Source organism: Prosopis cineraria, unplaced genomic scaffold, assembly GCF_029017545.1.
Source record: "Prosopis cineraria cultivar Desert tree isolate PC_DT_omini unplaced genomic scaffold, ASM2901754v1 PC2, whole genome shotgun sequence".
In the NCBI taxonomy this organism is placed as follows: Eukaryota; Viridiplantae; Streptophyta; class Magnoliopsida; order Fabales; family Fabaceae; genus Prosopis; species Prosopis cineraria.
In genome coordinates this window covers 43452084-43509022 of record NW_026555333.1, presented here as the reverse complement: position 1 = coordinate 43509022, position 56939 = coordinate 43452084, and the positions used below count along the sequence as shown (strand labels likewise).

At 32.3% G+C, this 56939-nt stretch overlaps 6 protein-coding genes across 7 annotated transcripts; 2 read left to right on the top strand and 4 right to left on the bottom strand.

The window, feature by feature from the left end:
* Nucleotides 1-1644: 1644 nt before the first annotated feature.
* Nucleotides 1645-6720, top strand: LOC129303388 (probable magnesium transporter NIPA6). The gene is made up of 9 exons (XM_054942676.1): nt 1645-1970; nt 2072-2128; nt 2538-2628; nt 2785-2945; nt 3025-3152; nt 3939-4076; nt 5568-5660; nt 5764-5884; nt 6006-6720. The coding sequence occupies exons 1-9, from the start codon at nt 1841-1843 to the stop codon at nt 6137-6139; spliced, it is 1053 nt and encodes a 350-aa protein (XP_054798651.1). The 5' UTR covers nt 1645-1840; the 3' UTR covers nt 6140-6720.
* A 5902-nt stretch (nt 6721-12622) lies between these two features.
* Nucleotides 12623-16980, top strand: LOC129302070 (mitochondrial fission 1 protein A-like). Its single transcript, XM_054940744.1, has 5 exons — nt 12623-12803; nt 14952-15081; nt 15313-15434; nt 16220-16283; nt 16706-16980. The coding sequence occupies exons 1-5, from the start codon at nt 12702-12704 to the stop codon at nt 16789-16791; spliced, it is 504 nt and encodes a 167-aa protein (XP_054796719.1). The 5' UTR covers nt 12623-12701; the 3' UTR covers nt 16792-16980.
* A 2713-nt stretch (nt 16981-19693) lies between these two features.
* Nucleotides 19694-23187, bottom strand: LOC129303992 (subtilisin-like protease SBT4.3). Its single transcript, XM_054943604.1, has 2 exons — nt 22485-23187; nt 19694-21482 (listed from the first exon to the last, which is right to left on the bottom strand). Exons 1-2 carry the CDS (start codon nt 23185-23187, stop codon nt 19924-19926), a joined length of 2262 nt encoding a protein of 753 aa, XP_054799579.1. The 3' UTR covers nt 19694-19923.
* A 638-nt stretch (nt 23188-23825) lies between these two features.
* LOC129300246 (uncharacterized) lies at nt 23826-28326 on the bottom strand. Of its 2 annotated transcripts, none has more exons than XM_054938803.1 (3): nt 27960-28326; nt 26482-26685; nt 23826-24545 (listed from the first exon to the last, which is right to left on the bottom strand). In XM_054938803.1, exons 2-3 carry the CDS (start codon nt 26499-26501, stop codon nt 24209-24211), a joined length of 357 nt encoding a protein of 118 aa, XP_054794778.1. In that variant the 5' UTR covers nt 26502-26685; nt 27960-28326; the 3' UTR covers nt 23826-24208. The 2 variants fall into 2 exon arrangements, with proteins under 2 accessions (XP_054794778.1, XP_054794770.1); XM_054938795.1 differs by having other exon boundaries at nt 27965-28326.
* A 7910-nt stretch (nt 28327-36236) lies between these two features.
* LOC129302790 (subtilisin-like protease SBT4.3) lies at nt 36237-38914 on the bottom strand. The gene is made up of 2 exons (XM_054941671.1): nt 38218-38914; nt 36237-37774 (listed from the first exon to the last, which is right to left on the bottom strand). The coding sequence occupies exons 1-2, from the start codon at nt 38912-38914 to the stop codon at nt 36237-36239; spliced, it is 2235 nt and encodes a 744-aa protein (XP_054797646.1).
* Nucleotides 38915-47898: 8984 nt separating this feature from the next.
* LOC129302789 (subtilisin-like protease SBT4.8) lies at nt 47899-51715 on the bottom strand. Its single transcript, XM_054941670.1, has 2 exons — nt 50946-51715; nt 47899-49448 (listed from the first exon to the last, which is right to left on the bottom strand). The coding sequence occupies exons 1-2, from the start codon at nt 51628-51630 to the stop codon at nt 47899-47901; spliced, it is 2235 nt and encodes a 744-aa protein (XP_054797645.1). The 5' UTR covers nt 51631-51715.
* Nucleotides 51716-56939: the final 5224 nt, after the last annotated feature.

Sequence of the window (56939 nt, the reverse complement as noted above, 5' to 3'; positions counted from 1 at the left end):
AAATATCATACAAAGATCAGTTATTTAAGAGTAGAGAATAATCCGTGACATGTTTCACTTGTGAGTTTATTTCTTTAACCTCATTTTTTTCAAGTAGTTAGTCATAAAAAAGTCAAGACGGCTGATTGATAAGCTCAGGATTTTGTTTGCCAGATGTAAGTTGAGGACTTAGGAATGTACTGTGTATATTTATTTATTATAATTGAAATCACGCTTAAGATCAAATCTCTTAAACGATGAACCCTCAATGCCACAATTAACTGATAAGTCACATGATATTCAGTTCAAAACACCGAAAAGCAAGCACAGTTCACTAAAAAAGTTGAATATTTATTCCAATTTTTCCGGGCAGTGTCTCATCTCATGTCCATTGTAGGAACGAACACTGGTACTGGTGTGCCATGAAAAACAAAACAGTTCAAAATTATTCTTCTAAAAATAACCCTTTTTGGCTTTTTCCCTATTCATAACTTTCATTTTTGGTCATATACACATAGAAAGTAGCTGATAATTTGAACTAAACTCAACATATTACCTCAAAAAAAAGGACCAAATTTGATTATATAAGCCTTTTAAAAAAATAAGATAATTTAAGTTGAGTTTGAATAAGTCCTAACTCAAATTGAGCCTGGTCACTAAAATTATTGACTTTATATGTATGTAGAGTCGGTAATTTAAGCTAAGTCTGATAGGCCAACTTGAATTCACTTAAAAAAAATTGGATTTATGCTTAATGATATGAATTTTTTAAAAAAGAAAAGATATTTTAAATTTAATTTAAATAAATTTAATTTAAATAAATCCGCTTTAATTGAAAATAAACAGATCACGTTGCGTTGTTTGCGGGCTGCGCGGCCTTTCCGATGTTTGATCAACAGTTGGTTATTATTATTATTATTATTATTATTATTATTTTTTGTGTTACTTTACGCACAAGCGTCTAGCACAGGCACATGGATTTATTTCTTCTAAGTAATTATCTTCATTTTCGAGGGTAGTATAAATAAGGAAAAATGACATTTAAGGCGGTGATAAAATTTATTACAATAAAAATCTAAAAATTTTATATAAAATATTATTTTATAAAAATACATATATATTATGGTTAAAATTTCAATAAAAATATAAGTTAAAATTCAGTTTTCAATGATACCATAATATCTCTGTCTCATCATATAAAACTTTTTTAAAATATTTTTTTTAAATATAAGAGGAAATCAACATATTTTTTTTAATAAACAGATCATTACATTTTTATTATATTACAAAAAACTCATCAATTTATTTTAAAAAATTATTTTTTATTTATAATAATTAAAAATAAAAATGAAATATTGTTATACTTTTAAGTAGATAATATAAACAGATCATTATATTTTTATTATATTAAAAAACTCATCATTTTATTTTAAAAAATTATTTTTTATTTATAATAATTAAAAATAAAAATGAAATATTATTATACTTTTAAGGAGATAATTAATTTTAGTTAACTTATATAATTTAATTAAAAATATTTTATATATAGAAATTGAGAATATACCTGCACTCAGCACTCATATGTCCTTTTTATGATAAATTCTTTTCAGAGCCTTAAATGTCATTTTATTTAGAATTATAGAAGTGGAGCCCATGCAGGTCTGTTTACACAAGCATTTGGTGTGTCACAGTATCAGCATATTCAACAATCTTATTCCCAACTTTTCCATACTAAGAAGGCTGACTGGAATCACCAATCGAAGCAAGATGATCTGAAAACCCAAGTCATTTTTGGAGCTAATCGATGAGGAGGAGGGGGAGGAGAAAATACCAAATCCAGAAAAATTGACGAGCTCTCAACATGGGGATGTCAAAAGAGAATCTGAAAGGTGTCGTTTTGGCGTTGGCTTCAAGTGGATTCATTGGGGCAAGCTTCATCATTAAGAAGAAAGGTCTTAGAAGAGCAGCTGCAGCTACTGGTGTCAGAGCTGGTGAATATTCTTCTTGTTTTTTTTTTTTTTTGCCTGATATTGTTTTTCTAACTGGGCGATTAAGTGTTTAATTTGGTTAGCCGTGGTTTCTTATTTTGTAGGTGTTGGAGGGTATTATTATCTATTGGAGCCGCTCTGGTGGTTAGGAATGGTCACAAGTAAGCACCTAATGCTGTTTCTGAACTTCTATTTTCTTTTCTAACCGTAGTTATTTGGGCTGAACTTTCTTGTTTCTTCTTTTTGGTTTTAATTTGACCACATCATTGTACAAAGTTAGTTAGATTATCTAGATTTGGATGCTTGTCAAAGTTGAAGCAATTTCATTTTACGTTGTTTAATAGAGCCTGGATTTAGTGCCCCATATCATTCTCTACTGTTTGTCTAGGTCATTGCATTGCTTATTCTTTTTGGTTGTGCCTGGAGATGCTTAAACAAGTTACTTTGCTATATTTTTCAGTTGTGCTTCTGTTAATGACTAACTATAATATGTAATTATCATGGTCATGGGCTTTTGATCCTTTGCTGACTTCTTGCAGAATCTTTTTTATTTTACAATTTCTGATTTAGTGATTGTTGGAGAGGTTGCAAACTTTGTTGCATATGCATTTGCCCCAGCAGTTCTAGTCACTCCACTTGGTGCACTGAGTATCATTGTGAGGTAGCTAACTTAACTCTTCTTCTTCTTCTTCTTCTTCTTCTTCTTCTTCTTCTTCTGGCCTTAATTAATTTTGCAAGTGTTTTCTTTTACATTGTAAACTAACATGGTTGATTCTCCATTGACCCATGACTGTGAAATGTGAATGCTATCCTGTAGTGCGGTTTTGGCTCACTTTATTTTGAAAGAGAGGCTGCACCCTCTTGGAATGTTGGGCTGTGTAATGTGCATTGCTGGTTCTGTCATTATTGTCATTCATGCGCCTGGAGAGCGTACTATCACATCTGTTCAGGAAATATGGAATTTGGCTACCCAACCAGGTTAGAATGCTCTGCTGTTTACATTCAAAGACGATTGTTTTACAGTTCTTGGTTAATATTGGCATTTCTTTCATTGCAGCATTTCTGGCATATGTGTGCTCGGTAGCGGTATTGGTTTTCATTTTGGTCTTCCATTTTTCACCGCGGTGTGGCCATACCAATGTGCTGGTTTTTACTGGAATTTGTTCGTTGATGGGATCCCTCTCTGTAAGCAACTGAACAACTCTCTCCTCAAGTTTATGGCTAATCTGAGCTTGATGCACTTGTTTCCTCAAAATATCTTGTTTAACAGATATATAAACTGTGGTACTTGATCTCCTTTTTAAAGTCATTTGATTTTGATACCTATCTTTCTTTCTTTCCTTTCCTTTTCATTTTTTTCTTTTTAAATTTTGGTACCTATGTTGTGGTACAATGTTATTCTCTCTAGATCATGATATAGGACATTGGTAACTATTTCACAGTTTTAAAGGGAAAAAAAAAAGTTGGGTGAAACTTTAATTTCTGAAATTTTTTTACATCTTTTCAATTGTACCCTCATTAAATATTCTGTATAAGTGCCTTAATAATGACAATTGAAATTCCAATACATCATTTTAAAAAAAAAGAAAAAGTAATAAATGAATTAGGGGTATAGTTGGAAAAACAATTATAAAAATTACCTAATGCCCTATATTTTGGATAAAGTAAAGATTTTAAAAGATGTCATATATTGTGGTCCAAAGAGATTATATTAAAAAAATATTTTTAAGTACTTCATTGGCTCAAATTTGTCACACTTCTATACCCTCTCATCTCCCCATTTTTGAGGGAGAAGGGAGGGATGTATACATTGAGAATCTTTATCTGGTCCAATGATTGATGAATATCTGTTAAAGTTTTTTCACCCCTCAATCTGCATTCAATTTAGAATAATGAATTGCATACTATAATCTGTCTTTGCCACCCCTAGTTTCTGTTACTGCTCTATATGAAATTGTTATGAATTTTCAGGTGATGAGTGTTAAAGCCCTTGGAACTTCATTGAAGTTGACATTTGAAGGGGTGAATCAATTAGTCTACCCTGAAACATGGTTCTTTATGTTGGTTGTGGCTATATGCGTCATCACTCAAATGAATTACCTCAATAAGGTTGGTTACTCTATGTGCCTTGAAAAAGGTCCCGTTGCCTCAGCCTGTCTTTTGAAATTCTCTGAACCAATAAAACTGCTCTTTCACCTTATATGTAGTATATAAATTATTTTCTTAACTGTTAATGACCTTTTGATGGTAGTCCCAATATTTGAGGAATTGTTAAGATGGAATTTTTTCTGACATAGTTATTACGATTTTCAAGGTCCATTTCATCCCAATAACTTAGGCTGCCAGGAGAAGGTCCAGAAATGCTTTTAATATCTGTGACAGTTATTTAACTACATTCTACTCCTTTAGCATCTTCTTCTACCTTTATCTCTGAGAATGGGCACTATAATGTGCACATGTTTCTTCATTGTGGTAACGTTCAAGTTTGAGAAAGAGATCATTAAAAGTAACTGGTTTTCCTTTCCTTTTTTGTATCTAGGCATAGTGCAGAGGTTAATTAGGAAACTAACAAAATGAGGATTCTGAGATTCAAAGATGCCAAACTGGTGTGTGAGAACCATTGGAAGAGTTTTCCAGTTAATAGGTGCTGAAGGGAGGTCCTTGCAGAACTTAAGTCACAACTTAAGGCAGAAGAAAACCGAATAAAGAAGAAAAGACACAACATTAACAAGAAGGGATTAAAAAGCTTTAAAGCCTGCGTGGTCTGTTACAAGGGAGATTAGGAGGTTAGTAATCTGTTAGTTAGTTACTCTAGATAGGGTAGATGTATTGTTGTGATGGGTGTGATATGGATTTGGTATACTTCTAAGTACATAAATACAGCTTGTCACGTATCAAATGGTGTTAGAGTTGGTTTTCTGGACAAACGGGGTTGCCTGAAATTCGATCCAGAGGGCAGTGATGGAAACATGATTGCATGAATGCCTTGGAGGTCTTGAGCAGACGATGGAGCTTTGTGAGACAATGATGAAAAGGGCGATCTCACACAATTGGAGCTGAATACTCATGACATCAGTGAGCTGAAGAATCTATGAGTAGAATTGAAGCGCATATGGCTGAAAAGAATTATAAAGACTATTCCTCTGTGCTTTCGAGCACCACGGGTCTTTCCTATTAACACACGTAGCTAGAAAATACATGAAAATAAAACTCTTGACAGTTGTTCAAAAAGACCCGTTAAGAGTTTAAAACTCTTGATCATTTGCTCATAGGGTTTGTGATGACACCATGTCATAAACCTCTTCAACTTGAAAGCTTAGTCTGTTCAAATCTGAGTCCATGAATAATTTTATTATAAGTTCTAGCATATACATATATAGACAATAAATAACTTTCCGTTGATATTTGATAAATATTCTTCGCTGCAATAATGACCATCCCAGATGCTAATTCTGTGGTTTTTGTTTTTTCTTGCTGCAAATGATGTTTTGCATTTATTTGTTAAATTTGATTTATTTGTACTGGTATAGTTCACTATCTTTGAAGTCTTGCATTTGACGTAATACATTCTCATTTGACAAGGCGTGTTCGATATTTCAGGCTCTTGACACCTTCAACACTGCAATTGTGTCTCCCATATATTATGTAATGTTCACAACACTCACAATCTTAGCCAGCGTAATAATGTTTAAGGTATTTCCAATTTGTTATGCTGTCAAGTGTTAAGGATGTAGAAGAATATCTTGTCTATAAATTTGAATTATTAGCTCAATATCAACTCACCTTGTATCTACAGGATTGGGAAGGCCAAAGTTTTGGGACTATCGCATCAGAAGTATGTGGATTTATTGTTGTGCTCGCTGGCACCATTTTGTTGCAGGTGTCCAAGGACTATGAGAGAAGTCCTTCTTTTGGAGGTGTGTGGAAATCTACTCCTACCATTCAACTCTATCGCTAATATCAAGATTCTACTCTTTTATTGGACCTTGATTGATATATCGTCTTTCACTCTACATGTGTTGAAAATGTGCATTGCAGGTAGCAATTCTGCAGTTTTATCGCCTTCATTTTCTACCCTACTTTGTGCTGGCAATGGAGAATTCTTTAAGCTAGCTGATGAAAATGCGGCCCCTTCTGAGGTTATGAGCTTAAGAAGACAAGAATCACATTAGATGGTTTCTTTTCTTTTTTTCTTTTTTTCCATTCTGTCACAGTGGAAGAAGGCAAAGCGTGAACTCTGGAGAATCCAAAGGAAAGGTCTGTCGGATGGTAATGATGCCACGTGGCAATTCAAGTAGTTCTGAAATCATAATATGATGGGGAAATTCCTGAACACATTCTGTTCATAATAATGTATGAGCATCTCAGGAATTTAGTGTCATGGATTTTCCAGTTTCGAAGACGATTCAAGAACTGATATGTTGCAGTCGGTTGCACATTTGTACAGTGTGTCCATAGTTGCTGGGTTCTGATGAAAAGGTTTGCCTTCCTTGTGAAATTTAGAAATAGGAAAAGATTTATTGGATTTGTTTAAAGACTAGCTTGATTATGAGAGGGATTGTTATGAAGAAGTGAAAAAAAGTGATTAGGGCTAGAGATTACCTCGGCTTTTGTTTGTAAAGTATTGAGGTGTACAGGGAATCAAGCAGTAATTCTGTTCATTATATTTGTTTCCCCCTTGTGAAAAAGAAATATTCTTTCTCATGCATCAATTTTTATTGTTGAAAATGATTCTCATAGTCGATTTTATATACTCCCACAGATCCTTATTATACAGACCATTCCCTATCACAATACCAACATTAAGACTTATCCCAAGGATAAAAAATTTCATCATTAAGACTTATACAACAACAACAACAACAACAAGCCTTTATCCCACTAGGTGGGGTCGGCTACATGGATTGCAAGACGCCATTGTGCTCTATCATTTATTAAGCTTTTAGAAATATTATTAATTAAGAGATCACGTTCAACAACTTCCAAGAGTGTTCTCTTAGGCCTTCCTCTACCTCTCTTAATCGGACTCAAAGTTATATGTTCCACTCTTCTCACTGGTGCCTCCCTTGGTCTTCTTTGTACATGCCCAAACCATCTCAACCGATTTTCTACCATTTTTTCCTCAATAGGTGCCACCCTCACTTTTTCACGTATGTGCTCATTTCGAATTTTATCTTTACGTGTATGTCCGCACATCCATCGTAACATTCTCATCTCTGCTACTCCAACTTTATGCTCTTGCTGTCCCGTTAGAGCCCAGCATTCACTACTATATAACATTGCCGGTCTGATAGCAGTACGATAAAACTTTCCTTTAAGTTTATTAGGCACCCTACGGTCACAAATAACTCCTTTAGCTTTTCTCCAATTAAACCACCCAGCTTGAATTCTATGTGAAATATCTCCACTGATTTCGCCATCATTTTGAATAATGGCTCCCAAATATCTAAACTTTTCCACTTGAGGTATAATTTGATCTCCCAATTTCACTTCGAAATTATTTTCGAATAGTCCTTTACCAAATTTACAATATAAATATTCCGTCTTACTTCTACTCAGACGAAAACCTTTCGACTCCAATGTCCTCCTCCATAACTCAAGTTTGCAATTAACCTCTTCTCTTGTCTCTGCTATAAGAACTATATCATCCGCAAAGAGCATACATTTCGGGATTTCCTCTTGAATATGTTCCGTCAAAACATTTAAAATCAAGTTGAACAAATAAGGACTCAGAGATGATCCCTGATGTAGTCCAATCTTTATAGGAAAATCCTTTGTTTGACCACTAGGCGTTCTTATACTAGTTTTTACCCCCTCATACATATCTTGTATGGCTTTAATATAAGCAATCCGTACTCCCTTTTTTTCCAACGCTTTCCAAAGCACTTCTCTTGGTATACGGTCATAAGCTTTTTCCAAATCAATAAAAACCATGTGTAGATCTTTATCTTTACAACGATACTTTTCCATTAATCCCCTTAGTAGATAAATCGCCTCTGTAGTTGATCTACCTGGCATAAAACCAAATTGATTCTCAGAAATACTTGTCTCCAATCTCAACCTGTGCTCAATTACTTTCTCCCACAATTTCATTGTGTGGCTCATGAGTTTAATCCCTCTATAGTTAGTACAATTCTGAATATCTCCTTTATTTTTATAAATAGGAATTAATGTACTTCTCCTCCACTCATCAGGCATTTTCTTGGACCGTAAAATCACATTAAATAACTTAGTTAACCATCTCACCCCTTCTTCACCTAAACATTTCCACGCTTCGATAGATATACAATCAGGTCCGTTAGCTCTACCATTTGCCATTTTCTTAAGAGCTTCCTTTACCTCCTTATCACGTATTTTTCGATAGAATGACAAATTTTGTTCTCCTTCACCAGTTACTAAATCCTCCAAGTTACTAGATGAATCCTCTCCATCATTGAAAAGTTTAGAAAAATAAGTCTCCCATCTATTTTTAATTTCATCATCTGTAACTAAAATTCTTCCCTCTTCATCCTTAATACACCTTACCTGTTCTAGATCTCTTGATTTTCTTTCCCTACTCTTGGCAATCTTATAAATATTTTGCTCTCCTTCCTTCGTCTCAAGGTTCTTATAAAATTCTTCAAAAGCTTTGGAACGAGCTTCACCCACAGCTCTCTTAGTTTCCTTCTTAGCCATACGGTACCTCTCCCAATTTTCCTCATTGTTACACAAATGTATGGCTTTAAAACAGTTCTTCTTATACTTGATTTTGTCCTGTACACTATTATTCCACCACCAAGACTCCTTATCTCTCGGACCAGAACCTTTCGATTCTCCCAAAACTACTTTTGCAACCTCCCGTATCTTTTTAGCCATATCCTCCCATATGATGTTAGCACTTCCCTGAGAATCCCAAATTCCTTTATCCAAAAGATTTTGCTTGAAAATATCTTGCTTCTCACCTTTTAATTGCCACCACCTAATCCTTGGTGTTACTACTTGTCGACGTTTTTGGATTTTACTCATAATACACACATCAAGGACTAGGACCCTGTGTTGTGTCGTTACAGCATCTCCAGGGATCACCTTACAATTTTTACAAAGTTTTCTATCTGTGTTCCTAACCAAAAGAAAATCAATCTGCGACCTTGAGGCTCCACTTTTGTAAGTGATGAGATGCTCATCTCTCTTCTTGAAACAAGTGTTGGCAATTTAAAATCATACGCCAATGAGAAATCAAGAAGAGTTTGCCCTTCATTGTTTAGCTCTCCAAAACCAAAACCACCATGCACCCTCGCATACTGACCAGCTTCCCTCCCGACATGCGCATTAAAGTCTCCTCCAATAAAAATCTTTTCACTCTGTGGTATGTGTCGAATCAACCCCTCCAGATCCTCCCAAAATAATTCCTTAAGACTGGCTTCTGTCCCGACTTGCGGCGCATAAGCGCTAACAATATTAACAGTCTCACGTCCAATTATCATTTTTAAAGAAATAATTCTGTCTCCAATTCTGCTAACTTCTACAACGTTCTTCTTCCACTCCTTATCTATAATGATGCCTACTCCATTGCGTGCACTTACTTTTCCTGTATACCAAAGTTTGAAACCTTGAATATCCTTAGCTCTTTCTCCACGCCATTTTGTTTCTTGCAAGCAAAGGATATTGATTTTCCTTTGAATCATAACCCCTACAACCTCTACAGATTTACAATTTAATGTCCCAACATTCCAAGTACCAAATCTAATTTTGCTCTTATGGACTAACTTCTTTAGCCGCGTGCGTCCAGAATGACGCGGTAGCCCTTGCTCATTTAACACTACATCCGGGCGCCGATGCAGCGGCTCTAACTCACTTATCACTGTACTCGAGCCATGCAGCGCGTTACTTACGGGCAACGACCTAGCATTAACATTATAACGTCTATTGTCCATGTTCATGATAGATTCAACAAATTTTTACATTGGCTGTTGATGGCCTAACACAACCCTCCTCCTTTACCCGGGCTTGGGACCGGCTATAAACATAGGCGGAGTTATCATTAAGACTTATCCAAAAGATAAAAAATTTCATCATAAGATTGGATTGTTTGCATTGATCATTCCTTCAAGAAGGCAAACGGATGTTTGGACTAGCATGCCCATGAAGCATCTCGATTTAGCTTCCATTCTATTAGCTTATTTATGACTTTATGTTCTGAGCTATTTTCTTAACTTTTAGGTATGATTTGTGGCTTTAACTATTTTGTGTATTACAAAGATATGCAAACATTATATTTTATAATTAATATTATTATTTTCACTATATCAAAAGATATTTGAACTCACTACGTTGTACTTACATACCATATCTTGCTTTTAGTTTTATCAACATGTTTTACAATAGAGGCTTTTATATATTTGTGTGTGTATTATTTAATATTTACGAGCAATATGTACCCCTATTTAACAAATATGATTATAAAACTGCTGGTAAAAATATTGTCATAAAACTACATATCGAGTAATACCTCTATATAAGCTATATTTTTAGCCAATGCTTAAAAATACTTTTTTAGTTACATAAGAAATGGACAGTGTCTTTTTTTAAAGTGATCAACAACACAACTCACACATCTAGGTATTAATGTAGGGTTTGAATTTTGGATCTCACGTCTGTAAAAAGATGGTGTTACTGTCTTACTGATAGGACAACTTGTTATTAGCACAGATGGATTGTCTTAACAGAGTATATAGAAGTAGTCATTTCAATGTATTTATGGGATACTTTAAATAAAAAATAATTCTGTTTAAAATGAAGATAATGTTAAAAAAAAACAGAAATTTTGTCCATATGATAATAATTAGGCCAATGAGGTTTCCTTAAAATGTCAAGAAGGGGAATTTCGAAGGAAACCGTTGTTGTACAGAAGCAAACAGATTGGAAGGCACCTTGCAGTTTCCTTGTACCTTCCTCTCACCCTTTGCCTTTGTGTCTTGTAATTATAATTCTGAGAATCATCATCTTCACAATAAAAACGGAATAAACGGTATTTTTCCGGAAAATAAACAGAAGCTATACTGTTCACAAGATATTTTAATAGGGAAAAGGACAGTTGCAGACCCTGTTAAAGAATTAATGACATTTACAAAACTCTAATTTTTGAAATTTCATGGAAGAACCTAGGTCCTTTGTTGCAATTAAAAATTATTTTATTGGACTAGAATGCCCATTTGATTAGTCACTTGTAAATATTGAAGAAGTCAGCTATGGATTCATAGATAATCACTTTTAATCAAGATAGTCACTGCTAAATTTTTGAATAATCAGTTGTAAATGTATATTAATTTTTGAAAAGAATAATCATTTGTGAATACTTGGAAAATCAGCTTTTAATTAATAGATAGTCACTTATAAAATTTTTAATTGTCAATTGTGATTTCATTGTAGGTAATCACTTGTCAATCTGTGTATAATCACTTGTGAATCTTTGAAAAGTTAGTAGCACATCAATCTTATTATGCAAAAGTCGTAAAAAGCAATTGAATGGTGTCATCTTTCTTATTGGTCAGATTGCTTTACCCTAATATAAATTCTGTTTTTTCATTGGTTAGTTTATTTTAATATAAGATCATCTTTAAATAATGTTTCTGTTTTGTTGAACCAGCTTCAGAGCTCATCATACAGAAAGCTCATCATCTCTATACCTTTTAGATTAAATTTAGATGATTTAGATTTATAGTTTTTTATTTTTATTTTTTTAAAATATTTTAATAGATATAAAATCTAAAATAAGACAATTTTTTAACTACTCTCTTGGTTTAAAAATATAAAATATTTTTTTATCAAATCTTACTTTTAATAAAGTAGTTATTTACTTTTAAATTAACCATATCTTTTTATATTTACCTTTATTAAACACCCTATAATAAAAATAAAGTTAACATCAATAGATAAATTTTTTTAAAAAAGATAATAATTACACCTCAAAAGACTAAAAATGCCATACATTTTTAAATATACAACTCCTCAAAAAATATCTTATATTTTTAAATGGAAGGAGTATTAATTTTTCAAAAAAATAATTTTTATTTAAAAAAATACCTATTAAAAATTATAAATTTAAATCATAAAAAATTAAATTTGAATGATATAAGTTCTTACTCATCATTTATATGATAGGCACTTAAATTCATTCCGCTCTCATTGTAGAAGCATTACCATTGGTTAGTTTTTCATTTTTATTTTGAAAGTTTTTCTTCCCATCCTCGTGTAGATTTTCCTTGTGTTGTGGCACGCATAATTTATTCTTTCTCATAGAAGCTTCCCCGTTTAGACAACTTCTCATTGGCCACTATTTAATTCCATTTATTTTATTAAAAATGTTGATTTTTCAATTTCTCTGCCGGTCAAACCAAGTGTTCGTTGGTACAGGATGTCGTGATATTTTGTTGGTACAGGATGTCGTGAAATTTGATTGTGCCGTTTCTTGTTAGGCACTTAGGCGTAATTTTCTCTTATTTTTAATTGAAACAGAAGATCTGGGTCTTTTTATGAGATTTTAAAAATTAGTAGCTTGTGATTATCAATAATCCTCTGATAGGTCTGCAGCTGTCATGTTCCCTATTTCTTAAATTTAATATTAAAAATTTAAGGACTTGAGGACGAAGAAATTTTAAACTTAGCTTGGATATTTAACTTGGATACCAAGTCTCGTCTCTTCTCGGCTGTCAGTTTCATCCTTCTTCTTCGCGAGTTCAGCTCCTTCTTGATTTTATGGCTAAGCTGGAAGCCAAGCTAGGGATGATGATCGACTCCATCGGTAACTTCTTTTCCGGTAGAGATCAGCTGCCTTGGTGTGATCCTGACATAGTCGCTGTAAGCTCATGCTTCTCTTCAATGCCTCCATCCACCAATTGATTGAATTAGTTTTTGTTTAATTTGAATGGGAATTCGAACATGCGTTAGGTTTCCTATGGTATTTCGTCTTTGTTAGTATCTAGATTCTCTGTTTCTGCTTTGCTTGTTCTGATTTTGAAGCCTTGTTATTGAACTTCTCAAGCTATCGATCGTTCCCTGGAGCTGCAGGGTTGGGTATTTTCTTAATTTCTTTTTCTTTCTTATAATTTTTCTTTTAAACCTGATGTAATTTGTAATTTTCTTTCTTTCTTTTTCTTTTTGTGGGTGCTGGTGTTAAATTCAAAAAGAGTTGTCCTTGTTATATTGAAATGTGTTGGTTTGACGAATGAAGAATTGATTAATTTTTGGCTATTTTTAACTCAAAATATAATTTGAATGTGAAGCTGAGTCTTTACGAGGATCAAGTAATATGGGAAATTTTTGTTTTGCATATACCACCTAATAAGGTGAGATAAATCGTAGATGTGATCCTTTATTCTTATGACGTAACCTAGAATGAATAACGAACTTCAAATATGGTGCTCAAAATAATTTCATCTTAAGATAACGTTCTCTGTTGCTAATTCCTAATTTATCAAACTCGCATCTTTGGATGTTTTTATTTTCTAGCCCGTCTTTGTGGTTGAATTTTCATATTTGCAGAGGATACATTTTGTTTCTTTCTACTTTCTGCTGTATCTTGCTGTGGTAAAACTGCAGCTAGCTGCTTGTCCAAAAAAAAAAAAAAAATCCTGTAGCTAGCTGATGTTGCCACGTCAACCAAAAATATCATTGTGGGAGTATGCAGGAGAATTATGTTTGTTTTTGCTACTTCAATTAACTAATTGGTTGTTTCTATCTGCCTGACTTTGTTGAACGCTATTATAATTGAGTGCATAAATTTAGCTTAAACTTACATAGGTTAGATATCTAGCATTTCAAGAAGAGTATCAACAGTTGCAGTCATGGGTGCATCTTAGCATGTGTGCGTAGGCACGTGTGTGCCCATTTTTTAATGGCAGATTTTAAAATTATAAATGCCTCTTTTATGTCTTCCGCAAAAGAGTGAATTATGCTTTATATGAACATGATTGCCATTCTCAGCCGAGTAAGCTAGGTCCTTTTTGTGGGGAGAGAATAAAAAATTGAGGACTTGATATTTTTCTTAAGGAAAGGCAGGAGACCAAGTAAATTATTTTCTCATCATTAGGACGACATATTCTGAACATAAGCCATATTTGTGGGTGCGATGCCAAATTGGTCCTTTCCCTCTTGCTTAATGTGAGAAATCTGGTTTGAGTCTTTACTGCCCCTTTATACATCATATTTTTATTCTTTCTCGTAGTGCTTATTGCTATTTGTGTTGGCCATATCTACATCTAGTACAATTCTCTTGATTTCAAGATCATAATAAAGAAAGCACAATACTAGATGAGTTACTTGTGACAGTCAAATTTAGTTGAATATGCTGTGTCAGCATGTGAATAGTAGTGAATGCTGGGCTCTAACGGGACAGCAAGAGCATAAAGTTGGAGTACCAGAGATGAGAATGTTACGATGGATGTGCGGACATACACGTAAAGATAAAATTCGAAATGAGCACATACGCGAAAAAGTGAGGGTGGCACCTATTGAGAAAAAAATGGTAGAAAATCGGTTGAGATGGTTTGGGCATGTACAAAGAAGACCAAGGGAGGCACCAGTGAGAAGAGTGGAACATATAACTTTGAATCCGATTAAGAGAGGTAGAGGAAGGCCTAAGAGAACACTCTTGGAAGTTGTTGAACGTGATCTCTTAATTAATAATATTTCTAAAAGCTTAATAAATGATAGAGCACAATGGCGTCTTGCAATCCATGTAGCCGACCCCACCTAGTGGGATAAAGGCTTGTTGTTGTTGTTGTTGTTGTATGCTGTGTCAGCGTGTGTGCCTGCTGGATTTATCATTTAATGTTATCATCATACTTTTCTTTTCTTACATTGAATTTCATCTCAAGCATGTTTTTCTCAAATTTCCTTTTTGACAACACTTTTTACAGCATGTCTTTGTTGATAGGCACAGCATATTTTTCTGCTGGATTTTTTTTCTTATCGGTTACCTCATCTGCTTTCTAAATGCACCTGCAGGCGTGTGAAAGAGAGGTTGCTGAGGCTGGCTCAGATGACTCTATGAAGGAATGTCTCTTGCGTTTATCATGGGCCCTTGTTCACTCAAGACGACCAGAAGATGCACAACGTGGGATAGCAATGCTTGAAGGTAGCCGTATATGTATGCTGGGCATTCACCCAGAGAATTGATTCACTTGCTGACATGCATGCACATACATTCACTCACAGTCTTTATCCTTTAGGTTTTTAACAAGGAGGTCTGTATCATTTCGTTTCAAATGGATGAATATTCAAATTGAGCTACTCTGCTGTCATAGATGTATATCTTGTTTTTATTCTTGCAACTTTTGTTAACCATATGATAACATGTATGTGACAGCATCTTTACCTGGTACAACTGACCCACTGCTACAGAGGGAGAGGCTATATCTTCTGGCTGTTGGGTATTACAGAAGTGGTGATTATTCAAGGAGTAGGGATCTTGTGGATAGATGTCTATTGGTATGGCGTTCTGTCTCCAGAGTTGTTGGTTAATCTAGGAAATTGAAGTTCTTTCAGCCCCTCTAATATTTTTGTCTTATTGGTCAACGTGAACTCCTTTATCTAATTTTGTTAATCCTTTAGAGATTGTTTATGCATAAATGTATGACCAGTGACGAATCTGGGCCCCCCCAGGGCTTTTTACTTGTTAAAAAAATATTCAAAATTTTTTAGCCCTCCCAACCCCTCTCTTATTTTCCAATTCTTGCCCCGACGTATCTAATTCTAGATTCATCCTTGTATGATTGCCATCTCTATCTTGAATTATCTTGTTTAAGATACAGAACTTCATTGATTGCGAGAGAATCTGAATTCTATTAATGCAAAATGTTCATTTACCTAGGAATTCTTGAGCAACTGTTTCTGTAATTGGTGCTTTCCTTGTTTGATATGTCTGCTGAATTTGAAGTTAAATTATCCACCTAAGAAGATTTGTTTTGAACACTTGTTTGGTTGATACTAGTTCGTTACTTTTATATGGCATCCATGACCAGAAGAAATATATGGATTTATGAATTTGTTCTCTTCTCAAATACTGAAGTCTGATATATTAATCTTGATAGTTATGAAGGAAAATCTGGCAGAATTTATGTGTAATTTTGAGTGGTTTTGAGGTATTATGTTACAAACTTGGCAGCAAACTCTAGTAAATATCTCCTTCAACTTGAAGATTTTGTCTAGTGCTTTTCACCATTCCTTTTACTGAATTTTAACCGTTGCATCAACAACATATTTTTGTTTTGTAGATTGCTCCTGACTGGAGGCAGGCAGTGACGCTTAAGAAGATAATTGAAGACAAGATCACAAAAGGTTTCCCCACAACTCCAGATTTCCTTAGATATTTCCTGCGTTTCTTATTATTTTGGTGATGGTATCATGATATAGGGTGTCCTTGAGTTTTGTGGGAGGCAATCTCCTTCCTTGGCAATATTAGTTGCACACTACCTCATTCTCTTACTCTTATGGTTTAGTGGTTCTAGATCCATAAGGAGAAATTCTTGCGTAGATATATTGCACAACCCTGGCTGTGCAAGGAGCCAATGAGAATTCACCAATTTTCCACATGCAGGGATTTGGTTACAAACTTATTATTCTGATATTCTTTTAGCTCCTTGCATCAACTTTTGCCATGCAAGAAGTACATAAAAATTTCTGGGTTAGAAGTGAGGGGTTATTGTTATTGATTTGATTTCCGCGCTGATTTTGTCTGTTATTTCCCTCATCCCTTGTAGATGGTGTCATTGGCCTTGGCATTGCTGCAACTGCTGTAGGACTGGTAGCAGGTGGGATAGCAGCAGCAGTATCAAGAAAGAAGTGACAGAGTCCTTTTCAGTCAATCAATGTTCAAGAAATGTAATATCTGCCGCCTCTTTTTGCTTAATAATCAATAAGAAGTGGAAGAAATGATATGTATGATCTCACTGTTAGACTGATCCTGCTGCTGAGATATGTGTTGTGCGTGTATGTGTATAGATGTTTCTTTTATATTTGACGAAGTTTACTTTTAGCCCCTTTCGTTTGCTCTCAGTTGTCATTTTAGCCCCTTTTCTTTCAATTCTGTCAATCTGGTAGGTAGTATTTGTAAAATTCATTCATCATGCTTTCTTGCTTTTTTTTTTTTGGGCGGGGGTGACACTCAAGCAGGTTTTGGTGGGTGTTATAACGAGAGAATTTCTTCCTTTCGTGTCACAGCCGTATTCGATGAAATACTTTTGAAGGCAATGAACTAGAAGATTTTTTGTTAATAGATTTATTTTTCTGGTCCAGATAGGGGGGGCCTACATTTATAGATGGTGGGGTTCAATACACCTAGAATTTAGGATGTTAATATTTTTGGCAATAACAAATACTATAACAATAGCAATAAGCCTCAGAGGCTTATTATATGGATTATATTATGTCATTGTACTATATCATTTATTACACTTTTAAGAATGTTGTTAATTAGGAGCTCTCGATCAATAACTTTTTTAAGTATTTTCTTTGGTTTTTTTCTATCATTTTTTTAATATGGTTCAAAATTATTCCTTTCACTTTTTTATTGGTGTTTCCTACAATCTTCTTTATATATATTCGAGTAAAGTAGCAAATTTGGTCACAAATTATTTTTCAAGGGATATCTGGTAGCCTAAACTATTAGATAGTGCAAAATAAATTACAAATTTTTAAAAATAGAGCATCCAGTAGTTTACCGTTAACTTAAGCTAATGAACGTTATGTGGGGCTCATAATGACATATTGCATAACACAAGCGTGACATGTCAGCATGGTAAAGGTGTTAATTTAGACACAAATTATTTTTTGAGGAGTACTTGGTGGCCTATATTATAAAAAAACAGATCACCCAATACCTTTCCTTCAATTTTGATCAAACATTATTTATTTTTATACTTATGAGGTTCAGAAAGCATTAATCTCTACATCTTTTTGTCTTTGTTCTCAATCTCAACTTGAGAAGAAAAGGTTTAAAGAGTTTTTATTTAAAGATATTCATGAAAACGATCTAACAGATTAGAAAAAATAGTTCATGACTAAATTAAGTTAGAATCAAGCTTTTTTCATGCGTAGTAAAATCAAGCTTCTACTTCATTAGCATCATCCTTGCGAATGTCTTCAGATAAAAACTTATTGAACCTCTTCTTCTGGAGCTTATGTTGAGAACGAAGGCAAAAAGATTGGAGAGATTAATGCTTTCTGGGTCTTATAAGTATGAAAATAAATGATGTTTAGTCAAAATTGAGGAGAAGGTGTTGGATGATCCATTTTTTTTATAATAGAGGTTGCCCAATGCTCCTCGAAAAATAATTCGTAGCTAAATTTATACCTTTATTATGTTGACATGTTACGCCTGTGTCATGCTACATATCATTGTGGGCCCCACATAACGTCCGTTAGTTTAAATTAATGGCGGGCTATTGGATGCTCTGTTTTTAAAAGTTCGTGATTTATTTTGCATCATCTGATAGTTTAAGCTATCAGATGTTCCTTAAAAAATAGTTTGTGACTAAATCTGTACCTTTAACCTATATATTCAAATCATTTCAAATGATTTTCTATCATTTTTCTCTTAATAAGAGATATGTTCATTTTTTTTTATACATGTTCATTTCAGATTTTATTTTTATGTGTATGCCTTCACATTCATATCAACTTTCTCATATGTTACTCCAACTTTATGTTCTTGTTACCCTTCAAAGCTCAAATTTTACTATCAATTTGTTAGGTACTATTTGGTTATAAATAACACCTTTAGCCTTTTTTCAATTAAATCATCGAACTTGTATCTTATATATAATATTTTCATCAATTTTCTCATCATGTTAAATAATAGTTTTTAAATATTTAAACTTAGTCACTTGAAATATAATCTAATCTTTTAATTTTACTTTTAAATTACTACTAACTTATTTCTTATTAAAATTATAATGTAAATATTTTGTTTTACTTTCATTTAGACAGAAACCTTTCAACTTTATAAATTAAGTTTATAGTTAATTTCTTCTTTTATCTTTGTAATAAAAATTATATCATCTATAAAAAGTATGCATTTGGCAATGACATCAAAGCATGCATATGTTGTTCTGTGTGCTTTGATGGAAACAACAACTTGAATAGTTAAACTAGATAAGGTTATGTAAACCCTTGACGAGAATTGGACTTCTACATTGTGGGTGCCATCTGGCCATATCAATGAGACAATAATGGTGAGGCAAATTCACTAGTGATGCCCCCTCCAATTTGATTAATGACAAAAGATTTATTCTCATTAAATAAGTGGAATGTTACTTAGAACTTGAGGCTCTACAGTGATATTTATTTCAGAATTTGTCACTGCCCCATTAAGCTGAACTTTAAATGGCATAGAAGGCTTAACTTGAACTCTAGTAAAGGATAATTCAGATTTTCACCGAGTTCCCTTTTCTTTTTTTTCTCCTTAAAAAAAAAAAAAAACACAGGACAACTAGTATTTTTTGTGTCGTAATACTCAAATAACTTATCTTCCTTCGTTCTTGAATGAGGTACTTGGAGATGATGAAACCAAACAGCATTAAAAACTCAAAATAGAGCCTATTAGATCATTGCAAAAATAGTGTATGATCTGCATGCGTTCATCAATTTGCTAGACTACACTAACTAATTTGTCAGACCTCTTTAATGTTACAAAGAGAGAAATTTCTTGTTTGTTCCATCTCTATATCCATTTGACTATGCGTAAGACAATTGGAAAAGTTCCCCAAGGGAGGAGACCTTACATTTATTTGATAATCATATTCAAGTTCAGTACATATGATGGATGTTAGGAAGCTAAAACTTCTTGTAATATTAGACAGACAGACAGACAGACAGACAGACACACACACACACACACGCAAACAGGACGTCTAACAGGTTTGCATCTTTGCTAGCTTTTTATTGAAACAAAGATTCAAGTCCTACAGACTTGAACAGTTCAAAGTGAAGAAAGCTCTTCGTAGGCCATCACAACAATTGGACTTCTCACCTTGTGGGTGCCGTCTGACCATGTCAATGAGAAGGAGCGTGCGGTTTCATTTATGAAGCCTTTCCCAGTGATACTAACAACAAAAGACTTCTTCTCATTCAATGATTTGAAGGAAAGAACTTTAGGGTTTACTGTAATATTTAACCTGTAACTTGCTGGTGAAATACTTGCTTTGTAGGTTGAATTGGCAAATCCAACATTTGTCACTATCCTCATGAATTCAACCTTGAATGGTGTGAAAGGCTTAAGATTAACTCCAAGTAGAGGATAATTCATATTTTTGACCAAGTCTCTATGAGAAGATCTGGGACAAGTGCTGCTATTATCTCCAGAAATCTGCCCAATCATAGAGGTGTTATAGCCAAAATTGCACAACATTTCCACGTAGTTTTCCTTGGATATGTCATAAACCAACCCAGGATCACAAGCTCGTACTGGATCCACATGCCCGGATCCATATTCAAACTCACCAACAGCATCTTTAGAATAAGCTTTCTTCATAGGTTTTGCTGTGGTTAAAATGGCAGATTTGATAGCTGCAGGCGACCAATCTGGATGAAGGCTCTTCAAATATGCAGATATTCCAGAAACATGAGGGCAAGCCATGGAGGTTCCCGATAAAATGTTGTATTTCACAGATCTCTTGTCATCTGAAAATTCTGAAACAGATGCAACAGGTGAATATGCAGCCAAAATATCAACTCCAGGAGCACTTATATCTGGCTTTAAGATCTCTGCTATGAAGGAATTTGGCCCACGTGAAGAGAAATCAATTGTTCTTGGAGCCTCTTTATCAACACAAATCTCACTCTTCTTTATCTCGGCTTTTGGATCTCGGGTTGAATTTATGTAGGACTCAACCATGCTGAAAGAATCGTTGGAAATGTCCAATGAAGGTATTGACACTATTTCTGACAAATCTTCAATCCAAGAATATGAAGATGTGATGACACCAACTATGCCTTGAGACTTGGCAGAGTTGAGTGCAGACAGTTCACGACACAGCACAATCTTCCCTTTCACCAGGTTTGTGTCAAAACAAGGACAAAATCTTTCAAAGATCTTTGGACAATCTTTTGAATCTCCATTAACCTTGGCTATAGGAAACTTGGACCCATTCGAGTCAAAAGCATTTACAGAATTCCCAACCAGTGTGTGGCCATTCCCAAGAACAAGTTTGTCGATGATTTTACGATCTGTACTACTTGCTGCTACAGTTAGGATCCATGGCGCTACACTTGAAACGGTGGCAATGAAAGGACCGTAGTTTCCGGCAGCTTGGACGGTGAGGATCCCTTTCTCCATAGCGTGAAAAGATCCGATGGCTACCGAATCATGGAGGAAGTCCGCCGGAGCTCCATTTCCCAGTGACAGTGAAAGGATGTGAACACCATCGGAAATGGCGTCATCAAAAGCAGACAAGATATCTTCGTCACGGCAATATCCTCTGTTATTACAAGCTGCATATGTAGCAATTCTCGCACACGGAGCTCCTCCTCTTGCTGTACCTGTTGGAGTTTTACAAAATCATAAACACACACACACACACACACACACACAATATTACTGTGTGTGTAAGGTAGCATTAGCTTTTTTTTTTTTTTTTGGCCAAGCGGTAGCATTAGCTGAATCATCACTTTCTCAGAAATAATCATGCTCATATAGGTTAATTAACAGGGTCTCCTGAAGAAGATGGATCTACTAATTTATATGCATCTATGAATTGACAAGAAGCACCATGAGGTAAATATATTTGGAAAATAAAAAGGATCAAGATCCTTCAAATGAATTAAGTTTAGTTAAAGGACTTTGGTACTTCTTTAAAATAGTGGTTCTTCTCACCACCGATTTTCCCATAACACACACACACACACACACAAGACAGAGGCCGAGAATTAGTATGACTCAGTCTTTAAAGGGGTAACATCTTTAAAATGAAATATATTTATAAAATATTCGAACAATTTCCCTTAACTTATTTATACTCCCTCCAGTTCAAAGCATAGGACATATTCACAAAGTAGTTAAAAGTGATTTCACGGGTTTGCATTATTGAAAATGGAAAAAACATTATTGCATATTTTTTAAAATTACCCTCTAATTAAAAACAATATATCTTAATTATATTTTATCTCTTTTTTTTATATAATCTTTCTCTACAATACAATTAATATTCATAGAAAAGAATTTAATACTACTAATTTTTTACAAAGTGTCTTTTATTTTTATTATCACTAGTTAAAAAATGTCAGGTATTTTAGATAGGAGGGAATACTAATTAGCCTAATCCAATACGACGTGCATGGAGTATGCCTATGTAACTGTGTGTATATTTCAATACCCTCAACCCTCAAAGCAAGTTCAATGAGAAAGGGTAGAGGTATGTCCTTAAGGTTAAAAAATAAAGATTAATTATCCTGATTTCAGATAAAAGATAAATAAATATTATGATATGAAAATTTGAGACTAAAAAATCATGAATAATTATTTATAATATCCTATACACATACCATTTGCTATTCCATAAAAGCTGACACCATGAACTATGTTTCCAGCTGCTATAGACGCAGTGTGAGTTCCATGGCCTTCTTCGTCTCTCGCAGAATCACGATCTTCAGAATAGAACCGAGCTCCGATGATCTTCTTGTTGCAGGTGAAGTTCTTCCCACCAGCACATGTCCCTCTCCATTTCCCAGGAACATCACTAAGACCTTCGTCACTGAAACTCTCGGACTCCGGCCACACTCCGGTGTCAATAACTCCGACCACAACATCACTCTCAGATGATGAACAGTTTCGTTTTATCGTCGCTGTGTTAACGAATCCCATAAAGTCCCAGGATCTTGTCGTCTGAACTCGAAGTGTTTTGCTTTCAAACACAGAGACCACCTCGTCCATCTCAGCCATCTTGTCCCTCTGATCACCGGTGAGTTTTGCAGCAAACCCATTGAAGCTCTTGGTGTAGCTTCGAATCAAGGCACTTGGATTGACGATTCCATTAATAACTTGTTGAAGGATTGTGAGGTGGTGTGAGGTAAGAGAGTAAGAAGATGGTTCCTTAGGAAGCGATCCCAAGTAGATGATGTAAGTTTTCGTATCATCATCATCTTCATTAGCAGCGTCACATGAAAGTAAGGCAATGAGAGTGAATATTGCAAAGAGAGGAATTAAGGACACAGAAATAGAAGATTTGCACCTCATTTGCTTGGCCATGGTGAATGCGCATGTGTGCTTTGAGCAACAGCCACTGGTCCCATATATAGTGGGTGGGGGGGGGGGGGGTGGGGTTGTGTGTGTGTGTGTGTGTGTGTGTGTGTGTGTGTGTGTGTGTGTGTGGTTACACTGGTTCAGGTCTTTAGTGAAATTTTATTTCGTGCTTCGAAATAAAATAGAAATCTTAAATTTAAGTCAAGTCAAGAAACAGAGGTCGAACAGTTCTAGTTACGAACACTTAAATATGTCTCACAGTTCAATATATGTTAAACTTCGTAAATCTTTAAATTAAATGATGACTTTGTTCAAATACATACATACATATATATAAAGAAATCTTGAGCATGATTTGCTTGATTGTTGTCTGTATGCATGTATTAATGAAAGGCTCCTTTATTTTTTATTTTCTTTAATTTACCTTTAGCCTAGCTCTTCCCCATAAACATGTCAACACTCCTGTTTAAACCTAAGACCTCTTGCAAGTGAAGGAGTAGCACTGTCATTGGGACAATTTATCATTGACTTCTTTTATTTTTTGATATGACTATCTAATTTGATCAAATTTGAATATTGTAGATCCTATTAAAGATAGTTTTCTCAAAGATATTTTCTATATTCACGCATGTTAAAACAGAAACTAAACAACACTCTAAGCCCAATATTTATTGGGCTCACTCTAATATTAATAAGCCCAATACCGTGCTGCCCATTACAGCTGGTCCAGACTAATTGTATTTAGGTTACAGTGTGTAAATAGGTTTGAAACTTTTTTTGATCACTTTATTTCTAGGGTTCTGTACATACCCTATATATATATCAATAAAGTAATACAAAAGGGACTAAGCCACCATTACAAATACTCTACTTCTTGTCTTGGTATCAGAGCATGAAGGTTGACAACCATGGCTGAAGCTTCACCACACACTCCACACACCTCATCTGCATCTACAGGCACTGGGTCTCTGTCTCTTGCTTCAGCGAACAATTTACCCAAGGGATTAGGAGGTTCTAATGGCATGAATCAGCCTTGTGCTATCAAGCTGGATGGCACAAACTTCCTCACCTGGCAGATGCACGTGCTGCCCATTATCAAAGGGCATAAACTTGAAGGGTTCCTCAATGGAACAACCAAGTGTCCGCAGCAATTTATTATGGATAAAGATGCTGCAACAATCAACCCAGATTTTGAGGACTGGGTAGCTGCTGACCAACTTCTGTTTGGTTGGCTGTTAAATACCATGACCTTGGAGATTTCTTCACAAATGACCAGCGTATCAACCTCTGCTGGACTGTGGGAAGCTGCACGATAACAAGCTGGAGCACAAACCAAAGCCAGAGTGCTTATGTTGAAAGCTGAACTGCAATGCACAAGAAAAGGAACAATGAAGATGGCTAAATATTTAGCCAAAATGAAAAATCTATCTGAGCAATTGTCTATAGCTAGTACTCCTGTATCTCTTCCAGATCTCATTATTCAGATTTTAGCTGGTCTTGATGCTGATTATAACCCTATAGTGGTTCAATTAAGTCGTGAAGCTGAAGAAATTAACTGGATAGAGTTTCAAGCTGAATTACTTACTTATGAAAGTAGACAAGAATAGTTACAACAATTCTCTCAACTATCTGTTTCTACTAATCTGGTCAACTATGCTAGTTCAGAAGCCTTTCCTCCGCAAAATTGGTGAGGCGGGCGTGTCTCTCGTGGTTCTAGAGGCCGTGGCAGATATGGAAGAGGTTTCAACAACAGGAACTCTAAGAATACTGATCGACCACAGTGTCAGCTTTGTGAAAAATTTGGGCATCAAGTGGATACTTGTTTCTATCGTTATGATAGGACTTTTACTAAACCAAGTCAAAGGAAACAGCAAGGTTCAAATTCTTTAGGGTCAAAATCTAGGTCGAACAGTAACTTCAATTCAGCCTTTTGGGCCTCTCCTGAAACCGTAAATGATGATGCTTGGTATTTAGACAGTGGAGCAACCAGCCACGTCACCAATGACATCAACCATCTTGACAATCTTATAGACCCGAATGGTAAGATGAATATTATTGTGGGCAATGGTGAAAGGGTAGGTGTTGTAAAGATTGGTTCAGCTAGTATTCAATCAAAGTCTGAGACACCTATCAAACTGAGCAGTATTCTTTATTCACCAAAAATCAAAAAGAATTTATTGAGTGTCTATAAAATTGCTGATGATAATGATGCTGATGTTATATTTAATAAATATGGTGTTTCTGTGAAGGATCAGGAAACAGGAGTGACAATGTTACAAGGGAAACCTAGTGATGGTGGCATGTTTCAAATTTTGGAAGAAGGCAAGGGAAAGAATAATGCAGATGTGAAACTTGTATTTACTACGGTTGAAGAAGCTGATTATTCAGCACTCAATCATTTACTTTCTAGTAAAGTTTTATGGCATTGTAGGCTTGGACACCCTAATACTAGGGTTCTGAACAGAATCATCAGTGATTGTAATCTTAAAGTTTCAAACAATGAAGATATGTTTTGTGAATCATGCAAATATGGAAAATCTCATGCCTTACCTTTTAAAATCTCTGTTTCACATGCCACCAAACCACTAGAATTAATTCATATAGATCTATGGGGACCATCTCCTATTGTTTCTATGAATGGTTTTCACTTTTATATCCTGTTTGTTGATGACTACAGTCGCTACTCTTGGGTTTATCCCTTAAAATCAAAGGATGAGGCTTTGAGTACATTTATTCACTTTAAAAAATTGGTTGAAAACCAGTTTGACAGCAAAATCAAAATGATTCAAAGTGATTAGGGAGGAGAATACAGAAGTTTTACTAAGGAGTTGCAGGATTCAGGTATTCATTTTCGACACTCATGCCTACATACATCTTCCCAAAATGGACGAGCTGAAAGAAAACATAGACATGTTGTTGAAATGGGTTTAACACTACTTGCTCAAGCAAAAATGCCTCTGTTTTATTGGTGGGAAGCTTTCAGCACTTCCAAAGACCTAATCAATATTCTACCATCTACTGTCTTAGGGGGAATCTCTCCTCATTTTTGTCTTTTTGGCTCACACCCAGACTATGACAGACTCAAGGTGTTTGGTTCAGCTTGTTATCCCTATTTACGACCTTATAATCAACACAAGTTGCAGTTTCGATCCACCAAATGTGTGTTTATTGGGTATAACAATGCTCACAAAGGCTACAAGTGCCTTAGTCCTACTGGAAGAGTTTTTATTTCTAGAAATGTGGTGTTTAATGAAGCTGAATTCCCCTTTACAACAGGTTTTATTGATAAGAAGAACATACCTGAAGAGCAAATCGTTCATCCAAGAGCCTTTTTCAAACAAAGTCTAGCTTCTGTTCAAAGGAAGTGCGCCAATGACACTACTCCTTTGTCTTCTTCTAATGACATGGATGCAAGTTCAGCTACTGCTGCAACTCCTCTTGATTCACGACTATCCACTACATCCTCCTCCAAGTCAATACAAGGTGTTCTCACACCTGCTCCATCTGAAACAAGTCAAGATATCAGTCCTGAATAAAGATCAGCATTCTCAACTATCCTACCACAATCACAAATTGATCCAGACAATAATTCAACCAGCTCACAAGATCTGCAAATTACCCCAGTTAATAGACATTCTATGGTGACTCGTAGTAAAGCAGGCATTCATAAGCCTAAAGCACCCTATGTTGGTGCTATCACTACTGCTACTTATTCTGATCACTGTGAACCCAGATCAGTTACAGAGGCATTTCAGTTTGAAAGCTGGAGAAAAGCAATGCAAGATGAGTACAATGCTTTGCTTCTCAACAAGACATAGGAGTTGGTACCTTACACTAGTCAAGGGAATTTAGTGGACTGTAAATGGGTTTTTAAAACCAAGTTTAATGCAGATGGATCCTTTTAGAAGAACAAGGCTAGATTAGTGGCTAAAGGGTTTCAACAAAGTCCTGGCGTTGACTTTGATGAGACTTTCAGTCCAGTTCTAAAGGCCTCTACGCTTAGATTCATTCTTACTGTTGCAGTAACTTTCAACTGCCAGATCAAACAACTGGACATCAATAATGCCTTTTTGAATGGAGATTTGCAAGAACAAGTACTAATGAGACAACCTAAAGGTTTCATTAGTACTAAATTTCCACATCATGTATGTCTACTCAGAAAGGCACTTTATGGTTTAAAATAGGCACCAAGGGCCTGGTTTGATAAGCTTAAGAAGACTCTAATTAACTGGGGCTTCATTCACTCAAAAAGTGATTCATCTTTGTTCTTCCTGAGGTATGACAAAGTAATCATGTTTGTCTTAATTTATGTAGATGACATTATTGTTACTGGAAATGTCTCTACAATGCTAAATCTTTTCATAAAGCAATTGAATACTCAGTTTGCCTTAAAAGATCTGGGACAACTTCATCATTTTCTGGGCATCGAAGCTTACAGGGATGAAACAGGATTATATCTAAAACAAGAACAATATATCCTAAATATTTTAAAGAAGTGTGGAATGTTGAATGCTTCCTCTGTTCCAACCCTTATGGTCTTAAATCGGTATTTCTTCAAACAAGAGGGTACTTTGCTTAAAGATCCGACACTCTACAGACAGATTATTGGTTCTTTACAGTACTTGGTTCACACTCGGCCGGATATTATGTTTTCTGTGAACAAGCTGAGTCAGTTCCTAAGTGCACCGAGAGATACTCATTGGCAAGGCTTAAAACGGATCTTGAGATATCTTAAAGGAACTACAGATCTTAATTTACGCATCAAACCAAGTAATCACCTTACCTTGCAGGGCTTTTCCGATGCTGATTGGGTCGTATGCCCTGATGATCGTAGATCAGTAGGCGGATTCTGTGTCTTCTTCGGCGACACCCTTATTTCCTGGTCAGCAAAGAAACAGCGTGTAGTCTCTCGATCGAGCGCTGAGTTTGAGTACAAAGCACTGGTAGATCTAGCTTCTGAACTATCGTGGATTCAATCGTTCACTCAAGAACTCAGGCTTCACCTTCGAGAACCATCGATTGCGTGGTGTGATAACCTTAGCGCAGCAGCACTCGCCTCTAACCCAGTTTATCACGCTCGGTCAAAGCACATAGAACTGGATGTGCATTTTGTTCGAGAAAAAGTACTTGAAAGACAGCTTTCTGTGCGCTATGTACCCTCTTCTGAACAAATCGCAGACCTATTCACTAAAGCACTCTCTCATTCCAGACATTGGGCTTTTCTCTCCAAACTTGGGCTCCTGAAAACTCCGATTCCTCATTTGCGGGGGCATGTTAAAATAGAAACTAAACAACACTCTAAGCCTAATATTTATTGGGCTCACTCTAATATTAATAAGCCCAATACCGTGCTGCCCATTACAGCTGGTCCAGACTAATTGTATTTAGGTTACAGTGTGTAAATAGGTCTGAAACTTTTTTTGATCACTTTATTTCTAGGGTTCTGTACATACCCTATATATATATATCAATAAAGTAATACAAAAGGGACTAAGCCACCATTACAAATACTCTACTTCTTGTCTACGCATACTCAAATTTGAGATTTTATGATTAAGCAATCATAGCCCTTGTACGAAGACCATCACTTGTTGGTTCTTGGTCTTGGTATTGCTATATATGTTTGGTTTTCCTTTATGTATATATATAAAGGCATTTGTATAATTTTACACTAATTAGCCTTCTTGTAGCTAGGATTTCTGAATAATTAATTTTTCATTTGAGATTTATCCATAAGTTTCCCCTTTTTATGGGCCAATTTTTAATTAGGGAGAATTTTAATAAAGACCCATTGATCATATTTATTTAAATTAAAACTCTTAAATATTTAAAATTTTACTGCAATCTAAGGATACTGATTTGATATTAAATTTTTAAAGAAAATAAAAAAAATTTTCATTTAAATTAATATTAGAACCACCCTACTTTACTTATTAATTACCTTAGTTATTTTATTTGTTTATTTACTTATGAAATGTTGCTAACTGCCCTATTTAACTTGTTCATTTTCTTAAAATGAAATCAAGTGAAAATTTGGTAATGAGCAAGTGAAATAAGGTAATTAATAATAGTTTATAAATAAATGAAAAATATACATTATAGGAATTAACAAATTATTTTAAGATAATTTAAATATCTAAAATGAAAATAAATTAAGTGGGGCAATTAATAATATTCTATAAGTAAATTAACAAGTGAAGGTAGGCAATAAACAAGTGAAATAGAGAAGTTCTAATACTAATTTAAGTGAGGGATAATTTTGTTATTTCTCTTAAAAATTTAATATCAAATCATTCTCTTAAAAGGATATTTTAGTCCAATAAAATTAGATTTTGCCATGATTTAGTATTTTATAGTTTGCGTTGATAAACTTAAATGGCAATAATTATTTTATAATGGAGATTGTAAAACTAACTACCTCCATTTCTTTTTAACTATCGTTTGAAATCTCTTAACAATAAATTATGAAATAAAATTAATATACCAGAATCAATCAATTAGAGATTTAAAACCCATAACTCTATTTGAAAATTAATAAAGTTTCTAACTTTCTCTTATTAAAATCATTATTTGAGAAGCCAAAGAGTCAAGTCTAAAAAGCATAAACCACCATTAAATAAGGATAATATGAAAAAAAAAGTAATAAAATATATTGCATATGTGATGTGCAATATATTTCACATTTCTTTTTTGTGTTTGATTTCCAAGGAAATCCATTTTTCCTCCTCTATTTATAAGACGTAGAATTTTTTTTGTCTTTTATCCTAATTATAAGTGACAATGTTAAAGTTTTATCACAAATTTTCTTTTCTTACATAATATATTGGCAAAAAATTACATTAAAATATATATATTCAATAAGATAAAGTTGAGAATTTATTAAATTTTTAAATATATATTTAATAAATTTTAAACGTTTCACTAATTAATTCTAATAAAATATATTAAAAATAATTTATAAATAACATCATATTTGAAGGATTATAACTCATTATGAGTCATTGCAACAGGCATGTATACAGGTGCACGAGCAGTGTTGGTCGTTTTACAGCTGGTTCATTCTCTGAAATTAATGTCTCAATAATGGTGACAATTTTGGGATTTGATGACTCATAATTACAAATAATTTCTACTAATTTAGTCCAAACATGTCACATAAAGATATAATAGTGTAGTACAAATTTATCAATCTTGGAGTAAAATTGTTTTTAATATTTTAAAATCCATTAATCATTAAATAGTCTGACCAACTTTGTTTGAGATTTATATTTTCTGGTGACCGTTGTTTAAAATTTATTACTTGGACCATGACAGGATCAATCGTAATTGAATTAATATTATTTTTATAAAATTAAAATATTTTATAAAAATTATTTTTATTGCTGATTGGTTTTTCCATATAATTATTATGATATCTAATTTACTGGATCCTAGCTATTTGAATATTGTCAAGTCTACTTACAGTAATTTTTTCCGCACTAAGATTTTTATTTATACGACAAAGTTGAAATTTTTGAATTTGTTCAAAGAGATCGGATTTCTTACCAATGAATTTAAAACCGAAAATGTTAACAAGTCATATTTCTCATGATTTAACTAATTAGACTAACAGTCAAATTAATAATATAATAATTTTAAATATATATATATATATATATATTGTTAACGTTGTTCGAGTGTGTGTGAACTTAAAATGATGCAGAAGTCTTACATTGGATAAAATTAAACTTTATAATTAATATATAATAAAAAAAAGGACTCATAAGCTTGACTATTGAGATTTTAAGTTAAGATATGATATCTTTTTGCTACTTTTGCTAGTTTTTTTTCTCCTTCCATTTTCAAGTGGTCGCTCCCTATTCCTAACATATATAATATTAAAAATACCAACATATTATTCTCATTTTACAATTGTTCATCCATAATATATTAAGTTTTAATTTTATCATTTCTTTCATATGTATATTTTTTATTTATCTTATTTGTGCTTTTTAAATAAATGAGTTTTCAATTTTCTTTGAAGCTTAATTCATATAATGTCAATAATCATTTGGCCAAAAAATGTCAATAAACAAATAATGGACTCAAAAGTTTACTTTAACAACCTAAAAGGAAGTTACATTACTATTTTTAAATTGAATAAAAAGTTTATTATTAAAATAAGAGGAAAAAAACACAATTCAAAACAATCGAACAGGTCTAAGTTCTTGGATAATTTTGACTATATTAAAACCATTCGTTTCAAAATAGATCAATAAATCAAAAAATGACCTTTTTATATTTGGGTGGTGCTCTGACCGTTCAGGTTTTAAGATATTGGTTCTTACCACTTGTTTTGGCTATCATTCGTTGGCTATTGATTGGTTTTTGCAATCATTGAGTGTTTTGATTGGTTTTACTAATTTTTATGAGAGAATAAAAATTAGGTCCCAACGAAATTAATTAATGACAATAAGTTTTTTGACAAAAAATTTTTACAAAATAAATTATAAATATCATTCAAACCATTTCAAATAAAATTTTTTGTTATAATTTAAGAGTTACATTTGATAAGTATCTTGGATTTGTACTAATATGGATCAATATTTTTAACTTATTTTTAAAAAATTATCGAAGACTTAACTATTATTAATTTTGTGTTTTAGAGCCTAACTGTCATTCTCTCAATTTTTATTGTTTATCAATTAGATCCATTAATTAATTCTTTTAATTAAATTTTGATATTTGGAATGTTTCTTAGTAATCAAATTAACAATTTACTAATTTCCAATCTAACGTTCATAACATTATTGATTTTTTATTACTCTATTCATTCAATAATATAGTACATTTTTAACTGAATTATATTTTCAATGAATTAATTAATTATCTCTAAAGTTATACACTTTTTTTATGTTTACCCTTTATTTGATAGGGTATCTTCATTTAAAAACCTTATTAAGGCTAAAATACATATAGCTACCCTCAACTATAGTCTTTTTTATGTAACACCCCAAACCTTTGAAAATTGATTAAAAACTTCCTTAGCGTTTTATTTTTGTGCTTAAAACATCCTACTATTAACAGGACCGTTAAATCACTAATCCTCATTGCGACGTCAGACTTAAGTTGCCACATCAGTGTATGGCTATTAAATATCTTGTAAAAGATTTTTTTTTCGATGTTTTCATTGTCCTGTATGATTTTTTTTTTGTTCGCAACAAAAAATATTTATACAAGAGCAACGATCATACTGCAACTATTAATTCCTCAAAGCATATACCATTGGATGGTTTTGGGTGCTCATCAGAGTAATAGAATTTGGACCATATCCATATTTTTATCTGGATAGTTTAGATGTAAAATTTTTATTGTCCTTTTTAATTTTATATAAAAATTATGAAAAATTATATAAATATATTCACATCAATATGGATAGTACATATTTAATTTGAATAGTTAAATTTAATATTAAAAATTATAATAATTTTTATAAATTGACTATATGGATTATTTATTTTTAACATTATGTTTATCAAAATAAAAATTTATAAAAAATTAAGGTTACTAAATATAGACTATCTAGAGAGTACAATTAGACCACCACATTAAATTTGTAGTGTCTAGATTAATGATTGACATATGTATTAAAGTTTTTATAAAATTTAATTTTAATAAATAAAATATATATATATATATATAATTAAAAAATTTTGGCTATTGAAATTGTCTAAATTTTTTCTTGAATCTGGAAATGGTGCTAGCAACCGATGAGCACCTTACCAAAGATGGACCCCATAAAATGTTGTACTTTGGATTTAAAGCATTTTGGGTTTACAAATATTATAAATTTTATAAATTCAGCATTCCTTTATGCCATATTTCGTACCAGTCTTGGTTCAAACAAACAAGGATGTATATATAGGTTTGTGGTTGGTTCCGGGAGAAATTGAAAAGTTAATTTATATCCTTTATTTGTCTTCATAAATGACATTAATATGACAAAAGCTAACTAAAAGTAAAACGTTAAGGAGGTTTTAGATCAAATTTTAAATGATAGGGTAGCACCGGCATTTAATTCAAAGTTGAGGGAAGTTATATATTTTAGCCCATTATTAACAACACCCCAAATTAAGAATATCTTTTGGAAAATCTTATTAACTGTGTTTTAAAAAAACCCAAAATGCTTCCTATTTTTTAATATGATATTTAAAAAATGCTTCATAATATTGAATTGTTGGAGTATTATAATACAAAGGAAGAATCACATTCAGTGCCCGCCAATTGAGAAAAAATGACAGTGAGGGCTGAGAACAATATAAAGCTCAGCATGAACAACTGAATTGTTGAATCTCATCTTGTACGTCACTGAACTATTTATTGTTTTGGGCCCTCATTGACATTTTTTCTCATCAGGTCCTGAATTTGATTCTCCTTAATATGAAGTTCTCTATCCTATGCACTTGCAACCTTTATGTTTATGCTTATGCATAAGAGTCTCTCAAGATATTTGTTACGTTTGTACTCTATTCCATCAGAAAATGTGTGGCGTATCTTTTTTATATCTAAATTTATAAGTTTTTCTTAAACTATGGTTTTTAATATATATTTATACAATTATATAATAATTAGTAATATTTGCCTAAATTTTTCCATAAATAGATATTAATTAACCGCTTAATTCTCATATTAATGAAAACTTGAAAAATATAAAAAAAAACATAAACATATTTTATTTTTGCAAGTGAAAATTTTTCTATGAGTTGTAAATGCATGGCAACATTGTATGTTCGTTCTGTCAAGAACATTGCATGTTCATTATATATATGGGAACGACGGAGTAATAAATAAATGGTAAATTTTATTACTCTTTGTAACATGCTTTGACAAAATTAGAAGAATTTATTAGCAATTGTTCGTTTTAAAATAATGTAGCCATTAAATTCAGAAAATGAATCCATAAAATGACCAACACCACTCATGCACGAAGGCTTTTCTCCTTGTAATTCAAGAAAAAATTATAAATCAATATATGATGCATTAATTTCCAAGGGAAGGTGGACTGATTTTCCTATAATTAATATCGACTGGCAGTCGCTGAGATAATTTTTTTTTTCTTTTTTGCCAACATGGCCACTGAGAAAGTTAGCAACTACAAATGATGAAATATTTTCAAATTATGTAATTAATTAATTAATTAATTATATAGTAATTAATATTAAAACTAAATTAACTTTATATAAATTTAACTATAAATAATATCGCTTATTTGTAGAATTGGCGATGTGAATTTCATTATTGAAAAAATGGCATTCCGAAGGAACTAAACTCCTCATATTAACTTTTTTTTTTTTGGCCAAGAACAAGATACTGATATCATCAAACAAACAAGAGAATCCAACCACAAAACAAACAAATTCAAACAAACAAAATAAAAGACTCAGGTGCTGTCAAAAGAGAACATCCTAGGCTCTAGAAAGTCACTATCCAGGAGACGAGCCAAAAGAGGTGGGGGTTGAGCAACCCAATTCAAAGAGCACACCTCAGTACCAACTGCATGTGAGATCCAATCAACAGCACAGTTTAAATTTTGTGAGATCCACTTGAAGCTACAAGAGCTTAATGATTGCTCATGATTCAGAATATTATCCATAGTGGTCAAGCATTTCCATTCAGGACATGGAGCAATACCTTTCACAGTTTTAATCAAAGAGAGACAATCAAATAAGAACAGTACCTTAAACAAACCAGCAAGAACACACTGAAAAAAAACTTCAGCTTCACTGCAGAAAGCCGAGACAACAATATGGAGAGATCTTGTAACTTTATGAACACAGCATCTAGAGGCCTCCCGTACAATAAAGCTAAGGCTAGCTTTATTATGAAAAATAAAGACACCATCACAAAAAGCAAAGAATAAGAAATCAGAGGCAATAAAAGTATCCACATGATTGGTGGAAATGGCATTAGCTGCTTCTTGAGCTCTATTATCCACACTAGAGGCCTTTAAATCAGTATTGCACCAGTTATTTGCTGCCCAGAAAATATTCATATAGCTGTTAGCAAGTTGAATAACTCCACCAGGATCAATAAGTTTTTTATTAAACACAAAACAGCACCTAGCCTTCCATAGTTGCCAAAGAGTAAAGGCAATCAAAGCTTTCGAAGCATCAGACATCTCCTTGCAAGTCAAAAGAGGGAGCAGCCAGTTATCAATCCTAGTAATATCACCTTCTTGAATTATTAAACACAAAGGACTTCCAAACCAAACCAACTTTTGACACGATGACAAAGAAGAAGCATATGTTCTATTGTTTCCACTTGTTCACAGCAGACCAAACAAAGTGGGTTAGATGCACATTTCCCTCTTATAACTAATCTAATTTAATAGTTTCCTAGTTTTTGATAGAACTCAATTTTGTCATGCAATACTCATATAGTAGATAAAATTTCTTGTCGTTCTTGGAGTCTATATAGCCTTTGACCCACTTGTTTTGGGTTCCATATAGTCTCTACTATGTCAATCTCTTAAACCTCTGTTGGACAACAACTTCAAGATTCTTCATATTTGAATTTTACTCCTTCCAGTCCTTTACATAAATCATCTTCTAGAATAATTTTGTAGTTCTAAATAGAAGTTGCAATTGCTTACAAGAATTTGTGTAGTATTAATTGATTTATTATATTTGAAATTTGTCATTCTTCTCAATTTCCAAGTCTAAGTCCTATCCTTTAATTCAACTTCCCCTCTTAATATGCCTTCAATTATTATTTTTAGTCCTTTTACTGTCAGTCTTGAACAAAATCTTGTTTTTACGCCAAATAATTTGTCCGATCTGTTGTATAATTATTTTAAGTGATGTCACAAGAGAATTAATTCCCCTCATTGTTTTCTTTTATAAACTGGTTTTTTAAAATTTATTTTTTAGAATTTATTAAATCTAAAGTATACATAAACAGAACGGCAAGCATATTAGCAACTACACTTTTATTTTTCAAATTACAGTTATACAAAGGTTCAAGTCCTAAAAAACTTGAATAACTCAACTAGAAGAGACTCTACAAAACTATATTCATCAAAACGCCATCACAACAATTGGGCTTCTCACATTGTGGCTGCCATCTGACCATATCAATGATGATGAAATTGCTGTTTGATTTGCAATGCCCTTCCCAATAATGTTCACAACAAAAGACTTCTTCTCATTCAATGATTTGAAAGACAGAACCTCAGGTTCCACTGAAATATTTACCTTAGAATTTTGTAAAATCCTTGCCTTATACGTTGAGTTCACAAATCCAACATTTGTCACAGTTCGATTAAACTGAATCTTGAATGAGGTTGAAGGCTTAACGTTAACTCCAAGTAAAGGATAATTTAGATTTTTGACTAAATCTCTGTGAGAACATCTGGGACAACTACTACTATTGTCTCCGGTAACCTGCTGAAGCAGAGAGGTATTATAGCCAAAATTGCACAACATTTCCACATAATCATCCTTGGATATGTCATAAACCAACCCAGGATCACTAGCTTGTACTGGATTCACATGCCCAGATCCATATTCAAACTCACCAACAGCATCATCAGAATAAGCTTTCTTCATAGGTTTTCCTGTGGTTAGAATGGCAGATTTGATAGCTGCAGGCGACCAATCTGGATGAAGGGCCTTCAAGTATGCAGATATTCCAGTAACATGAGGGCAAGACATGGACGTTCCTGTCAAAATGTTGTACTTGACAGATCTTTTGTCTTGATCATAACCTGAAACAGATGCAACAGGCGAAAATGCAGCCAAAATTTCAACTCCAGGAGCAGTTATATCTGGCTTTAAGATATCTGCTATAATGGGATTAGGCCCACGTGCAGAGAAATCAGTTATTCTAGGAGCATTCTTATCTAGAATCATCTCACTCCTCTTTATCTCAGCCTTTGGATCTTCGGTTGAATTCATGTATGAACCAACAATAAAAGAAGCAGCTTTGGAAATATCCAATGAAGGTAGTGAAACTGTCTGTGAATATTCCTCTTGAGAATCAGTAACTGTGATGACGCCAAGTACGCCTTGCGACTTAGCAGTAGTTTTTGTAGGTAATATTTCATTGCACAACACAATCTTTCCTTTCACCATGTCTGTGTCAAAACAAGAGCAACGTCTTCCATCTTCTTTGGAACATTTAGCTGAATCACCATTTATCTTAGCTATAGGAAACTTGGACCCATTTGAGTTAAAAGGATTAATGGAGTTGCCAACCAGTGTGCGTCCATTCCCAAGAACAAGTTTGTCGATGATTCTACGATCTGTGCCACTTGCTGCCACAGTTAGGATCCATGGTGAGACACTTGTAACTGAGGCAGAGGGAGGACCAAAATTGCCAGCAGAATGGACGGTGAGGATTCCTTTCGCCATTGCATGAAAAGATCCGACGCCTATTGAATCATAGAAGAATTCACGTGGCTCTGGGTGTGCTAGTGACAGAGAAATGATGTCAACACCATCAGAAATGGCGTCATCAAATGCAGCCAATATATCATGCCCAAAACAAAACCCTAATTTATCACAAACTGCATACGTAGCAATTCTCGCTGATGGAACCCCTCCTCTAGCTGTACCTGTTGGTTCACACGAGCTAAACTAATTAGTTCATCAGTATAACTCAATATATTTTGGGTTAAGGTGAAAAAATACTTAAAAATTTTTCCTTCGAGAAACTTCTGATATCCTTAAATTAACAATGATATATGAATATTTATTAACTTCAATAAAGAGGTCAATCTTTTTCAATTCGTAAAATTAAATATCTTTAAAACTTAAGGCTATTTTAATGGATCACGGAAGGTTTATTTCTTTATAAAGTTAATGAATATTTATGTACTATTATTGTTAACTAAAGGATATCAAAAGCTATTAGAATTATTTTTTTTAATATTTTTTCACCTTAATGCATATATTTTTATTCAGGTTGTGAACGACGAGTCTGATATTTGAATAGTTGATAAGTAATTAGATATTGCGCAGTGAAATTTTGAAATTTATGATATTTTTGTAGACTTACCACTTGCCATTCCATAAAAGTTGACGCCATGAACTTTGTTTCCAGCTGCTATTGAGGCAGTATGAGTTCCATGGCCTAATTCGTCTCTGGCAGTATCACGTCTTCCTTGGGCATAATCATAGAACCGAGCTCCGATGATCTTCTTGTTGCAGGTGAAGTTCTTCCCACCACAAGTCCCTCTCCATTTCTTAGGAACATCGCTGAGACCTTCATCACTGAAACTCTCAGATTCAGGCCAAATTCCACTGTCTATAATTCCCACAATAACATCACTTTCAGCTGTCGCGTTTCGCTTTATTGCTGATTCGGTGAATCCCATGAAGTCCCAGGATCTTGTCGTCTGAATTCGAAGTGGTTTGCTTTCAAATACGGAGACCACCTCGTCCATCTCAGCTATCTTGTCCCTCTGATCACTGGTGAGTTTTGCAGCAAACCCATTGAAGCTTTTCGTGTAGCTTCGGATCAGGGAACTTGTGGCGTCATTATTAATGCCATTGACGTCATCATTAAGAACTTCGTGAAGAATTCTAAGGTGATGGGAGGTTGGAGAGTAATCAGGTAATCCCCGAGGAAGTGATCCCATGTAGACGATGTACGTTTTTGTATCATCATCATCATTTTCATGAGTAGCCATGCATAGACATGGAAGAAGAATGAAAGACAGAGAAATGAAAGCTAGCCAATGTTGCTTGGCCATTGTTACTGTTTACTGTACAACAATATTCACTGTGGTGCAGGTTATGTAAGACGATGGGAATCTAATACTTTTTTTTTGTAAAACATTTATTAGGATATTGACTTCAATTCACAATGAATTGTTATTTTAATTTGTACATTGAATTTAAATAGAATATCAAGAGTCAAAGTCAGGGATTAATAAATGGTCATATTACTTTAATCTTGATTTTGTGAAGATGTATAATGATTAAGCAACCTGTTTTGGAACTCTGCCTCATGCATGATTCTGTCTGCTTCTATGTACATTTTCATCTGTAAGCAGACAGGAAAATAATAAATGCACCAGATTTGACTTCCAAATAATTGGATCGTATATATTATAAATCATGGCCATGCATGCATATGTGTAGATGCACTGTTAGTGTTGGGTCATTGTACAGGTTCATTGCGTGACATTAATGGCTCAATAATTGTTGGAGATTTGAGAGTTTTAGCTAATATTCTAGTCAAAACATATACTACTTTTCTAATGCAATTTTTAAGTCACTTCAAATATATTTTATTAAAATTAAATAAACTTTAAAGCTGAGCAATTTTATCTAAGATTTTTATAATTTCTAATTCTACCCCTATAAAATATATATATATATATATATATATCCTTTTTTATGATATTTTAGTAAAAAGCTTTGAAGATGAACTTGTTATTTAGTAAAAATTAATCACTTGTAGAATTTGTATACTAATGTTTACTTATCACTTCTTCAGTTTCCAAACCATTATTAAGAACAAAAGTTAAGTTGTAATTTTAATAACATGCATTTAATCTCAATTTACTAAGGGATAGAATTTGTTAATAAGGTTCAACATGATCAAGGTCGTCTTTTATATGATATGTACAAAGTACACTTATAAAAGACTTGACCAAACTTGTTATTTCATTGGTGATTACTTGTCAATTTATTAATATTTACGTGCATTTGAACATAGCCAACAAGTTCACCTTAGAAAATTTGACAACCAAATTTTACTAAGATAACAAATTCCCTTACCATTTTGACAATCACACTTTAAGTTATAAAAGACATTTTGCACATTGAACCAGCTTGTTGATAAGTTCTCCTTAGTAGACCGACAAGTAAATGGTTTGAAAAGTAATTAAAGTGACAACTAAACATTAGTAAATACATAAATGATTTTTACTAAAATGACAAGTTCACTTGTGTAAACTTAACATTAGGTTATAAGAATACCTTTTGCTTATTAAACCTTGGCAACAAGTTCTCCTTAATAACTTAACAAATAAACATAAACAAAATAACAAGCTCGAGTTAAACGTCTTAACAAGTTAATGATTTGAAAACTAATTAAAAAAATTGAAGTTGACAACATACGTAAAATTTTCCACTAAACAACTAATAAGAAGTTATAGTGGCTTGGTGGCTCCATAACATGGGTTCAAACCAGCCTAGGTCACCTTGGGGATTATTGGCCATCGGTGCCTAATCTCCGGTGGTCATCAGTGGTGGTACGGCAGCTGGTAACCTTGCTGTCAGTGATAGGACTCCAACAGTGGTCCAGTGACAGTGGTGGGATGTGTGAATTTTAATTTTTTTTTAAAAAAAGACAACAGGGATAGTTTGGTCATTTCACAAAAAATAAAAAAAATTAATTATTTAATTCTATAATTTTAATTCAATTGTAAATTAATTCTTAAAAGTGAAGTTGTTATAACTCAATCTTTATAATTTTAATTTAATTTTTTAACTTCCACTTAATGTAACTGAAACCTTATAGTTTTGACTTTTTAGAATATTAGGATATCTAAAATTGTGTAAACTACTAAGTAATTAAATTTATAAGTCATATAATAAAATTATGAGTAAAAAAAATTGAGTGTAAGTTGAGATTAAAAATTGATATTTTTTATAATCAATTTAGCTTCATGTTGCATAAAGTGACTACAGAAATGATTTATTCATTAAAGGAATTAATAAAAAATATTAATATAAAGGTAATTATTTACACATGATTTTCATTAATTTTAAAAAAACTTATAACTATATATCAAAAGAATTACTCTAAAAAGCTTTGGGAAAGAAAGGAGTTTGGCTTGGCTATTGTAAGGCTATACAAGATATGTGTAGTGCACTTAAATTTTAAATTAAATAATTTTTTATTAGTTGATATTTTATTTATTTATTTTAATTTCATGACTAACAGGAATGGTAACCTAATGAATTCTATGATGCTTACTTAAAAATTTAAAGTTTAAATCTTACTTATTAGTTTTATTTTGTTTTGTATGATGAAATTACTAAAGTATCCTTACCTTTATAGAAATAAAATATAATAATAATAATAATAATAAAATCTGATGGGGTTTTTATTTATACTTTTCTCCCAACAAGTTTTATATTTCATTATCTTTCTTCTTCGGATGGCTTAGAACAGAGAGGAAGAGAGAGATCGCTTGTTCTTCATTTTCCTTGTCTTCCCCCATCGCACCGCCTTTCCGCCCCTTGCCGTTGATCTTATTTGCTCGGCGTCAGCTGTGTCTCTTCCTCGCCGTCACGTCTTGCGGCTGGGAGTGTTGCTGTTACCAGAATTTTTCCCCTTGCCGCAGCCCCTGTTTTGTTCTGATCTTCTCTGCTTCATCGTTGGTGTGTGAGCTTTAATTTCCTTTCCTCTTCATCTGTGGGACGCGTCTATATGTGCATGATTAGCTCAATTCATTTCTTTTGCTGGTCAACGATTTCTGATGTCTCTCCTTCTCGTTCGTGCAGCACGTCGAAACTTCTCCTTTCCTTCTTCGGCGTAGACCATGTGCTGGAAGTTATTTGATGATGAGGTTGAGCTGAAATTGACGTCTTATGATTCTGATTTTAGTCTGATATTTCCCTATAATTTTTTTTAGTTCAAACTTGAGGAGAATGGTAGTGATTTAAAAGTTTTTTAAGTTTAATTGAATCTTGATGGGGATTTAATTTTTTGAGTTAAATTGATTTGCTTTGTGTTAAAGAAATGAATTTGAGAAGCTGATTGAGTTAAAAAGCTATGTTGTAAAATTTTGGGAGATGGAATCGAGGAAGAAAAAGTTTAGTTAGAGTTTATGAATTAATGTATAAAAGATGCTTTACAAGATGCTTGTTAGGAAAAACTTTATTTAAATATGTATTTTTTGAGATTTAACCAACTCTTGTGTGAGGAGCATATGTAACTGGGTTGTTACTAAGTTACTAAATTTAATAATAAATTTATTGGTTATGTATTTTTAGCTGTAATGTTGTTTAGGATTGAATTTAAATATCCATCAAGTATTTGAAAATTTCTTAATAAGTGAGATTGAAGGTTTTAGTTAGGAGTGTTCGCGGGACTGGACAGGATCGGGACACTCCCGTCCCGTGTCTCGTCCAGAAAAAAAGATCGGGATTGAATTTTGGTCCCGTGTCCCGTCTCATCTCGAAAATCGTCCCGTCTCGTTAAAAGTCGGGATGGGACTGGGACAAGATCGGGACGTCTCGTCGTCCCGATAAATGGAATAATATCGAAAAAAGATCTGAGTAATAACGTTCATTAAAATTTTAAATCATATAATTTATTAAGTTTAAAATCAAAACAACACAAGCACATAAATAACAATAATTTAAAATTAGTTATTGAATTATATTAATCATAACTACATATTATAATGACAAATATAAGTGATCTTTATGCTATAAGATTAGCAACAACAGGCAAGTCAAACACAATATCAAATTATTGTTCTTCTACTTTAATAAAGATGTACTAAGCTAATTACTCTTTTAAAAATAAGTAAGAAATATGTTATAAATAAAAGTTATTAAATTGATAGATATAAGAATAAATTATATTAATATAATTAATATATTATAAAGAAAGATATTGCCATATTTACTTCATGCCATTAAAATTATTAATATAAAAAAATTAATTTTAAATAAGAATTACAAGTATTAAAATTATAATTGATATAATTAATATAAGTATAAATTATATTAATATAATTAATATATTTAAAATAAAAAATAATATATATAATATTTGGGACGGGACGGGACATCTCGATGGTAATCCTGTGTCCCGTCCTGTCCCGAACCCCCTTCCTGTCCCGTCCCGATATGATTGGGACGATACTAGACCAGTCGGGACGGGTCCAGACTGAATACCCCTAGTTTTAGTAAGCAAATGGGAATGCTTTGAGAAGGTTTGTTTAAATGCTTAAAAGAATGGTAAGATTGATTGAATAGTATAATTAAATTTAGGTTTATCAACAAGAAAGAAGAACTTTATATTTGGTTTAAAAGTTTATATTGTTGATAAGAAAGCTCTAAGAAATGACATTTGAACATAAAAGTGTGGTGGTAAGTTTTAAATTAAAATGCTCGTTCCTAAATTTGACTTGAAAATTATTTAATAAATGATTTTATGATTATAATTTATTTATCAAGAAATTAAGAATATTATTAGAATTAAAGTAAAAAATTAAAAGAAACAAGTTAATTCTTGAAAATCTTTCAAGTGCATGAGTGTATCCCAATTAAATTTTTTTAAAGTTTTTTTTTAAATATCTTTATTCAATACTTTATTTAACGTCTTTATTATTATTTTCTTTACAATTTATATAATCCTCTCTACTTATCCTATTTTTATTTAATTAATTTATTATTGAAATTATTCTCTTTTATCAAGAAGTTATGCTATTAAATCCAATATGTAATGTATCAATTATTCATTTAAAATAATTATATTGTTTAAATTTTATAATTGATTTGAAATTTGTTGATACAGTGATTCATACATGGACAAAAAATTTTGAATGGGAAAGTAGATAGTTGAACATTATATTTTGAAAGGAATGATTTTAAAATGGATGTTTATATCCAAGCACGTTTGATTTTAATTAAGGAGATTGAGTTTAAAATGTTAGTTGCTAACGACAATTTTGTTGGCCTTTGGCACACTATAATACATCTAATTAGTAAGATGCATGTAGGAGGTGTTAGCCCCATGCACGGGCCAACGCACGTGGAACTAAGGAATATATATTCGTGGGCTTCATGCGTGCTCTTGTTTTGTGACTTTTAAGCACGCTTGATTATTTCGTGGCTTTAAACTGTTTTTGTCAGTGACTTATTCTTATAGACTGTGTGTCTATGTTTGTTGGTTATTTATTCTCATGGATTGTATGTTCACGTTTGTTAATCATTTTGATTAAGTCTTGCTAAAGAAGGAAATTTAAAACTTATTTTCTTTAAATTTGATCTCAAAAAGCAAACTACTATTTTCACTATATATAAATTTTATATTGAACAATATATATCCCAAGATGTTTAAATATGTGTAGGAAAAAACAAGAGAAGAAGGAAAGGAAATTTGAACTTCTAATAATTTTATTTGGATATATATATATATATATATATATTCATGATTTATACATTTACCTAGTTATTGTTGTTGATATTCATAAAGCATGTTTTTATATTTTGGGAGATTTAAATTAAAGAGGAGGTTCTGCCGAAATTTTTACAAAATATTTAAGATTTCACGAACTTTATAAATATATATAAATTAAATATTGATATTTTAGTTTAATTTCTGGTTAAGTAAGACTTATGAAATGTGAGGTTATCTTATATTCTGCGTGGGTCATATCCTTAATACCAAAGTGTAACAATATGTATGAGGGGACAACAATTAGTATAAGAATGTTTGGCGATAAACAAAAGACTTTTCTACAAAGATTAAATTATATTAGGGATCATCCTTATATCCTTATTTGTTTGACTTGATCATAAATATTTTAATTAAACATATTCAAAAAAAAATTCCTGAATACATGTTTTTGGTGGATAATACAGTTTTTATTGTGAAAACAAGAAAAAAATAATTGTAATTTTGAGTTATGAAGAAGAATATTGGAGTCTAAATGTTTTCACTTGAGTAGAAGTAAAACGGAATATTTGTTTTGTAATTTTGATAAAAAGTCAGTCGATGGTAATTTAAAAGTAACGATTGAAGATGAAAAAAAAGACAAAATTTATGCTATAGCATATCCAAATGATACTACAGTGTAATTCATTGATAGTGGCAATGACAATGACAGTGACAGTTATGCTACGGCATAATCATGTTATGTTGCAGTGTAAATCCCATTGTCATTGTCGCTATCAATGAATTATACTATAACGTAATTTTGATATGTTGTAGCATAAATTTTACCTTTTTTCATTTTAAATCTTTATTTACATATAGCACTTTGAGTCTTAATTTAAATGACTCTAAACACAATATAATATCATTAATGAAAGTTTAGCTCAAGTAATCCATTCATTTCAAAAAGATATTACTAGTTCTCCCTTCTCATATTCAAAAGAACTTTTCTTTCATTTTCTCAAATAACAGTTTCATTTTCTCTCAAACTTATTTAGATGACTCCAAATTGAACTCAAAATTTTGTAAAAACACATGAAAATATTTGGAGTCATCAAAGACCATATATTATGCCTCAAGTGAAAAAATTTAAATATTTGAAAGCTATTATTCAACATGATGGAGAAATTAATGGACATGTTGTACATAGAATACAAGTTGAGTAATTTAATTTAAAAAAGGTAAATGAGTTATTTGTGATCGAAAGATATTAAGTAAACTTAAAGGGAAGTATTATCGAAATGCTATAAAACCAATTATATTATATGGTAGTAAATGTTAGGTTTTAAAATGGACAATAGGAGCATAAAAGTTGAAGTAACAGACATGAAAATGTTGAGATGGATATGTAGGTATACACATAAAAATACAATATATGAGAAAAAGTGGGTATCACATCTATTGAAGAAAAAATGATAGAAAATTATTTGAAATGATTAGACATGTATAAAAAAGACTGTGTGAGATATTGGCAAAGAGAGTGGAATAATGGATAATTTTGAGTCTTGTAAAAAGGAGTAGATGAAGGCCAAAAAAAATATTTATAAAAATTGTTGATCAAGATTTTTCAATTGATAACATTTTTAAAAGCTTAACAAATGATATAATAAAATAGTGTTGTGCAATTTATATAATTAATCTAATCTAATAGAATAAGACTTATTATTGTAGTTATTTACTAGCTTGTGTTGTTGCTCGCAATATTGATTAGATAATCATCTAGCAACCAATCAACTTTTGGTTTGTTAAAATAATATTTTAATCTTTTACCTGAATTAAGAAACAACGTTAGTAGCCCTGGCATTCATTTGGCTTTTCAAATTTTTCTTAGGCCAGAGGTTTTATAAGTTTTTTTTTAATTGTATTTGAAATGTATTTTAATTTTTGTTAATCTATCATAATTCGTTACTCTTGTAAAGTTACGCCTCTTTTTTTTTTTTTGTTTTTACCTGCTTTCAAATAATATTTTTATTACTAATCATTTAAATCCAAATGTTTATTTTTTATAGGTTAAAATATATATTTAATTCTCTAACTTTACTTAATATTTTATTTTAACTTCTTAATTTTATAAAATATATTTTTAGTCCTTTATTTCTAATATTATTAGTTTTATTCTAATAAATTTTTACATTAAAATTTTAAATATTAATAAAATATTTTTAAATATTAATATATTAAATTTAATTTTTTAAAATAATGATGATTGATGCAAAAGATAATTATTTAAAACTAATGATGTTAGAATTAAAAAATTTAAAAAATACTTTAAAAAATTAAAGGATTAAATTGAACATTATATAAAGTTAAATGATTAAAAATATATTTTAACAATTTTTTTGTTTCTATTCAAAATCCAGAGGGTTATTTTTAATTTTCATATGTCTTGAAATTTTGACTTTATGTTTCAGTTTTAACTTAACTTCAAAGTTCTTATCTTTCCCCAGATTTTATTTGGAATTAATTTTTACCAAAATTTCTTATTAATTCAATTATTGGTGTATACGAATTATGTTTTTATCTATAAGCATATTTATTAGTATTAAATGATAATTTGCACCTTCAACTACAAGGCTGGTCAACGTTTGAATCCTGAAGTTGTATTTGCATTTGGGTTATGGCCAACTCCGAAAGAAAGAGGGTCTGTGACCATCGGTGGCATTGATCAGACTCCTTGAACGTCCGCGTCTTACTGAGGACCTACCTACCGATCATGGAACTCCAACTGATTATAACTGTCACCTTCGTCGTCGTTTCTGCAACCGTCGCCGCCGATTACGTTCGCCCTCTGCCTTGCAAAATACTTCAGTTCCCATGGGATTCAAAGCCCGCCTCCTATCCGCAGCAGGTGATATGTCGCTTTTCTTTGGTTCTGTCATACTCTGTAACTTTCAGCTCTGTGATCAATTTTAGAGTCTTCGATCCCTTTTGGTCCGGTTTTTAGTTGCTTCTGGTCGTTCTGAGTGTGTTTCTTCCTTTATTTGCCCCAAACAGAAATGGTTTATCCGGCAGCGATGGAGGTTTGGGTGAGACTGAGAGTGGACCCACGATTTGAACTAACCATTTTCGCCCCTGGATTTTAGGTATAAATTACCATTTAACCTTATTTAATTTACAGTGTCTAAGTCCTTTAATTCAATTTTCTCTCTTAATTTTTATTTAATTATTATTTTTAGTCCTTTTACTGTAGTTTATATCAGTCTTGAACAGAATCATGTTTTAAAATTCAGATTCAACATAGCACTTTTGTGAGATTTATTTAGTAGAGGCGCAATCACTTCACAAAATAATTCTTTTGACATCTTATATAGTTATATGAACTTCTGTGAAAAGAGACTAATTAATTTTATCTCTGTATATTTTGAAGACAAATTAAAGATCTTTGTTTTCTAAATTTACTTTTTAAATTTAAGCCTAAAGTGTACATAAACAGAACAGTAAACAGATTTGCAACTATATTTACTTTTATTTATAAAAACAATAAAAAAGGATCAAGTCCTAAAAAACTTGAATAACTCAATTAGAGAAATGGATCTATAAAAGTACTCATCAAAACGCCATCAGAACAATCGGGCTTCTCACATTGTGGGTGCCATCTGACCATATCAATGAAGATGAAATTGCACCTTGATTTGCAATGCCCTTCCCAATAATGTTCACAACAAAAGACTTCTTCTCATTCAATGACTTGAACATGAGAAACTCAGGTTCCACTCTAATATCTACCTTGTGAGAACTTGCTGGTAGAATCCTTGCCTTGTAGGTTGAGTTCACAGATCCAACATTTGTCACAGTTCGATTAAGCTGAATCTTGAATGAGGTTAAAGGCTTAACTTTCGCTCCAAGTGTAGGATAATTGAGATTCTTGACTAAATCTCTGTGAGAAGATTTGGGACAAGTACTGCTATTGTCTCCAGAAATCTTCTTAATCTGTGAAGCACTGAAACCATAGTTGCATAACATTTCCACATAATCATCCTTGGATATGTCATAAACCAGCCCTGGATCACTAGCTTGTACTGGATTCACATGTCCAGATCCATATTCAAATTCACCAACAGCATCCTTAGAATTATTAACTTTCTTCATAGGTTTTGCTGTTGTTAAAATGGCAGATTTGATAGCTGCAGGAGACCAATCTGGATGAAGGGTCTTCAAATATGCAGCTATTCCAGAAACATGAGGGCAAGACATGGATGTTCCTGACAAAAAGTTGTATTTGACAGATCTTTCTTCTTCTGCATATTTTGAAACAAGTCCATTTGGTGAATATGCAGCCAAAATATCAACTCCAGGAGCACTTATATCTGGCTTTAAGATATCTCCTACAATGAAATTAGGCCCACGTGAAGAGAAATCAATTGTTCTTGGGGCGTTCTTATCTAGAACCATCTCACTCTTCTTTATCTCTGCCTTTGGATCTTTGGTTGAATTCATGTATGAACCAATAGTAACAAAAGCTTCTTTGGAAATGTCCAATGATGGTAGATACACAATGCTTGACAAATCTTCATTATAGGATTCTGAAGTTGTGATGACTCCAAGTACGCCTTGAGACTTAACACTGGTGCTTGCAGGCAAATCTTCATTGCACAACACAATCTTTCCTTTCACCAAGTTTTTGTCAAAACAAGAGCAACTTCTTCCTTCTTCTTTGGAACATTCATCTGAATCACTATTTATCTTAGCTATAGGAAACTTGGACCCATTTGAGTTAAAAGCATTAATGGAGTTGCCAACCAGTGTGTGTCCATTGCCCAGAACAAGTTTGTCGATGATTTTACGATCTGTGCTACTTGCTGCAACAGCTAGGATCCATGGTGCTACGCTTGAAACTGTGGCAAAGAAAGGACCAGAGTTGCCAGCAGCTTGGACAGTGAGGATTCCTTTCTCCATAGCATGAAAAGCACCGATGGCTAAGGAATCATCGAGAAAATCTTTAGGTTGTGTCATTCCTAGTGACACAGAAATGACGTCGACGCCATCAGAAATGGCGTCATCAAAAGCAGCCAATATATTGTGCTCAGAACATAATCCTGACGTATCACAAGTTGAATATGTAGCAATTCTTGCAGATGGAACTCCTCCTCTTGCTGTACCTGTTGGAGCAAAGTCCCATGTTAAGTAATTGGAGAATGAATTAATTGTGCATAACCTTAATTAAAGTTAACAAGTGTTATGGCTTAAGCTATTTTACAAAAGAAAGACAAGCCTACTAAATACTTGGGAAAACATAACAGTAGGGTCATGTACTTTGGTTGCATTTTCTTTTAAATGCCTATAGTTTTAGTTCGTTATTTGTGGTTCCTTTAATTTGATTCATCTGCAATGTATTAGGCTCCGTTTGGTAGCTTGGAATCATGGAGAAAGAAATAGAATTGAACATGGAATCTGTTAACATGTATGTTTAATATGCAATAATTATGATTCTTTGGAATTAGGATTTAAGGAAATTTGACAGAATCCAATTCCATCACATGCATCATGGAATCCAATTCCATGGTTCCCTTTCTCCAGTTTGCCCCTTCTCTCTCCTCCAATATAATTTTTTTTTAATTTTAAAAAGGACACTTTAATCTTTTCTTATTTTAAGTACTTATATTTTATTAAAATTATATCAAAATTCCATCATCATACCAAACACACTTTTAAATCCAATTCTATTCCAATTCCAATTCCGATTCCGATTCCGATTCCATTAAAAACTCTTCCATCATACCAAACATGACCTTAGTTCTTTTAGTTTTAAATCTGTACATCTACTTAATTTCCATTCACTATAATTTTGTTTTTAGATCATATAATTTTATTGTGTACTTAGCTCTATTAACTCATTTATTGACATGTACTTAATTTAGTCTTCATCTCCCATATTCTGTTTAAATCAAATATCAAAGAAAGCTTTCCCCCCATCTTAATTACCTTTTATTTATAACAATATATTTATGGTCAATTCATTTTCATGTTAATGTATTTTTACCATGTCAACAAAGAAGTTAGCATTATTACAATGAAATTATTAATTCCTTTCAATACACCAATTTTTATATGCATTTTTAAAATTATAAGGACTAACATTACAAATGAATAAAACTAAAGAAAGTCGGAATAATGAAGGAAAACTATAAGAACTAAAAATAAAATATAATTCTAAATTCTAAGAGCTTGTTTGGTTTTGTTCTCATTTTTAATTTGTAAAACCATTTTGTACGCCAATTTTCAGAAATTGTTTTTGAAAATAAAACCAAACAAAATGAAAACATGTTAGATTTTGTTAATTTGAAAACAATTTTACTGTAAAAATATTGACAGATAGTGATGGTCACTAGCAATTAATAATGATAATCTATAATAGTAATTGACCATAGTTAAAAGAGAATTTATAATAATTAAATTGCTGTGTACTTTAAACCAAAATGTTTTCATTTTATTTTGTTTTGAAAAACGTTGTAATTTTTTTTTTTGGCCAAAAACAGCATTGTAATTCAAAACACTCATCTAGACAAAAATTTTATTTTATTTTTAAAATAAAAAGCAGTTTTAAAAAACAAAAATCCAACAAGCCCTAACATTATAAACTAGAAAGTCACGCATACCGTTTGCTATTCCATAAAAGTTGACTCCATTAACAAGGTTCCCAGCTGCTATAGAGGCAGTGTGACTTCCATGGCCATTTTCGTCTCTCGCAGAATCACTTGCATAGGACCGAGCTCCGATGACCTTCTTGTTGCAGGTGAAGTTCCTCCCGCCGGCACAAGTCCCTCTCCATTTCTTCGGAACATCGCTCAGACCTTCGTCACTGAAACTCTCAGATTCCGGCCACACTCCGGTGTCTATAACTCCCACGATAACATCACTTTCAGCTGACACGTTTCTCTTTATTGCTGACTCGGTGAATCCCATGAAGTCCCAGGATCTTGTTGTCTGAATTCGAAGTTGTTTGCTTTCAAACACGGAGACCACCTCGTCCATCTCAGCTATCTTGTCCCTCTGATCACTGGTGAGTTTTGCAGCAAACCCATTGAAGCTTTTCCTGTAGCTCCGGATCAGGGAACTTGTGGCGTCATTGTTAATGCCATTGACGTCATCGTTAAGAACTTGGTGAAGAATTCTAAGGTGATGGGAGGTTGGAGAGTAATCAGGTAATCCCCGAGGAAGTGATCCCATGTAGACGATGTACGTTTTTGTATCATCATTATCATTTTCAGTGGCCATGCAAAGACATGGAAGAAGAATAATGAAACACACAGAAATGAGAGCTATCCAGTGCTGCTTGGCCATTGTTACTGTTTGTTAGTTTGTGCAACAATGCACTATATATGGTCTATGGTGCGGGTTGATTATTGTATACCTAAGATTATGGGAAAAATGCCTTCCTCTAAAACATTAATTAGTATATATTGACTAATTCATTTCACAATTAATTATTGTTATTTACATTAAATAAAAATAGAAATAATCAAAAGTCAAAGTGAGGGAATAATAAATGGTCATATTTTACTTTAATCTTGATTTTATGAAGATTTATAATAAGCATTAACCTGCTTCGGAACTTTTTTTATTTTTTGGGTAAACAACCTGCTTTGGAACTTTACCTCATGATTCTGTGTATCTGCTTACATATACATATACATATACATATGTAACCGGATAGGGAAATAATAAATGCAACAGATTTGACTTCCAAATAATTGGATCAGATATGAATCATGACCGTGCATACATGCATATATGTGTGTAGATGCACTGGTACTAGTGTTGGTCAGTGTACAGGTTCATTGTCTGAAATTAATGGCTCAATAATTGCTGGAGATTAATTGGGATTGTTAGTTAATTTAGGATCAAAACACACGTGACCGAAAATCATAAAAGAAAGTAGTTTGGAAAAAAAAAAAAAAAGCTAAACGTGGCGACTATATTCTTATTAGTATGGCTAAGAATTTCTCTAGAAAATACTCTCTTTTGTTCTATTTATAAGGTGTAGAGAAAAGAATGATTTTCATCATAATTTTCTCTTTTTATATTTTATTAACTATTAATGAGAGAAAATATGTTATTAAAGGATATATATTTAATTAGAGTAAAAATAGAAATTTATTAAATTTTTGATAGAATTATTGAGTTTTAATATTTTCTTTGATTTTGATTAACTATATTAAAAGTGATTTATAAATAGGATAAGATGAGTAATTATCCAAACTAAAATAAATGCTGAATATGGCACATTATTATAAATAGAAGAATTCGATCAAAGGGTCAAGTCGGGGTGTTTCGCAGGAGAAAATTAATTAATCCTCCAGACCCGAAGATTAAAGAAACTATGTGAAAAACTACTGTTGAGTTATAAATTTCATAGTTTGACTTAAAACTTTTAAAGGATGGCTTAAAAATTATATACTTAATTTATATACTTAATGTACTTATTTTAATTAATTAAATCAAGGCATGTGAATATTTTAATGATTATTTATTCTATAACAAATTTTTTTATTAATATTATTAATACATTAAAATATACTTATCTTGATTCAATTAGATAAAAATATATTAAATATATACATTAAATATATAAAATTAAGTATTTAAGTCTTACCCGTTTGTAAATTATCACACAACCATAAAAACTTTACTTTTAATTTTTTGGGTAATAAATTGTAAAATTTCAAAAACATTAACCTTTTTAATTAAAAATGTAATAACAGTTTCAAATGGATAATGATGTTTTCATAGGTGTAGCTACAAATTAAATTATGCAGAAGTCCTTAAACTAATAATGATATTTAATTAAATTCAGTCAAAAAAATAATGATATTTAAATTATTAAATATCAAAGTGTTAATATTTTCATTAGATATTATTAAATTAAAAATAGTATTTTTCTTAATAACTCATCAATGTCGATTATCGTTCCGGCGATATGTCTACTAGTGGCAATTGTATAACCAGTAGCCATTGGTCAATTATTAGCACTAATGGTTCAAGGAAGAGCGATCAAAGAGTATTACATTTTAGTTATTTCTCTTGTGTTAGATTGTCTGAAATAATCCCGAAGACCTTTGAGACTTTAGCATATAAAAAAGTTCAACGGACTTAATTGACATCTTTAGTCCATTTTTTTGTTACACCCTTTAAATTAATTTAACTACGTTATATATTTAAAAAAGACCATTAATTCTTTCTTGCTAGTCAAATAGAAATGCATTTTGTTAATTAATTTTAGGATTGGCCCCAATAATTTTATTGTATTTTGTTATTGGTCGCTATGTTTTTCTCTCAATGTTACAGGTTTTTTTATTTTTTCACCTCTACAATGTTAATCCCTCTCCTTTTAAATATGTCTAGAGGGACAATGACATGGCACAAAAAACAGTATTAAATTGTTTGATGTGTAACTAACAACGTTAATGAAGATACTAGCATATTTAAAACACAATATGGGTTGGCAATTTGAATTAGCAGAAGGTTAAAAAAAAAAAAAAGATGATTGTTTTATGATGAAGGCTATGTGACGACAACACTTGCTAGCATCGGAAAGTGATTTCCAGACATTGTAGGTCAAATCTTTTATTTTATGCATCAAATGCTCTAATTTAACTTAGTTAGCATTGCATTATCATTGTCATACCCCAAAATACGGCAGTAGCCAGCATAGAATATGCACACATAACCCATATCCTTTAGCCTTAATTCAATAAACTTCTAAAATTAATAATTTGAACTTGTTAATAATAAAATAAAATAAATTCTTACCATACTTATATTATAGACAAAATATTTTTTTTTCTATTTATTTTACAGAACATCCAAAAATTTCTATAACAACAAAATTTTTAATAGTTTAGCAATAAGGAGCTCTGCTCCTCAACATCAAATAGTCAATTTATACAAATAGATCAAGATCTTATCTAAATCAATGAAAAACACATAAAACAAACTATAAAAATAATAATTAAGCTCACGTTCAGACCAAGTGAGATTTGTCCCAAGAAATTCTTCTATATCAGTTTAGCGATAAAGCTCTTAATGATCAATAGTAGATACAGGTCCAGCTATTATCTGAAGTCAAAATATTTTTTAGTGAATAATATCCCAATTATAAAATTAAAGAATAACAAAAACATAACAAAGGAAATGTTTAACTACTTTAAAGAATTAATTTAGTATAATGTAAACATTTTTTTTTCAAGATAAAATAAAAGAAAAATTTCCATGACATATTGACTTGGTGAACAACATACCTACATACATACATACATATATCCATCATCACTCATTCTCATTTGCATAAATATAAATATAAAATTTATATTCAAATCATGAATGATTGAACTAGTAAAATGAAGATTGTAGTAACCTTGTCAATAAGATTAGAATAAAATCATATATATAATAAATGACTTAAAAATTAAATTATATTTTATTGGGACTTTACTAGAATAGATAACAAACGTGGACACACAGTCCACAAGGGTAAGTAATCGAATGCAGCTCATGCCACGAAGACAAACATGGATACACAGTCCATGAGGGTAAATAACTTAATGCGATCTAAGTCATAAAAACAAACGTAAACACACAATTTACAAGGTAAATAACCGAACATAGCCTGAGTTACAAATAAATATGAATACACGGCCCATAAGAGTAATACTAACCAAATGTGGCTTGAAACCACGAAAACAAATACATGTATTAGACCCCTAGAAAACAAACGTGAGTGTAATACTCACAAATATCAAACGTGAGTATTATGCCCATGAGTAACAAGCTAGTTAGGTTTTGGCCATGGTATGCCAAGGGCTAATGGAGCTTCTATTAGCAATCAGTGTTTTGTATATAGTCCCTTTAAAAACAATTTTTAAACATGCAAGAAAGTAATCACTTTTGAAATATAAATTTATTTTTTTAATATCAAATTTGCATGAATCATTTAAATCATCAATATTCCAAATATAAAAATTCATAATTAATTTCTCTTAAACTTGCCCACCAATTTCCAAGCTTGCCTTTTCCAGGTAGAAACATTCTAGAACTTGTATAAACATTTTTATCAAGTTGAAAAGTATATTTTATAGGGAAATGTACAATGCATATAGAAGTTTATCTATTCTTCAACATGAAAATGCAGGCTCAGTAATTTATTTAATAAAAAATTCAACATTTGTAACCACTTGAAATAGTACATGTAAAAAAAAAACTATTTTAGTAAAAAGAAATTTTATTGATAAGTTAATTGGATGTTATCTACTTACCCATATGTTCACAAATCCAAAGAGTTACTTCTCTCAACTCCTATCAAGTTCCTCTTTTTCCCAACACTCTCTAAGATATAATAGGATTTCAATAGACTTTCTACAAGTTCAATAAATTTCCTTCCAAAATTAACACAATCATAATTAATTTATACAATTCAAGTTTCCATGAACACCATCTTCTATATCGCAAAATTCCTCCAAAATACCTTAGCCACAACTAAACCTTTGACTGAGACATGATCCTCTCCCAGACCTTCAACATCAACCCCTAATTTAATCAATTGGGATTCCTAACTCTTGCCCAATAATTTTCAATACCAACATTTAGATTTATTATACTTTCTAAATTCATATCCCATCAAGAATCAATTTAAACTTATATACAATTCTAACTCACTACCATCCTCCTCAACCAGTAACCAAAACAATTATAATGGAATCACTCAAAAAAAAAAACCATCCACTTTAAACCTGAATTTTAGTTTGCTTAAGTCCAAACTGCTCTCCCATTTATGCATCAAGCAAAAATGTAACATCCTAAAAATTTTAAGACTCAATTTTAATTTAAAATAAAATATCTATAATTAATTAAAATTAAGAATAATTTGATAGAAGTTCATAGTTGAATTTTACTAAGCAAAAGTTTGGTTTTATTTTATTTTTAACTATGAAAAAATTATCAAAATTGACCCGAACTTTTATGCTATAATAAAAAATATTGGGCTCTTTTTTGTAATTTTTCAAAATGTTTTAAGATCAGTTTTTTGAAAGAAACAGCACGCAGAAATGAAAGTAGAAACAAATGAAAAGAAACGCACGGATGAGAGTGTGAGAGGAAGAAGAGAGGAGGAAGAAAAGGACTTAGACTCAAATTTGGAAAGGCTTTGTAGCTGTTGTAAGCTCAGCTATACGTAGATAAATTTTCTACTTCAATCCTCTTCCTTTTCCTCTTAATTTTTTTTTCAATTTTTGGAAGAGAGAATTTTTAAATTTTGATCCAAAGGCTTTATTTTTATAAGCTTTGGTTTCTTTAGATTCTTAAGAGGTTGTTTTGAGTTTTTATATGGTGTTCTAATATTTTGAGTGGATAATTGGATGAAAAGAGGTGTTTTGGGCACAAATTAAACCCGAGAGATTGAGTTTTGCTCTTTAATAGTTAAAGCCTATTAATTTAGTTATAATCATGCTATTTGAAGCCAATAAGATTTAAATTAAACTTTAGTTTTCATTATAAGGGCTCATTGTGAAAGTTAGTAATATTAAGTAAAGGTTTTTAGTTGATTAAATATTGTATGGTTTGGAAATTGACCTAGTGGTGGCTAATAAATGATTTTG

Bases quoted from the DNA above. Each gene is read 5' to 3' on its own strand.
- LOC129300246 (XM_054938803.1), bottom strand. From the start codon at position 26,501: ATGAACGATTTGCTCTTCAG. The intron at 24,546-26,481 runs GTATGTTCTTCT...TGTGCATTGCAG, and splicing joins ATGAACGATTTGCTCTTCAG to TTCAGCTTTCAACATAAGCA.
- LOC129302070 (XM_054940744.1), top strand. From the start codon at position 12,702: ATGGCTAAGCTGGAAGCCAAGCTAGGGATGATGATCGACTCCATCGGT. The intron at 15,082-15,312 runs GTAGCCGTATAT...TGTATGTGACAG, and splicing joins TGGGATAGCAATGCTTGAAG to CATCTTTACCTGGTACAACT. The intron at 16,284-16,705 runs GTTTCCCCACAA...CATCCCTTGTAG, and splicing joins TGAAGACAAGATCACAAAAG to ATGGTGTCATTGGCCTTGGC.
- LOC129302790 (XM_054941671.1), bottom strand. From the start codon at position 38,914: ATGGCCAAGCAACATTGGCTAGCTTTCATTTCTCTGTCTTTCATTCTT. The intron at 37,775-38,217 runs GTAAGTCTACAA...GTGAACCAACAG, and splicing joins CTTTTATGGAATGGCAAGTG to GTACAGCTAGAGGAGGGGTT.
- LOC129302789 (XM_054941670.1), bottom strand. From the start codon at position 51,630: ATGGCCAAGCAGCACTGGATAGCTCTCATTTCTGTGTGTTTCATTATT. The intron at 49,449-50,945 runs GTATGCGTGACT...TTGCTCCAACAG, and splicing joins CTTTTATGGAATAGCAAACG to GTACAGCAAGAGGAGGAGTT.
- LOC129303388 (XM_054942676.1), top strand. From the start codon at position 1,841: ATGGGGATGTCAAAAGAGAATCTGAAAGGTGTCGTTTTGGCGTTGGCT. The intron at 2,129-2,537 runs GTAAGCACCTAA...TTTCTGATTTAG, and splicing joins GTGGTTAGGAATGGTCACAA to TGATTGTTGGAGAGGTTGCA. The intron at 5,661-5,763 runs GTATTTCCAATT...TTGTATCTACAG, and splicing joins CCAGCGTAATAATGTTTAAG to GATTGGGAAGGCCAAAGTTT.
- LOC129303992 (XM_054943604.1), bottom strand. From the start codon at position 23,187: ATGGCCAAGCAAATGAGGTGCAAATCTTCTATTTCTGTGTCCTTAATT. The intron at 21,483-22,484 runs GTATGTGTATAG...AAACTCCAACAG, and splicing joins CTTTTATGGAATAGCAAATG to GTACAGCAAGAGGAGGAGCT.